This window comes from Sylvia atricapilla, chromosome 3 (genome assembly GCF_009819655.1).
Source record: "Sylvia atricapilla isolate bSylAtr1 chromosome 3, bSylAtr1.pri, whole genome shotgun sequence".
NCBI lineage: Eukaryota > Metazoa > Chordata > Aves > Passeriformes > Sylviidae > Sylvia > Sylvia atricapilla.
In genome coordinates, this window is record NC_089142.1 from 97017237 (window position 1) to 97078184 (window position 60948).

Here is a 60948-nt window from a genome sequence, read left to right on the forward strand (position 1 = left end):
CACAAAAATCACTACTTTGATCATAGAACAGGAGCTTTTCTTTTGAAGGTTCATACGCATACATCCCTTCTCTCCTTTCCAGGACATTCATTTTTGTTAATTTTTTCTTTAAACCCTGATGGGCAAATGACACCAGCTCTGTGTTTGCTCTCTCTCACTGCCTGATTCACAGCACAGTCAGACATAGCGGCAATGTGACACAGGACAATTGACATCCAATATTGGAACAGCTATTACAGTGACTTACAGCATAAGGAGAACTGTAAAAGACTTCTCACCTGTAGCTATTACACAGATCAATTTATATGGGAACACATCCTGAAGCCAAGCATAGGACACTCTAAATTAGAGATGCCAAGGATCAGGCCTCTTCACAATTCAGTGCAGCCTCAGTTACAGCCAGAATCAGTGGTGGTTTCAGATATGCTGTAGATGCATGAATCTCCCTCGAGAGAAATCAGATATGGAAGACAGTCTCTCAGGCTACCAGCAATGAAGAATTTCCCCTTACAATATAATACCAGTCTTCTTAAAAACTTACATTCTGGGGATACTTTGGAAGGAGAGTGGAGGCAGTTACACCTTCTTTAGTCATAAGTAAATGTCAAAAAGTTGAACAGGAGATCTGCAGTGTGAGGTTTGTCACAGCGCTCAGAGCGGATTCTGGATAAGTTTTGAAGAGAGTTCAGGGTCTGTGTTTGCAGAGAAGCTGAGGTTAAGCTGTAACAGCCAGTGCCAGGATGAAGAGCTGAGACTACAACTCTAACTTCCAGTTCTGATTTTGCCTTATGGAACACTTCGCATGTCATCATTCACAATGCCACTACCAGCCACAAAGAGAGGGTTTACAGCAGAAATGGTAACCTTTTTCCTTTTCTCTTTTATGTGTTAATGTGGCATTAAAAAATAAAAAAAACAAAGAAAGATATAAAAGTAAGAAAGAAATAATACTGCCATTCTGAAGACACTTTAATTCAGCATCGACCTGGCAGCTATGAAAAAGAGGGTCTTTGGAAGCTGCCACCACCACCTATAATGTTTCACAATGGATTTAACACAATGCCTCTCCAGGTATAAATAAGCAAATGGCACCAGTCCCAAGAAAAAAAATGCATCGCTATTTTTTCAGAAGGAGGAAGAAGGTTAAGCAGAACATTGGTATTCATGTCCCATCCTCCTTTCTTCACCTCTTCTTTCCTATGATGACTTAGGGTATTGTATATACAACAAGCCCACTATTTACATTAAGGAGAAAACACAGCCTACCTGCTAGATAGCAAACATACCCCATATTTCAGAAGAGCAATAGTGTGGGAAATGACTTATCATGTGTGATTCAGTCTTGTGTTCCAATATGCATATTGGCATCATCACAATCATCACTACAGTGAACACAGTTAGCACAGAGGAGCACAGATTTAGCTGCAAAACACAGCTTTTGGGCACGGTGTTGCAGGCTGAAGTCCCCAGGTCCAAGAAATACATTGGGACAGACCCTGAGAAACCAGCTCTGCAAGAGTTTGTAACGCAGAGAAAAGGTCTGGGGCTGAGGCATCTGAGTGGCAGACACACCAGCGTTCAGCATTGGCCTCTGCTCTTTCAGCGTCCTGCTGCTCTGTGCTGCAGCAGCAGGATGGGCTGAGGAGGAGGTTCTGGGGTCACCCTGCTGTGCTGCAGGCAAGGCACAGGCAAGGCAGGCATGTTCTGGGGTCAGGCAAGGGCAGCAGGCGAGCTGCCCGGCTCAGACATTCATTAATGACACCCACCCATGTCCAGAGCCCCTGTGGGGAGCATTTACAGGAAGGGATAGAAATGAAGCCCAAGGCTGCACACACCATGCTTTGTGAGAGCCTGGGACACCTTTTTTCCCACTGCCACCCCACTGCTACTGAAAGAACAATCATTCATTGATGATTGTGTACCAGGTGAGCTGCCTTTCATAGTTTCTCCCCCAGGGTGATGTGGTTCATGCTCTTCCTCCCCTCATTTCCCCATCTCCTCTGTGCTGAAGTTCTGCTGCTCCTCTCTGACATGGGGGACTGCACACCCCCAGCAAACACTGCCATACCCGTTGGGCCTGCTGTTGCTAAGAGACTGAGAGAGAGCAATCCTACCCACTCAAATTCCCCTACAAATCCCAATATTCCTCCTATTGCTACTCTCCAGCCCTACTGAGATACCGTTGATGCAACCTTGGTATCCAGCAGGTCCATGTGGGTTTTATGGGACATTTTCTCCCACTAACCAGCACTACTGAGAAAGTCCCAAAATATGATACTACAGTAGATAGCACGTCATTAGGGAATTAGCACAGACACAGATGCAAACTACTCTTGTGGGCAACCACCAAGGCCGGAGATCTTGCCTAGATCTAAAAGGCATATGTAAATCAAGACAGGGTCACAAAAATATCCTTGGAAAGCCAAGCTAAAAGTGGGCCATTAGAGGCCACAGCAACTGGCACAACACAGGACTGGACTGCTCTACTGCATAAAGTCCCTCCAGATGTTACTAATTATGATTTTATTTCTGTGTTCAGGTTGATTTCCCCCCTTCCCCCTAGAATGCAGAGGAGTTTACTCTGACAACACTTCTGGCAGGAATCTCTCTCAATCTTACAGAAAGGCTAGCAAACACCAAATAATAACAAATCTTGCTGAGAGGGGAAAAATATGGGGTAAGTTTTTAGAATTCCCCTGAAGTATTGCCACGTTGCTAGGCTGACAGAGTTATCCTATCCCTTCAGTCCCTGACAGTTGTGACAGACTTGTGCAGACTCATAGCAGTTCACAATTTCAAGGTCTGTTTGCTGCCTGTGTCTTTCAGGCACACTACCTGTAACTTGCTGGATTCTTAATTCTCTGTTATATTGGAGACACTGATGAGAATGTATGGAGAGAGTCTAACCATCATACCAAACCCATGGAAATATGCCAGTGGGTGATGTCATGAAACCTTTGTGTGTGCACAGAAACCCCTTAGGCTGGAAAGCTTCCCCTGCTGAACAGGAAGTATAAGGACAGTAGATGATGGAGACTGAGAGAAGACTATCTCAATATCTCAAAAAACAAACAAACAAAAAGATTTAAGGTTGCGAATCTTTTAATTTTACAGAGGTTAATGTTACAGAGAGAGGAGAGCTTGGGGTACAGCAGCAAACAACTTCAGAAGTGCCCATGGGCATGATGTTAGTTAATAAAGGGAGCAAAGAGATTTGGGACCAATCTGCAGGAAACTGGAGCTTCTGTTCCACCTTTATGAGTTGAACTTTCCATTCATAAGAAGACAGACAGACGGACATCAAGCAGGTCACCCTAAGAAAGGCACAACTAGATGGCAAACTGGTCATCTGCTTGTGCCTTTGTTAACAGGGCTGAAAAGCCTTACCCACGCTCAGATCAGCTCTCTTCATTTCTGCAAAGTGATCAAATCTTCTGTTGATCTTCCCGTGGAGGCATGTTTTCCACACTTAGATAATTTGAAAGCGACTTTAAGGATTTCTAGTATTAAATAAATCTGTTTGGGGGAGAAAAAGGTAACACCTCAAAGTTTACAATGACAAGTATTCCTTTCCTGTGTGCTGAAAGGCAATTTGGGATCAAAATCCCATGCAGACTACCTGAGGTGAACAGAAACTTCTGAAGAGAGACGAAAATCAGAAGCATACAGGAATTTGATGGGCAAAGCAGCAAGCGGAGGCTGCCAGAACTACTGCTCCCTCTGACAAAGGGGAATTAGAGATAGCTGAGAACATGTTTGAGGGGACAGCTCTTCTGCAGAGGAGAAAAGCAAATTATACACAGAAGAAGCAGACGTGGATGAAACAAGTTTTCTGTGCAATGTTTATAAGGAATGGGGAATGTGGAGAAGATGCCAAGAACAGACATACATTTTTTTGGGAAGAAAGCAGAAATAGTCAGAAATTGAGATAATGCCAGAAATAGTTATAAAATTTTTTTGAATGTCACAAGGCTGACAAAACATCAGGGCCAGATGGGATCTGTCTCAGAAAAATCAAGCAACTAACTAAAAAAAACCACCCCAAAAACAAAAACAACCCCCCCCCCCTCCAAACCAAACCAAAAGTACAAAAAAAAAAAAATACAGCACCATATGAATCGAAGGAGTAAGGTCCATCATACTTCACCCCTGCCACTTTCACATGGACAACTGAGTGAAATAGGCCCTGCCTGAACTCAGTAAAAGCCATATGGAATGTGCCACAGGAAGGTAAAACTCCTGAGGATACAGCTTCTTACAGGGAAAAGCTTCAGAGAGTTGCAGCCCTTTCCAGCCACTTGCAAGGTGTCCATCTCAAAAGGCAGCAAACACCTTTGGGGAAAGCTGCTGTCCACAGCACTTTGTGCTGCTGCTGAGTTAAAGGGATGGGGACACACTTTCTGGGACAAGAGTGTTAAAAACCAACCAGAGAGACCAGAAGTGAACAGAAAACCTGTTGGTTGGGGAGCTGCTGGTGCATATTGAGGCCTATGAAGGATCCAAAACCCAGGAAAAACCCCACAGCTTCACTTCCATAGAGAGGGGGTGGACACAGAACAGAGGTGTTAATTAAGGACACACAGGAACGACTCAGGAAGTTATGACTTCATTAACGATGATAGCTAAATGGAGACTCTTACTTAAAGCTGTTGGGCATGGGTTTTTCTAGTTTAATTGGGCATTTGAAACGCTCTTTTAAGTGCAGTGAAATCTAACAGAGAAGACTGTTAGAAGCAGAGGACTAGCAGAAGCAAACTGGGGCAAAGTTTCCCAAGCAACCAGAGTAAGGGTTTCACAAGAGGAATGTGCACTGGCCTTGCAGATAAGGCACCAGAATGCTTAGGGTGAGATCATGTAATTGAATCTCAGCCTCTGGTGACGTGGCTGGAGAGTTCCCTACAACCATATCAATAATAAGTATTCCAGCTGCCTCAGCCAGCATTCCTATAGAGCCCAGGAGAATCAGATGCTGCAGTGAAATTTTTGCCAGCATTTTGTGACATGGAGCCCAGTGGAGATTTCCTCAGCAAAGAGCTCCAGGCCTCCTCTAGCACAGAAAATCACTTTGGGATGGAAAGCACCACTGGAATCTCCCTGAAATAAAGTGGTTCAGATCGAATTGGGCAGTTTTGTTCAAGGGTAGAAAACTGCAGGCTGTCCTCTCTCCCTCAGCCTTTGAAAACCAAAAGCAGTTATGGTAGTCTTTTCCTGAGCTCACCATAGTCCTCTCTCCAGCATCTATCTAGCTGCTACCCCTTTTTGCCTAAGAAATGCAGAAATGGAATAATTTCCACCACAAACACCCCTTTCAGGGTTTTGGGGATATTTCCTGCCCAGTCCCCATTGCACTTGACTCATCTCTTTGAATCGATGTCCCAGGTACAGGCGTCCTGTGGGCGAGAATAACTCACAAGATCAGCAAATGCAGCATTAATCCCTTTCGAGATTAAAAGGAATTTAAGCAGGTGTTCTTCTATGCCAAAAAGCAATTTAAAGTAATCTTCCAGCTCTGGCAGAAGAAATAAAAAAGAAGTAGATGGATCTCAGGAAGAAAATAAATCTAGCTTAGCAGGCAGTGGTTTAAACTGATGGCACATTGATAGCACAAGAAGTCTTTTGCAGCTGGATGAATTGCTAAAACAAATGAACCAGCCTTCCTCCCCATGCGCCCCTGCTTGAGTCCACCTGCAACAGGACTTTCAGTCCCCATGCACACTGCCAATGTCAGCTCTAATTGCCTGAGCAGCAGCTTCTGTCCTTAATGCCTTCCTCATTATGACAACCTTCACTTTTACATTCACAACTCTTGCCAATGTTAGTTGGGTGCATTAAGCTTTGAGTGAAGATATGTAATTTCTTCTTTTGCTGAACAAGCTTAAAAATACCAATTTTCTCCCATTTTAATTCCTAATAGCTACAGAACATTGCTACAATCTGTTGTATGTCAGTGCAGCATTTGCAAAACGAGCGAGTGCAGTCTAAGAAAATTAAGTCCCCTACTTGCTTATAAGGGAGAGAAAGAATTGGCAGCAGATAAAGTTCATGTTGCATTGAATACTTGACAGTGCATATCTAAAACTTCTCCCCCTTGAACGTAACAAGAGGCCTCCCCTTTGGATCACAGGATGCCCTCTCACTGAGTCCCATCCCCACTGGAACGCTTGGAGTCCACCGGGCTATATCATAAAACCCCCTGAAATTCTTACAACTTCTTATTCTTATTCTGCTTGAAACTATTAAACTCCTGCTGAGGATATCTACACCTTGGAACAGACCAGAGACCTACTGCTGTCCCATAAAGGGCTGGACAAAACCTTCAGCATGGACCAGAGCCCAGGCAGCTGTGCTTAAGACAACATAAAAATCTTATATTCCTTGCATAACACTCCTCATCCCACTGGAAACCCCTGAGCTATCCAGTAGTGCTTATAGCTTACACCTCATCTGGTGTGGCCTGTGTCACAGGAGCTGCTGGTTTCCATCCAACTGAAACTACAGAGTTATGGGCAACTGCAGCACAGAAACAAAGACTGAATGACTCACTCCTCTGGACCTTTAAATAATTTTTATTATTGGTCCCTCCAGAGAAGAGGTAGAACAGTACAAGGAAGAGAAGTTTTTTCCACTGTTCCTGTGTGGGTAAATTTGGTTCCTCACGGCTGTCAAATAGATGGGTACCTTTCTCCAGGATCAAAATTCATGCGTGCTGGTAAGCCAGCCTCTGTCACCACCATGATTCAAGCAAATCCCAAGAAAGAGGAGCAGCATATGCTTTTCTATTTCTCAGCTTTCCGAAAAGGCTGTCTTACAATACATAACATTTAATCCTGTCTGAACTAGCTTTTACTGAGAAGTCAAAAGTACTATGCAAGAGGCAAAAATTTGATCTAAGGAGCAATTTCATTTAAGGCAGAGCATGACAGCTTTGCAGTAGTTTACCTGATAGACTGCTGTGGTTCTCGAGCCACAGAACATCATTTGCCTCCCTCAGACTTAATCTGAGAGAAACAGACTGTGTGCAAAAAGCTCCCATCTCATCTCACACTTCTGCTAAAAAACATGTCCAAGAATGACCTTAAGGGGGCCAATCCAAGTGTAAAATGAAGGGAATCTCATCTGTCCAAACACTGCCTTAAGCTGTAACTCAAACATCCTAAAGCCCCTAAATCCACTCAGTAATCCATTCCCACTTACCTTTCAGGATTGTTTAATCTTTCAGGCACCTAAATTTAAAGGTGCTTCATTACATAGACAAATTATTTCCCTCTCACATAATTGCAGTTGCCTCCTGCTGCTCATTAGTGCTCCTCTATGAAAAGTGCTGTTTCTCTATCACCTGCAGTTCTGCTGTGATTTACTTTAGGCTTTTGAATCCCTCGTATGTCCTTCAGAGTAGCCATGACCAGGGCACAATGGTAACAGCACTCAGCTTTTAAATTATAGTCTCTGGCAAAATATACTCACTCAGGAAACCAAACACACAGATGCTTGGTTCTGCTGTGCACAAAGTGTACTAAACCATTAGATGCTTGTCCTCCAAAGAGGGAAGAGTAGAAAGGATGCCAAATAGATGAAGATACCTAATTTTCCCTACAGGTTTCTCCTAAACTTAACTGTACAAACAAATGCTCAACTTAAGCAGACTTGATCATTCTTGGGAGACTGAAAAATCTGCCTCTCTACCAGCTCCAACAGAGAACTTACATAGCTGTGTAAGGAAACTGGATTTTTTGGGTGAGGCGAAAAGTTATTGAAGGAACAGGGTCTCATCTTGGCCTTCAGCAGCAATTTGGCTCTGTTGGAATAACGCTGCTACCAAAAGCTACAGGACAAGGCTGAAAGAGAAAAATGGGTCAGCATGTGGAAGCACTGGGTTTGGCAAGGAGATGCGCCTCAGCAGAAAAGAAGGGAGGAAAAAAGGAGACTGTATTTTGTGAGGTGTAGGAATAAATTTGAAAAACACAGACATTTTAAACCAGAAAGCCTTGGGCATTTCCAGGCACCGTAACCCATCTACTGAACCGTGGTAGGAGAGAACTGAATAATCCAAAATACCAAATGCCACAAGAGCTAACACCGAGAAACTTTGTATTGCCCACATTTACAAAAAGTGAATGCCCAGGGGCATCACATAATGCCTGTGATCAATAATTAGTTCATGTTGGGGAGGATTGCTCGAATAAAAGAACATGATGAAGTGCACAGAATGCTAAACCAGTAACAAAGTGCTATGCTATGTTGCAAGGTAGAAAGTTTCACAGAGAAAGGTGCTGTAAAAGGGAGTAATGGGGTTACATCAAGGAAAAGAAGAAAAGGGAACTTTTCAACAGTATAAGAGAGCCTCCATAATCTCAAATGGGGATAGAGACATTCAAGACTTAAAAAATAATCTGCAGCAAAACAAATGGCCGATGCCACAAGATCATCCCCCGTGACACTGGCAGCTGGTGTTTATAGTGTTTCTGATGTGTTTACAGCCTTCCTGATGTTTGCCATAAGTATGTTTGTTCCAACGACAGAAGGGAAATGAGGGAAAAAAATACAGATAGCACAGAATTAATAGAGCAAAGACCCCCTTTTGTTTACTATAGATTTTTGTGAGGGTTTGAAGATGAATTAAGATCTGCCTCTAAGTTTTGTCGTTTTTGTCTATTCCCACCCAAAAAACCTAATGATAGGGAAGAGCAAAAGAAAGATTAAGACAGAGAACATTATTTCAGTGGCAGAAAATTTTCAACAGGATACAATTCAGAGCAAAGGACTTCCATTGGACAAGCAGCTGGTGTCAGGGTAGAAATTGATTCTAGTCAGCTTGGTTTCTTTATCTTACATGATGCAGCTGCCTGACACTATTGATGGTTTCAGGAAAGGTTAACATCTTTGTTAACCCATAACAGTCACAGGTAATTTCCAGAATAAATCTCTGAATTTCTAGAGATTGTTCTAGAGATGTTGCCCAATCATTTGGACAAATTGAGACTGATATTAGGCTCAAGTCACACTAGTTTAAAACAGCAGCTCACAGCTGAACTGCAGACAGACCCAAACCCAAAGCTGTGATTCAATAGTCAATAGATAGAGCTCCAGATTTTCGTTCATATCTCACATTTCTTTGAAAACTCTGAATGCAGGAAGACATACTAGGGACTGGGGTATCTGCTGTACTTTCAGGGCACGCATGAATGACTCAGAACGGGGCAAGGGAATGTTTGTGCCTGCAGAATGTTTCTCTAGTGCCTGTCCTCTTTCCTCACCTACCTTGTCGTTGTTACGATACGTACAGATTTTCCTGACTATTTTCCCAGGTTCTCTGTTGGGAGACTTTACTTACTGTGGATTTTCTCTCTCTGAGCAGCACAGCTCATACTGGGTGAATTTAGGGGATGTTACGGAGCCTGGCAAACACACATGGGACAACATGTAACAGTCCAAAGCTGTTTGGAGGAAGAACAACTGCATGAACACTGAGCTGAGAAGAAAGAGAACCAGCTACATGCATTAAAACACTGAGCTGAAGAGAAAGAGAACCATGCACTAAACATGCATTAAAACATGAGGACTTTTGTGATGAGATCCTCGTGTTCCCCAGAAATTACTGCATTTCATTTTGCACAGGCTGTAAGGATGAAGGGATGCTTTAACTGAAGCCTGGAAAGGAAAGGCAGGAGCCCGGGGAACAGATTTGTCCTGGAGTCCTAAGCATCTCTTGATGATCTTGGTGCCATCTTATGTTTTCAAGACGTAATTGGACACAACTGTAAATGCCAATATTAAGTCTTAAGCTAATAGAAATTTAAGGAAACTAAGATTTCCAGTTGTTTTGATGCCCATGGAAGAGAATAATAATAAATAAATAGGAACCTATTATTGCTCCCAGTGGAACCAATGCAGGATTTCCACCAGATTGGACACAAAGAATCCTTTTTTTTTTTTAACTAATGGGAAGCCTTTTGTGTGTGCAGGATATACCCATGTACCATGTCAGCAATAAGTGTAGCTCTGATTTGCACCAGGAAAAGCTCACTGAGTCCCCAACCCAGCCTCATGTGACTGTCTGACATTTGTCAGACGGAAGCAATTTATGAGGTCTCAGTGTCACGACAGTTGCAAGACTCTGTTCTGACTCGGGCCACGAGTGGCACTTAAATAAGTCACTCCTCTGCACAGAGAGGTACATTTGTCTCTGTGAGGACACAAGGGCTGTGCCAGCCCCAGTTTCTGCTGGTACCATGGGTTTTCTAGTGGCAGACATAACTCCAGCCTCCTGCACATGAATTATATTAATTGATCTTTTCTGTTAGGAGAGAGCTGCGCTCCTTGAGCCAAACCCTGCGTTCAGTCACAGCATGTGGAGCCATGCTGGATTTACTCTGGTGTTCTGGAGTGCAGACTGCTGGGCTCCTCCTGTCCCTCAGGGACTGTTAGTGAGCAGCAGCTCTGCTTGGCTCCTTATTGTCTTTGTTAATAACACTTCTAATGACTTGTGTTTGCATCTATTTTTGTATCTCTTAACATACTTGTAAGACACTCAGGGCTGCTTTGGAAGGTTCCCAAGCTCAAGAGTGGGGTGTGTTTAGAATAGATGGACCTCTGGTTGCTGTAGATATGCAATTGGCATTCATTCAGTTTGCAGGAGTCTTTTCTCCCTTTCCAAAGCCAGGGGCAGCCTGTGGTGTGCCCAGTCCTCAGAGCACTGTAACAGAGAACCATCCTTTTGCAGGATCACCAGTTCTCCACTGAACAACTTGTTCTCCATGAGAACATTACAAATGCTAGGGCAAGCAGGGAAAGAAGAAAAGGTCATTCTACAGCTGCAGGGCAAACTAATGCAACTATCTGACTGTAAGTTCCCTTTGGCCTGACAACACTTTCCTCATTGTTTAGTGTACAACTCAAAATGTCCATTCCTGGAAAATGCTTGAGATACAGTTTATTTAGACTCTGTGGAAAACAAAGGGAAAAACCCCCATCATAAAATCTCCTATGACAGCTCCTCGAAAGTCAGCTAGTGACCGTAACAAATCCCTTCTGCTCTCAGCTAGGATATCATTCTCCTCTGACTGGGTGTTGGGTGGCCATGAGCCACACGCTGGAGTCCCTCAGGCCTGATGGGTATGAAATTCTCAGGATACTGATCAAAGCCCCAGCGTCCACTTCCCACAGCAACACCCACGTGCAGCGTAACTCACCACAGAGCCTTGGCAATAAGGCTGCCACTATCAACCAGAAAGTCCAGCTCAAGGCTGGTCAGCACTGGACCTATTTCACACACAGTTCTCTGTCCACACCTGATTATCAAGGAACAGACTACTCTTTGCAAGACTGGAGGAAGTCAGAGGCCAGACTCGTCTGGTTTTAAGGGCTACAAGAGTGTGGAAGGCCCAGCCATCTGTAGGATGTCCTTGTTGCCACCTGGGCCAGCACCACCTACCCTTTCACCAGACATCCAGGAGATTCAGCTATCTCAGTTTCCTTGTGCCTGCCTTGACACAGCAGCACTATTTGTCTTCAGCTTTACAGCACATCCTGCAGCACTTCTCTGGAGAGAAGTCTGGGGGAGAATGTGTTCCCAGCCCTGTGTGTCAACATACTGGTGCTGTACTGGGGTGCCAGGGGAGTTCCATTGTCCGAAACACCACTTTGAATTCAGGTTGTTTCTTTCTTTTAAACCATTTTTTGCTTCAACTCTGCAGAAAAATAGTGTTATAGATATATATATACACACACATAGCAGTCTTGTGAGCTGCTTTCATGCTGAGAAGTGAAATGAACGCTTTAAAAGATCAAATCTGAGTGTTCTTAGCACACACAAATACCGCCGCTTTTTATAAATGACAACCCTATTTTCATTAAAAAAATAATTTCAGCCCTGAGCCACATTTCCTTGCTTAGGTCCCAGCACACCTCTCCATGGATGCCTGCCTCAATCTCCTGTCTCCCCAGCCAGAGCAAAGCCTGCAGCCCGTGGGTGCCCAGCACGAGCTGCTAGGAGCTGCTCTGCACGGCTGTCATGCACGGCTGGGGCAGCGACCAGCAGCCTCGGCAGAGTAATGCTGCCACCAATCCACTTGTTTAGAAAAGCCTGGGAATGTCACAACTTGTTACACGATGGTATCCTTAATATCCTCGGGAGGCAGTCATAACTCCTGCCTGAGGCGCCCGAGAACTTCCACGAGCCCCGGCAGCGCAGAATTAATGATGCGGCTCAGTCTGGGAGCGGCGGCATTTTAATAGTGGGTAGAGGAAGCCTGACATACTGCCAGCTAATCTTGGAGAAGTAAATGAACTAACTCACATTTGTCACAGGCTTTGAGATATTCCAAGGAAATGTTCCATAAAAGCCAACTTGTTATTAAGTATTTCTGACAAAATATTGTTTTAATTCCCGTCTTTGATTCTCTATTTGGGCTACTCTCACAATGGCCTTTTGCTTGCTCTTACTGTAGGTAATGGGGGCTCGCCCACACAATTTCCAGAACCTATAGAGAATTATGTCACTGCAAGTTATTGATCGTGTTCCAACTTGGCTTCTGCTTTGTACAGTCTCTAATTAATCCATATTCATACCATAAGGACTTCTCATCTGACTGTGGTTTGATGCACCAGCAGAGAAATACAGAGTCCATATCAGTTACATCAGATTTTTCCGAGAGAAAGTGCAGCTCTCCAATAGCTTTGTGTCTAGGCAGTACAGGGTCTAGGCTGTCATGAACTATTTTGATGGAAATAAATGTCACCATTTAAAAAAGCCAACCAAACAAAATAAAAATCCATAACAGCAACAACACCCCTCCCCCCAAAAAAAAAACCACACCAAAAACCCCAAACCAACCAACCAAAACCACCACAAAACTCTCTCCAAAAGCCAAATTAGTTAATGTATTTCAGAAACATCTCTAAACTTTGTGCTTAAACAACAAAAAAAAGTCCTATGTGTTTAATCAAAAAAAAAAAAAGTCAGAAGATTTTTTAGATTAAATGAATTCAGAAGACAAGCCAAAAGATAAGCAAAGAAAATAAAGAGATAAGAAGATAAGCAAAGAAAAGCTGTTGTTTAAGATGAGAGAATTTACATGGGTTGTCTATGTTTTCGTGGTTTCAAGCCCAGTTAGTAGAAAAATAAAATATTGTAACCTAGGAAGCAGATTCTGCATTTCCCTCATTTAGTTTACCCAAGATTTTCGTTGTGCTAATTTGTGCTCTAATCAATTAAACTGTTGAATAACGCATTTGTCGGGTGGTATTCGAGTGGCATAAATAAAGTAGTTCAAGGTTTCTCTTGGAATCTAAATTCCTAGCAGGAGATTTTTGGCAAAACCGTAGCTTCAAAATGCACAATAGGACCCAGACTATCCTCTCTCTCATGGAAAGATCCTGTATATGTGTCACACTTACATTTCATATCAGGATTAATGCCTTTAATATTTCCCCCGTTTTCTCTGCCGAATCCCATCTGCAGGGACAATTATTGTGGGTTTTTTTCACCTAGACACGCTCAAGTTCTGTTCCCATTTCACCCACTGTATTCTGTTCCGAACAACAATTGCCGGCCCTACAAAGCCATGTTTCGTCTCTTGGCACCGAGGAACGAAGACACATTTTCACACCAAGCTGCGCTTAGCTCTCCAGGGACAGTTTTCTTTGCCTTCCAATTCTTGGGTCTCCCCTCCTCCCTCCTCCTTACCGCAGGGATTTGCTAACAATAAACGCGTGTGGGTTTAATTTACACCTTTTCTCACACCTTCTGGTTTTAAGGGCGCGCGGGGCACGATCCTCCGCCGCTTGTGCGCTTCCTCACACGGAGCTCTTTCCCCACGGCAGCGGGGCCCGGGACAGCGCCCTGCCCTGTGTCCGCCCGGCCCGGCGGGACGAGGCGAGGGGCGCAGGGAGCGCCCTGCGGAGCGGCGGGGCGCTCGGGAACGAGCCGGGCTGCGGGCGGGATCCAGCCCCGCGAGGGGCGGGCGGAGGGCGGGGAGGGGTCCGCGCGGGGGGCGCGCAGGCGGGGCCGCGCCCGGCGGCGGGAGCGCGCTCGGCGGCGGGAGCTGCGATCCCGCCGGGGCACGGCCGCGCCGGCCATGGAGCCCTCGCCCAAAGACGGCGAGAGCGCGGCGGCCGCCGAGCCCGGCCGGGGCGGCGCGGCCCCTTCCAGCGGGGTGGTGGTGCAGGTCCGGGAGAAGAAGGGCCCCCTGCGCGCCGCCATCCCCTACATGCCCTTCCCCGTGGCCGTCATCTGCCTCTTCCTCAACACTTTCGTGCCGGGGCTGGGTAAGGATGCCGCGGGAGGGAGCGAGGGAACGCGGCCGGGGCTCGGGGTCCCACCTGCGGCTGCTTTGCCCCCACCGGGCCGCCCGGGCTGCCGGACCCGCCGGGGCGGCGGCAACTTTCCCCGACGGCGCCGCGGGCGGGGATGGAGGAACGGAGGGAGGCAGGAGCTCCTCCGCAAAGTTTCGCAAAGGCCGGGGGCCGGGGCAGCGCCCGCCGGGGTCCCCAGGGATGCACCGAGTGGGGCGGGCGAGGGTCGCGGTTCCCTCGGTGGCAGCCGCCTGACGCCGCTCCGCCGCTCGGCGGGCACGGCCAGTCCCCGGGCACGGAGCATCCCCCGCGCCTTCCTACCCCTCCGTTCTCGCCGGGCGGGGATCGCGCCGTGTAGAGGGGATTCGGCTCTTGGGGCTCTCGCGAACTGTGATTTCAGGCAGGGAACAAAGCTCACGGTGACCGCATCACTCGCTAGCTAGAGACGAGCTTTCAGAGCCCACCGTCCCGGGTTTTCTAATGAGAACCCTGGAAAATGTTTGAATCGTTGTCCGGAGAAACTGGAGATTCACCGTTTCTCAACATAAAGTCTCTAGTGTGCTCAGGTCCCTAAGATACGGCTGTATCCTTTCTTATTTCCTTTCCTCCACTTGAATTAGGAATTGCTTACTGCAGAGGAGCTTAAGAGTTTGAGCACTACAAAAGCCCCCGGAATACAAGGCTAAATACAAACATTGTAGCTGAAAGCAAAATAATCACATCAATAAAAAACCAAAAACAAACCAAACCCAGACAAAATAATCCATAACTCATTAACGCATACCTCAATTCTCTCATAGTCCATCTCTGGCTGCTGTTTCTGTTACTGTGGCCACCACAGAAGCTTTCCTTGTGATATGGGAGTATCCTCCACCTAGCCCTGCTTTTAAAGAGCTACTGCCTGCCTTTAATTACTTCAGGTTGCTTAATTCTTTGACAAATCTGAAATTCTTCAAGTTCTGATTGAAGTACTAGCAAAGTATGGGTGGGATAGTGTGTGTAACATGTAGGAGCAATTGCTATTCCGGCATGCTTGCTCTGAACCTGTGGATATTTTCCAGAGGAAAACTTGCACCTTTTGCAATACCTCTGCGTTTTCCTGTGGAAGGACTGGTATGTTGTGTGCTTCCAGATGCAATCCATTGTGCTCGGGTGTGTTGTTTTCACATCCCTTGTGTGCAGCCACCTGAAGAACCTCAAGTGATGAATCTAAGACAAACTCTGGAGTTGAATTCTGTCAAGGGGCTTTAGGTTTCCTGGAGCTTAGTTTCCCACTTCGGAGAGAGAAGTTCAGAACCAGAGTTTTCAAAGCGAGTATTGTTCTCTGTTGGCATTGAAGACAACACACCTTCCCTGTAGAGGTACAGGAAAAATCCTGACTTACCATGCCCTTTTCCTTACCCAAATTATCTGACACTTCACAAAGCACCCTAGAAGACCCTCAGTGTCCTTCTTTCATCCCAGCAGGGCAGATCCCCATCAGCCATTCTCATGTTGGAATAGGCCTGAAGTGTGGTTCTCTGCCCAGAGTTCCTCCTGGGTGCTGCTGTGGGTCTGCTGGGGGCAGCCAGAGCTGTGCCTTCCCTGATGCAGAAGGTGCCCAAGGCAGGGCAGCAGACAGTGCTGCCTTCCTGAAGGTGAGTGTTCAGGGCTCCCAGCCCGTGCTGCTTGAAGGCTATGTTGGTTGTGTAACCACTGACAGGCTGGACCAGCACGGAATGGTTTTAAAAATCTATTTTTAATTCTATTTGGTTTTTTAAACAGGCAGAGATTTTTAAAAATTTGTTTTTCCTTTGATGCACTGATTTCAGCAGTATGACCTGGCTGGCTGTGACACTGTTTCTCCTGGTACCCTGTTACAAAAATAGCAAACCAAACAAACTACAAATGAAAAGGAATCCTTCCCTGTGGCATCCCCACAGCCTGGAGAATTGCAGTGTCTTGGAGATACATCCCGAGCTCAGTATGCAAAGCATGGCACTTAGTTTGTACATAAATGAACCATTCTGTTAATGAAGCTGCTAATACCACATACATTTTGAGAGAAAACTCAGTCTGAGATGACACACCTGACTAGAATACAGCTATTTACAATCTCAGCCGTATCCTGTCATGTATCACATAGCCCACACACGAGGGGAAACAGGAGGGTCGTGAATCTACAGGCAGGAATGTTCAAGGTAAAAAGAGATTTTGTGTCACGGTTGTGCTCCAGCCATCTCAATGAGATGAGCAACACTTGCAAAAAAGATAAAATTTGCAGTGGTGTGAAGTATTCACATCAAGGATATGAGCCTGTTCCCTGTGAAGTAAATGCCAAAATTCCCATCAATTCTTGTAGTCCAGATTGATAACACATTAAAATGATGTTTCACAGGCTCCCTGTGCATTTCTGCCTGCTCAGTTGGAGAGTGTGACTGTGTTTAGGTGTTAATGGAAGTCCTCTATTTCTCAGTCCCTAAATTCATCCCTCATCTGTTTTGCGTGTGGTTGTCATTTGTGTGTAGACCCTGCAGTGCAATTGCAAAGAAGGGTCAGAGACCACTGGAGTAGACAAGAAAATGGGCAACATTAAATAAATCAAATTTTCCACTGTTTGGAGAGTGGTGCATCTGAGTTTTTCATTAGTGCCCCACACCACAGAGCAGTGATATCCGAATAGATATTGCACTCTGATGCGGGCTTCCAAATCCTTGGGCAGTCTCTCACCATCTGAAAGCCTCTTATTTCTTTGTTAAATTATCTTTCCTCTGTTATGGAAGTCACCTGTGAGGGTGAAATATGAGAATTTTAAATATTTGGTTTATTTTTCCTTTGTGCTAATCACATTTTGCAGTATTACTCTATTTGGACAGCAGAAGTAACACTTTCTCTTTGTTTACAGTCAGTTTATTATTTTCAGTTGGTTAATATTCGGAGTTTTATGTAATAACTCGGAACCACAGGTTTTAAGATGATAAACTTGGTTTTAACTACTCATTCCGTACATGCTACAAAAGATATAGCTCGTAGTAATGTCTTCATACCCAGGGAACCCATGTTAACTTTTGCCTTGCCAAAACTTAAAATTCAGACCAAATGCAGTGTAAAAAATCTTGATTAGTCCATCTACTTGTGATCAGCTTTGCCGAATAGCCTTGAAATGACACATTCTCTGTGACAGGTGCGACCACTGGAAATGCTCTGGATCAGTTTTCCGTGGTCCAGGGCAGTCTTTCTCATCTGCGTCCAGCAGGGCTGTAGGGCTGATCTGCAGTGAAGGTGTCCCAAGTTCATAAGGGAGGGAAGAAGAGGGAGGAGTGGCAAAAGCCATCGTGCCTCGGCTGCCGGCGCTCCAGCTCCGCCACAGGCATCGCAGCCTTTGGGTTTGTGGAGCAGGCTCCGCGGTGTCAGGGCCCCGTCGTGCCGTGATGAGCGCTGGGGGTGGCCGATGCGGCTGCGGGCAGGGACAGCGGTGTCCCCAGCCGTGCCGCGGATGGAGCGCGGTGCGCCCGCCGCCCGTAGCGCTGCAGGTGGCCCAGGGAGAGCGGCTGGCCGTGCCCTTGAGCTGGCAGACGGCGTTCTCCTGGAGCTGCCGTGTGCCAGTCAGCGTGGGAGAGGATCTGGCTCCTTGTCATTCCCGGAGCTGATACATGGGAATCTTGCCCTCCTTCCTCTCTGCTCTTCCTTCTCTCGACATGCCGTGCGTGGGAGGGGGTAAATGAAGGGAGGGGGGAACTTGAGGGAAATGTGAGAAGTGAGTGAAATTGTCTGAAAGTCTGAGGTATTCTCCAAGATTAATCCCTCCTGTCAGGAAGGGGGTGGACTTTTGGATCACAGCCCGCGTCGTACGTGTATACTATTTTTATGCGGGGAGTAATTGAAATACGTAGCATAAAATTATGTTAATGCAGGATAGGAGAGCAGCCACCCATGTGCCACGAAATAGCCCCTGGAGGAGTTCAGGAGTGACAGCCTCTCACAGCAGCTACACAAAGAGCGGGTGATTCCCACTGAACTTTTTTCTTCCACGGCTCCACAGCGCAGCTCTCCTGTTCCCGGGTGTGTCAGCTCCGTATCACCAGTCTTCTGCCGTCTGTTGATTCAGTCTTGATAGAGTTCAAGCACTGCACCTTCAGCTGTCTGAATGTGGCTTTAATATTCTATTTACAGAAGCCAAGCATCTTCTCATTAGGAACCTCAAGGCTCAAAGGAGCTGAACAGAGGTATAGAACACAACATTCGAGAAAGCCGAAGGGATAAGATCTGCATACAATTACCAGTACCCAGTTTATTTTTGTAGTTGGAATGGTAAATAGCTGCCTCAAGCAAACATCCATTGCCTTCATTATTGAAACAAAAAACTTCAAGGAAAAAACATATTTTCTTATCTATGGTAAAGCAAACAATGCAAAAAAGAAATTTGGGCTCTCAGACATGTATGCATTAAAATTTCAAACTCCCTTTGGTATTTATAATCCTTTAATATTTTCTTTTCTTTTAAACATTGAGTTTAAAGCAAACCAATGAGTCTGTGTGATTTACAAGGTCATTTGCAGAAAACAAATGAGTTTTCCTCATTCAACTGTGTTTTTATGAATTTGTGTTTGTGAACTTTACTGCTGCAGTTTTTTAGCTAACATTGCCTTTCAGCCTGTGATGCTGGTGGTGTGCAGAAACAAGCTGTTCAGGGGAGCAAAATTAAAGGAAGCAAACCTATTGCCGGTAGACTTCACTCTGTCAGGTTTTGTGTTCTCCACTGAAAAGGTCACAAAGTTCTTTATGGTGATTTGTGCTTGTGCAAGGCGGGAAATGAGACCTGCAATAAAATGTGTGCGTCCAGGTTTTACTACTCCATTACTGGTACCAGTGGTATCAGCTGTAGATTATCCTCACAGTGAGGTAAAGTTGGGCATAAGAACAGCTGAATCTGAGGTTTCTGCACCTGCAGGTTTTTGTTCTTTTCAGTATGTAGAAGGCCATTAAATTCCTCTTTTTTTTATTATTATTTTCTTTCATTTTTATAACAGAGGTTTAAGTGAGAAATCTAATTGTATCATATAACTTACCTGGCAGATGGTATTGAACAGTCATTCCACAATCTTACCACCACTGGGTAGTCTGGAATAGTTTTGTTCCATGAAGTGTCTGGACCACCTAGGATGACAATCAATCCTGGAAAACTCAAAAGAGGTTCACAGGTAATTAGTGATCTGAAGAAATGCTGAAGTGTTTCAACTTTGTAGTTCCTTGATTGAGACAACTCCACCTAGTGTATCTGATCAGAAAAAAAAAAAGAAGAAAGAGCTATTTTATCTGCTGAGGGTCCTGATGTGGCCCCTCAGTTTAACCCAGCATTGAATGGCACGCTTTGCTGTATTTTAGGCAGAAAGCTGCTTTCTGCTTTGCCTGTACTTGCCTGAATGCTTAATATATTCCTCTTCTTCCCCTTCCTGGATGGAACAGTGGGTTCCTTCCTTGAGTTTGTCTACCCAGCCGTGGTGGTCACATGTGTACGGGCTGTCATACTCATCCTGTGCCCTCCTTTCCAAAGGCAGTCATGGGCACACACGGCAAAAGCTCTCCGGTGCCTCCTTTGTCACCACAGCCTCAAGTCACAGTCTAAATATTTAGAACAGTTTCTGTCCTTTGGTTAGTTTTTGCCCTTCACTTGCTGCAGTTGGTAGAAGTCAGCTGTTGAGCTCCACTTGCATTTAAAATGACTTTTTGGTTCATTTTGCTGTCAAGCTGTGCACTAGCCCAGTGCTGCAGCCTTTGAATTGCTGTCCATGCCAGACCAGCTAAAATGCAAACGAGTTTCTCTGCCTCCCTCGTGCCTTCTGTTTCCACCAAAATAGAAGACAAAAGAAATGGCCAGGGACAATTTTGTTCAGTGGTTTTTGTTCAATGCTGTTGTTGAAGGGGCTCTGTGGAGATATTCATTACTTAATGAGAACATAAGGAGACAGGGTTTGCTCAGCATCTTGTAATCTTGTTTGCCATTTAATGCAGTTTGGACAGATGTACTTGAAGATTAAAAGTGAAGGTGGGAGCAGACAGCAAAGAAGAGCTGTTAAATGGCCAAGTAAAGCAGCTGAATTTTAAGGTGGATAGAAGGCTGTTCCAGATCAAGGATATGACATGGAGAGAAACAGAGAATCGAGTCCAGAAGGAGAGAAGTACATTTGCAGAGATTCAGTGAGAAGGAAAAAGAACTGAAACTTCTTGCAGCAAGGGAGAAAATGAGTGAAAGGATTTGAAGATAAAAGTAACTTAGATGAGGAGAGTGCTTTTGATAGGTGAATTTTTCCTAGTCTGGATAGCAGGAAGAAAGAGAATTTTCTCCTGCTCTGAACCAGTGGGTGTTGGAGAGATTTACAAAACTTGATAAAGCACCAGTGCCCGCAGCAGCTCACTGCCATATAATCTCTCCACCATGAAAAGTACTTTGAGAGTTTCTGAACTGTTCAGGATCATAAAGAGAGAGCAAGAAGCAGAAACCAAGTTCATCAGGCTCTTCCTTACCCATGAAACTGTGTGCAGGACCGTGAACACAAACACACCTGCAGCTGGCAGTGTCTGGCACTAAGGGGAATTTTAGAACCTGTGTCCAGATTTGAATTTTGTGGAGAAACAAGTAATTGGATGGTAAAGGGATTCTAAAATAGTCCTAAGGATTGTAATAAGATAAAGTCAGTCTGACATATGACATCCTTTCTCCTGTCTTAGAACTTGTCTTCACTGTAGAGCTTTACAACTTCAAAGTGACACAGTGGCAGCACCACAGTGGATGAGCACAACCTTGGCTGTAGCACTGTGCAAAGATGCTGGTCGAAGAGAAAACAGCATAGGTTATTTCATTTGGAAGGGGCCTACAGTTATCATCTTGTCCAGTTGCCTGCCCAGTTCAGGGCTAAGTTAAAGCTTGTTATTAAGGCCATTGTCCAAATGGCGTTTAAACACTGACAGATTTAGGGCTTAGCCTCACACGAGAAAGAAGAGCTTGTGTCATTGACCTTGCTTTGGAGATCGCAGGAATGTGAATACTGAGTTTTCCTGGTTCTGCTAAAGATAAGGAGTTTTTTTCAGTAAGGGAAGAAGCAAATCCCTATTCTCCTCCCAGAGGTTTTGAGCATTTATGTTATCTAGGGATGTTCCCCCCCCCAAATACTGTAAGAACTTGAGAAAAAAGCAAACTCACATGCCATTTTATCTAGTTGTATTTCACTTGTTGATTTCTGATGTTATAAACTTAGGTTTCATTCTGTGTAGAGTCAAGAAAGAAATAAATAAGCAGAACTCGAATATTTGATTTAAAATACTCATTTCTACAGTTTGTTCTCTTTCCATCTTACCACTTGGAAGCTGCTCTCAACCTTCCTTCCTTCCTTCAGCAATGCAGATCTTGTAATAAAGGCAGTTCAAACTCAGTGTTTCCATTCCAAAGGAGTTACAGACCAAACTATTTCTCTCCCAACTCCTTGACAGCTCCTCAAAAGGCCTAGCAATGCAACCCCGACTCACACAATATTTGGTGTTTCCTTAGAACCTTGTCCCCTGAGGCTCTTGATTAGATGAGAATCTTTGCTTTCAGAAAAAGAAAAAAATGTAACTCTTACGGCTGTGGAGCAGGATTTGAAGATAATGATACTGTCAAAAAAAACCAAAAACAAAAACAAAAAAACAACATCCAAAAAAAACCCCAAAAAACCCAAGGAGGCTGTGGGAAGAAAGAATGAATTGCCTTTTTTTTTTTTTTTTTTTTTTAATTCTCATTTTGGAGAATCTGAGTCAAGATCTTTCAGCACTGGAAAATGGCAATATCATACTGAGATTTTAAATTTGAAAAAGAGGATACATTACTAGCTAATTTACAGTTCTGCCATATTAGAGAAAACCATGGACATCCATGTCTTTGAGCATAGCATCATGAAATGAAATACAGTAAATATAAATTAGGTGGTTGATGAAAACTGATGGGCAATACACTAATTTAAATTAAAAATCCCAGTATAAGCATACCCAAAGGATATGTCTGCAGTGGATCATGGTCAAATCTTGTTAGAGGAAATGGTGAATACAATCAATAGGGCAACTCTTGGAAACATAATTGCATTCTCTGCAGGGGTTCAGCCTGTACTACATTTCCAACTTCAGAAATAATGCTTATACAAGGAATTGTGCAGGGGATCAAAGGCATCTTTGGGAATGTGAATTTAAACATGATAGGTCATCATTCAGCCTCTCACCAGGCTGTTGTTTATCTGGGCTGAACCCTCAGCTGGCCACAAGCGTTGGTGAATATCCACACGAAACTTAAAAATGCTTTGAGATTGTGGATAATAATTTTGTTTTAGTTAAAACACAAACAACTTTGTAAAGAATGCGAAAGGGCTAAATGGTCAAATCAATCTTGTGATTGTGTTGGGGAAAAAAATTCAATTGGACCAAATAGGAACGTTGTTTTAAAAAAGTGTTTGTACATTTTTACTAAGTGTTAGTGTTAACAAGCCTTTGAAGAACTGAGATTTATTGTGGACGAAAAAATAGATTATAATGAGCCACAAGTTCACTATGTTAAAAAGTTCAGTAATTTCATGAAGTATGAATTATGATGTTTTTTTGTGAAAATATTTTACCTGATATAAGCTAAATGAACACATCAGTATAACACTGTCCAGCTGAAATAGTTTTGCAGGTTTAAGTTTAAAAAATGTATTTCTTTGCATGCATACCTGTTGCATGTGCCACTATGGTGAAATGGGATCATGGCATTAAAGGAAAGCCTGTAGGCAGAAAACCATTTGTTGTACCTGTTCAAGAGCATTCATAAAAGAATGGATTTTAGATTTCATAAATTGGTTTTGTTAATCTGCTATTTTTAAAATACTTGCAAGACCTCTTCTGTTGCCATGACAATTTGATTTCCATAAACATGATATTTTGGATGTGACTATCCAACATTGTATTTGCTATGCTGTGTGGGGAAAGGAGGTGGCAACTTGGCACCACAGAAATTACAGTGCAGAGAGGCCCACAGAGTCAGATCTCTCACTGAGAGTGGTCAGAACAAGTTCATTATAGTAAGAAAAAATAAAGCTCTTGGATCAAGTTTTACATATTTATATTCCCTGTATTAGAGTTTTGGTTTTTTTTTTTTTTTTTTTTTTTTTTCATGTCTTCTTGTGAACACTGTTGTGGAGTGAGGAAACTTCAAGGTTCCACTAAAAATTGATTCCTAGAATGAGAAGAGTAAATTCTGGCTAAAAGTAGAGCTGGACCTTTTTTGATCTACACACACAAAGCAACTGTAAGGACACGCAACTCATTGCCCTGCAACCCACTCTGGAATTGCTGTCTGAGGGGAAGGGGTTCACAGAGGGTTTGGATGGTGACAAGGGAATGGTCTAAAACTGAGACATTTGTGAGGTGTAACCAGAGGATAATCCCTCCCTGGCTGAGGGATCAGCGTGATTTCTCCCGACTCTCCTTCTGTCTTTTTGAAATGATTGTAACAGATCAGAGCCCTTTCAAAACTCATTTGCACCGGACTAGTTACTGAGTAATCCACTGAAAGACTTGGAACGCTTTTTCCAATGTAGTTAGACAATTTGATGAGTGGGGATTCTCTGGATTGGGCCATTAAATTACCTCTCTTGATCTGTTTAATTGTGAAAGCATTGCCAAATCTTCCTGTCTGTAGTCCAAATCTGATAATGCTTTTTTTTTTTTTTTTTTTTTTTGGCTGCACGTCTTTCTGCTTTAGCTCTGCATCCAACAAACTGATCAATGCCAGGGAAGGTTTAGGAAGGTTTAGCATGATTTTACAAAACAAGAACGAAACTTTTTTAAAAAAACAAGATTTTAGACTCAGCATCACGGGATTTTTTTTTTCCCTCCTACTGAAATTTCATTGTGGCTGCGGGGAGCTGGTGGGATGGTTTCTTGTCTCATGTAAAAGAGAGAAAAGAGCACAGGGGCTACAATCATTGTCAGTTGAGAGTATAAAAACAGTCGCTTGTTTTCTCTTTTAAAAAGTCAGAATGTAATTTTATACATCGACTTGCATCTGAGTACTTATTTCACTCAGTCCTCCCCCACATCCCACAGAAACAATGTGGAAATGGAGTCTCCTGACACCCCCTTGGAGCTGACTTTCTGGGATAGTCTAACCTGGTTCTTGTTCTCTTGGTCAGCTCTGGGTGGGGAGCCGATTTCTGTGCTGGAGAACCAACCCTTGACATTGCTCACTGCTGCCAAATATCTGTGTGTCTTCACAGCCACCCAGCAGAGGTGTGGGCAGCTGCACACGTGCAGGGCAGAGCTGGAACCAAGCCATGGGGGACTCTGGGCTCAGCCAGCCCGTGGCACCAGCCCGTCCTGACCCAGATAACACCTCACACAAAATGGTGCCCAGCAGCAAATGCTCCTTTCCCTCAGAGCTGAGCCTCAGCGTTCCCACTTTGGATGGTGAATTCAAGGCAGTGCAGATAAAAGTAGGATCTGCCTCCTTGAGCTGTGTGCAGCTGACACTTAGGAGAAGCCTGTGGGGGAGCTGGGAATGGATTTTACACTGAGCGTAAGTTCCCAGGAACCACTCTTGTTTGGCAATTACACAGGGAACCCTTCTTTTGCTGAGGCTGTGATGATTAAATTGTGACAGTCCACCCTTAGTTGTACCGACACAAAGGATAAAGGATTTTTGTTCTGTGTGGTAACTCAAACATGGTGTTTTTGGTACAATACACGTGTGTCTGTGTTCTGGTCTCACATCACTGCTTTCAGTCCCCCAGATGTTCTTCCAGTGCTCATTTATTCATTTAGTGCCAAGGCAGAACTGCACAGAGAGGGTGTCCCCTTCCCGGTTGCTCTGTAGATTCCGGGTCACACTGCTCAGAACTCCAACCCATCGTATGAACCAGTGCAACGCAGGTATAAAATGTACCCACTGCGAGCTTAACTCCTTTGTCTGAACTGAGAACTCACAATCTACAGAACAACGTGGTGTTGAGCCTCTAGAACTATCTGTCTCACCCCTGCTCACCTCTTTTGCTCAAGCAGCATTGAGCTGGCCCCTTCACATCGCTCCTGTGAATAAGTATTATTTACTGTGAAGAAGAATTGCAGAGCTGAACTCTTTGCTCTTTAAACCAGGGAAGACTCTTCCCTAGTTGCAGTGCTAAGCTGGATACTTGTTGAGAATTGTATTTCCCAAATTAGCCAGCAGCCAAAGCTAAAAATCTGGTTTATGCTGCATCATAAAACTTAATCTGCTTTCTCCCTTACAAATGTGGGTTTGTTTTAAATATTTATGACACTTCATCACACATGAGTAAATGTTCTTCAGTACATTTTGTAAAAGGAATGATACATAAATGACATGATAACTTACTCCTGTGATTTAAGTATTTTCTGAGAAGTTCACTATTTACTGGTGTAATAAGTGCCAAGTAGGTAGTCAAGGAGTGTTTTCATAAAATCATTTAGGCTGAAAAAGACTTTTAAGATCATTGAGCCCAATCATTAACCCATCACAGCCAGCCCTTAACGATACCCTGAAGTGCAGATATGCATGGCATTATTACTGCAGTATCACTGTGAGATGCGGACTACACTCAAGCCCCATTATGATCCAGAAGGGAATGTTATGATATGAAGGAGGACGCATGTCATACACTTAAGAGTATCTGTGATCTGAGTGGAAAATCCAGAGGAAATATCCAGATTGTCCAGGAAGTCGGTGGCAAAACTGATGAAAGAATATACGCAGACTTCCTGCAATTCAGCACCTCAAATAATGCAGCCACACTTTAGTTCCCATTAATCTCTTCCAGGAAAGCTGTTTTTAATGACCTGCTTCCATCACTCTTGGACTTTGTGTTCGTTGAGAAGAGAGGTGTTGTCTGGGCCGTGCATTAATGAAAACACAGTAAATAGATAGGATGGACAAAGCAGTTTTTAGTCTGGATGTGCTGGTTACTCCCTCACATGTTTCTACAATCTGCTTTATGCCTGTGAGGGCCACAAACTCTCTTGCACACACATGAGGGGCTTCAGTATGTTTCAGTTAGTATATGGCAACAAAGAAAACCCGCACCAAAACCCCAAGCCAGGCAAGCACACTTGCAGCCCAGGCTTGCCATTTGCAAGAGCACTGGTTTATATTGTGCTTTGTAGTTTAGTGTTAATCAATATTTGCAGTAAGTAGGCTCTGTATTCCTTCGTGGTTGCATGACAATTGTGTGCAAAATGAGGCCTCACTGTCACCTTTAAGTAACTAATACTATTTTAAAACATAATATTTATGCAACTGTGTAGGTGACCACGGCACTGCACAGACAATGGGAAAAAGTCCTCTCCCAGAAGGCTGTGATAGAAGTGTAACCCCAAGAGTCAGATCCAAGTTAAAAGAAGTTCTAATAAAAACATACAATACAGTGTAATGAAAAGAAAAACATTTCCTTGTGTTGTATGTTTAAAGGCAGAGTTTTAAAGGCACAGTTGGGACTTGTTTCTTAGCAACAGGGCTCATCTGAACCCTGCAAACACTGTCATGTTGGAAAAAGATACCCTCCAGAAGAAAAGCAATATGAAAAGGGCTAGAAACGTCAAATTTAGATGTGTTCCTGCTGTTGCTGGAGCATTTCATCAGCACTGCAAAGCCTTCAGGCAACAACAAGGTCATTTTGATAAACTGTAATGATCAGAACAAAGAACTTCTCTTTACTTCTCTTTGTCAACAGGGACAAGCAGTAAAAATATTATTTAAAAATAGGCATATTGGCATTACCATAAACCACAGTTTAGGTCCTGCCATCCTCCTGTATCCTTAGTAACAGGGCTGTTTTCTGCACTGAGGGCACAGGAGTCCTGCAGAACAAAGTCCTGGCTCTGTTGTGCCTCACACTCACTGCCAGTCCCAGAAGTTTCAGAGGAAGATCTGTAATGTACAGAGGAAAACTCTACTGGCCTGTAGGAAGAGCCCCTCCTAAAGGAGTTGATTAGCTGGCTGATGCACCGAAGCAGGAGACTTTTTATTAGCATTATTTAATCAAAATAGATTAATGGCAAATGTATTTCTTGGGCAGATTAGATGGGGTCCATGTAACCTGAGTTGGTTGCCTTTATAATGTGTGGGGAGGATTTGGGTACTACCAGCACGTGACTCATCTCTTTAAATTGGGTTAAGTGAATCACACCCTCTGGTGGCCTCCATCTCTTTTTATTTTGGGGTTTTTTGCCTCCAAAGAGTAAGTGGCTCAGATCGAGACACGTCCCTTGCAGATATCCAAAGTTAGGTAGATGAAAGCTACCCATTATCTGGTTTGCAAAATCAGGCATTTGATTCAATAGTTTCAAAACACTTCAGGCATTGCCCACACATCTTTATGGATCTCATCTCGTCCTTACAGGAACTGAAGTAGTTCTGACCTCCATGCTGTCTCCTAATGCACACAGATCTGCCGTGTCTCACGGAATTTGTGCATTTTTGAAGCTCAGACCTCCTCTCTCTCTCATGAGTGCTCAACTTAAACCCCTATAATTTCTATAATTTTCATCATTACACTGTGCAGCTCTTTGGTAGCTCTTTTCCAAAGTGTGTGGTATTGAGAGGGGGGGACACATCTGTGAGAATATCCCAGAGAGATGTTCATGGAGAAGCCATGCTGGAACAGGTACTCCTGGCAGGAACTGCAGCTTGTGGAGAGCTCGTGCTGGGGCACATTTACCCCAAAGGACTGCAGCCTTGTAGAATAATTGGCATCAGAACAGGGGAAAAGCACCAAGAGGAAGGAGTGTCAGAGGGGAACTTCTAAGGGCTGGCCACAAATCCTGTGTCACTCCCCATCCATCCTGCACTGTTCAGAGTGGGGCAGAGGAAGAGAAATCAGGAATGAAAGAGTGAAGTTGAACCTGGGAGTGGAGGGAAAATTAAGGGGTAAGGATCGTGTTTTGTTCCTTACTATCCAAACCTTTTTTAATTGGCAATGAATTGATTTTCCCCAAGTCCAGTCTGTCTCACTTTTGACAATAATTGGTAAGTGATCCTGCTGTTCTTTATCTTGACCCAGAAACTTTTTTAGTCTCGTTTTCCCCCTCTGCCCTTTGGAAGGGAAGGGTAATGAGAGAGTGGTTGGGTGGGTGTGTGGCAGCTCAGCTCAGCACAGCACCAATTTCTGTCCTGCTCTTCCATAGCATCCGTCCTTTGCACAGCCTGAAAATCCTGAGGGCTTTGCTGACCGTGGAGCACCTTGAGCACGTGTTCTCTCAGCACTGCTCTTGGTGATATTTAGATCCCTTCCTTGAGGCATGTGCTGGATGTTCACAACCTTTCTTTCCTTCATGCATTATCTAAGGGATAGAAGACATCAGAGAAGTCCTTGCATGTCTGTATCAGTAGCATTGAGAGCTGCTGAATTTACCAGCGGGGCTGACAGGGGAACCCAGGGAGACCTGGCTACTGCCTCTCTTCACTTTACCCCAGCCAGCCAGGATGGAGCCTGGCCGTAATCCCTGGTTGTGATGGCTGATGTGGAAAGGTTTCCCTTCTCACTCTTCTGACTTCTGGGACACCGAAATATCCATCAGAGACTTGATTGCAGCAATTCTACAAACAGCATCTGTCCCTTGATCTGGAGAGGACAGCACCTCACATCAAGAAAAAGCAGAGAAACCCATCTGCCAAAAATTCAGTGCAAAGCCACGGTTAAAAGCCAAGTTTAAGTTTAGGAGAGTTCTGGAAAGACTTTGCCCTGAACCTGATGTGGCACAGATACGTGTTTCCTTCTGTTGACTCTGATACAAGTTTATAACCTACACTAAGAAGAGATGAACTGCCTGGCCAGTGTAATTCTTCAGCCTATTACGTTCTAATATAGCTGCACGGCATAAACTCTCGATAGGACAACATTGGATTAGTTCTGCTCTCCTCAAGTCATAAAAATCCTCATAAAATGTCATTAGCATTGCTTAAGCAAGAAGAAATATGACAGCATGGGAAAGACATTTCAGATGAACATTCTTTAATATCCTGTAGCACTTATTTTCTGGTCCATACTTTTAATCCTAATCTATATATTTCATTATAGCCAAAACCCATGGAGGGCAGCGAGGCTTAACTAGGAAAGCCAGAATTTGATTGAGCAACCTGATGACTCTTTCACTATGGCCTGAGGCATGATTTAGCCTGAAATTCCTTGATTTCAGTAGGAATTTGGTGCCTAAATGTTTTCAAAGGTCCATGCTTTTGTTTCTCTGCCTTCCTTCTATCATTCTTCAACAGAAGAAAAAGAGCACTGCCATGTGTAATTACACAGACACCTACTGGGGTATCATCAGTACTCATGAGATGCTAAAATAAAGAGAACTAGGTGAAGTGCTGCTCTTGGTCAGTATGGACATTATGAGAGAAGAGAGTATGTTTAAAACCAAGTAGAAAAATAGATGCAGCTACTTGCATATGTTAAAAAGAGTTTTTGAAGGATTATGAATAGTTTAGGGCTAGATGTTTGAGATGGGTAAAAATTATGTTTGTGTTCTCTTCCTGCTGAGCAGTTTGGCTCAGCTGTTAATTTTCACTAACAGGAAAATAAAAAGCACTTTTCCAATAGACTTGTATTGCCTTAATCCCAGATCTAGAAATGGGATATTTCACATGGATCCCATGGATGATGCAGACTCTGCCTGCCTCTGGTATGATTTGTCACTTGTCTGGGAATAATGAGACTGAACTTTCCCACAGCAGCACGGGTTCTGCTTTGTGCAGCCAGCCAACATGTCAGCAAATGCACCTGACAGATACTCCTCCAGAAATCCTTTTTTCCTCAAGGTATTCTAAGATTCAGGGAATTTCCTACCCCACTGTTGGGAAAGATGGGACAGGAAGGGCTTGTGGATATGATTGTCTGGTAAGAAATACTGGAGATGTAAAATCTGTGAGTGAAATAGAAATGGAATAGCTTTGAGATGTAGGCATGGCAGGCAGGAAGATGGAGATTAACTGGAGATTGGTTGAAGGACAGAAAACAAAAGGACCCAAGAATCCAGCCCCTCTCCACCCTGTCAAGGCATCAAGGAAAAAGTAGATCAGAAGAGTAGTCTTTAGAGTTTAGAATATAGGATGATATGGTAATTTAGGAGTTCTCAGAGGTTGCATGCAAAGCTTGTGGGTTTTGTATCTTGCGCTGGTTGGTCACTGTAAATCAGAACATTTAACACAAAAGGAGATACAATGTGTTGGAACAAGGTCCTCACTCTTTTTTCCTCTTGCCTCTTGGCCCCTTCTCTTGCCCGCTCTCTCCCTCTCTCCTCCTGCCCTGACCCCGGCACTCTTCTTACCTCTCTTACCCCTCTTGGCTTTTTTACCTCCCTTACCTCACACCCCTTTCTCTCTCCCTCTCTCTGTGGGGCTTCCCTTCAGCCGAGGCTGGTGGCTGACAGCAGCCCTCTTTACCCACGACCCTTGCAATAAAACCACGTGTTTCTAGACTATCTCAGGTCAGCAGAGTTCCTTGTCCCTGCTGTCCTCGGGTGCCCCTACACCCCACGAGTGGCACTTGCACCCCTGTATTGTTCTTTCCTTTGATCTTTCCTCTGTGTGTGTTCTGATCAGTATGAGTTCAATGAGTACTGAGGGGAATTAATCACAGTTTTCACTCCACCCAGTCCTCTTCCCACCCCAACTCTGGTCTTGCTTTCTGTCGGATGCGATGGAAGTACAGAGCAAATTGCAAAGGTGAATGTGAAGATTCCTAATAAGCCCTGGGCCTGCCTCTAGTTTCTTGCAGGGAAGCCCAGTCGGAACTTGCAGGGGAGCACTGCATCTCCCTGTGGTTCATGGCCCTTCATGAATGACACATTTAGGCTGGTTTGTTCCACCTACACCCAGGCCCACCCATGACCCCGGTTTTGCCCAGCCACAAGCACCCAGTGCCTTTACTGTGTGCTGAAGTTCCTTTTCTACAAAAGGAGCCCTTTCTGGGCAAGAGCTAATGGGGTCTGCATAACCCTCAGCGACTTCTCATTCAGGAGTTCTATCTGTGCATTTTGGACTTAAACTTCCCTTCTGCCCTGCTGTCCTGTGAACCAACTGATTATAGATTTCCTGACAAGGAGCTGCTGTAGGATAGTGGTTCCATTTGTAGGGCACAGTGTAAGGATCATCAAGGATGTGAGATCCCACAGCAAACCCTACTGCTTTGAGTTTTGCACTGTCTTAATTCCTTCCCTGTGTCTGAGATAGAGAGGTGTGGTTTGCTGTGGATGGCTGATGGCCCAGAGTGGTGGTGGTGCTGTTCCCATCCATCTCCAGGAAAAGGGGTAAGATGCAGCTGCTCTGTGATGTGGTCTTTGTGCATCAGTGTCTTTGGATTTTTCATGGAACAGACACTTTTCTCTGAAAAATACTAATTGTAAAATTTCAGATAATCTCTCATGAGTGCATCTGGTTAAACAAATGCTCCTTTGAATGACAATAACAGGCCTCTGCTATCAGATTGTTCTGTGTAGCACAGCTTAAAATACACGGGGTTTTTTTTTTTCATTGCAGGCACAATAAAAGATGGCAGAATAGCTCTGATGTGTCGGATTGTCGCTTTTGTACAGCACTGTACTAGAAATCTCATTCTGTAAAATGTGAGGGAAGAAAAAGTGCTGCACTTTTAATCACTAAAATGAAAAGAAAAATGAATTATTTTAGCTAGAAATGTGGGTTAATTTAATGCTTAAGTGTAGGAAGTCGTAATGACTGTAGAAACACACTTCACACACCTGTAGGGATTAGCAGAGAAGAGTAAGGAATCCCTAAGTGGGAGGAGAGCATTGAGGGGTATAGCAGCACATCACTGGTCCATGCTTTCAGAGCACACAGGAGCCCATGCTTTGAGGAGGGAAGTGGGAAGGAGCACGGTTGCTGAATTTTGGGCAGGAGAAAGTATCGCTGCCTGTCTTTTTGGTAGTTAGAACTGCAGGTGCCTACATGTGCAAGAAAAGCATCCAACTCATAAATAAAAATAAAATGACACTACAGTGGTTTAACTGATGCTGGCTGTAGAGATTCCTAATACAGATTGGGACATTGGTTAATTACAGAAATAAATTGTTACAGCAAGTTACCTTGTGTCACACAGGATCTAGAACAAATCCCTAATTCAAGGTAGGGCATTTGTGTTGCAGGATATCTGTAAATGAAAACAGTAAAAGGTTTTCACCAGCTCTGAAAGCAAAGTCTTAGAGGGAAAAGCTGATGTGCCATGTGAAAAGGAACTCTGGCTGGAGAGTAGGTGAATATAACAAAGGAAAAAATACTTAATTTTATAAGAGAGAGGAAAAATAAATAGAAGCTGGAGCGACCTGAGTGCATGGGGAAAGGAGAGGGGGGGATTAAATACATAATTATCCTCCTTTTCTGTTTCCTTGCAAGACAAATTGATGGAAAGGTGATGCAGTAAGAAACATTCACTGTGCAAAGAAATTGAACTTTGCCATCTTCATTAAGAGGAGAGGACATCCAAGCAGAGAGAGCAGAAGGAGTGGGCAGGATGTGGGAGAAATGTCCTAAAGAGATGCAGGAGTTCAGTCATTGGCAAAGAGATGGAGATGGCACACAAAGACTTGTTTGCAGATGAAGTTTAAAGAGGGCATGGTGTGGAGGGAGCAGGAAATGGGGAAGGGAATTGCAGAGGCTGAGCCAGTCCCTGTGTGAAAGAGGAAGAGAAGGATGGCAACAAAGAGTGAGAGATGCTGAGGACTTGTAGAAGACAGAAGTGAGGCAGATGGCAAGGTGTCAGAGAGCAGAGAGCCCTAGTGCAGGCCAGACTAGGAACCAGAAACATGGAGCACAGGTCCTGACACTCACCCAGACTCTTTGCAGACACTGGTGAGAACTGTTTCAGCAGAGAGGACACAAACCTCGTCTGTGAAAGAAGGGAAATTTAGGTAAGATTGCAACATTTCCATGATAAAGCAAGGGAGGAAGGAAGTTGGTGTGGGGAGCTGGAGTGGCAAGGGAAGCTGTGTGACCGACACAACTCTGCTGAGGTAGGAGACTTGCAAGAGACCTTTTTCTGTAGTGGGGTAAAGTGTTAAATTCAACTGTGGAGCCCCACAAACTGAATTCACGTTGCAGTGTGAATGCTGATACAGTGAATCCAGGTGGGATAATGAGCGTAAACCACAGCTGGCCATTAGAAGCTGCAGAGTCACAGCAGCTGGATAGTGAGTCTCCCAGCTGTACAGCTTCTGGGCACAAAGCAAAGCCCAAGGAGCCTGCCATGATCACCAGGCACCTGCTGGGGAGCAAGGAGAGCAACACCAGCTGCTGAGCAGAGCCTGGTCCTCACACAGCTCGGCAGACTTGCTGAAAGGTTAGGAAACTACATGTATGCGCATAGAATCAATTTTCTACAATTCCTAATTCTGCCTAAGGATGTATCCATGCTATTCATATCAGCCCTATTTGGATTTGTCAGCCTCATGCTGAGCAGCAGGCATATGCTGTTTGCCATGGCCTGTCTCTGTTATTTAAAAGTACTGTCTTCCTGCAGTTTGCACTTCAGAATTGCTGCCAAGATCAGGTCAGACCTGGTGAGCCAAATTAATCCCCAGTGTAACACTAGCAGTCAGTGGATTTATGTCAGGGATGAATGTGGGTCCAATATAGATGTACTTTTTGGCAGAAGGAGAAGTGAAACAACAGAGGAATGAATAAAGGTTAGACGGATGGTCCCTCAGTTGTGCCTGGCCTTCTTGAAAAAGTGTTTTCCTTCTATGCCCACTCCTTCTTTCCAAGGAAATGCATCCCTCTGGTTTCCCTGCTGCTTGCTCCAGAGTCCTGAGCTGGGGGAGCCATGGCAAAAGGCAGTCCTTGGTGAGGGAGAGGTTATGAAGGTTTTTGAGCTGCTCCAGGCAGCCACGGGCTCCTGGGAGAGACAGCGCACAGTTCCCAAGAAAATATGGGAGGAGAAGCTTTGGGGATAGGCAAGAACTGCAGAAAGAGCTCTATAGCCCAGGGAGAGTCTTGTGGGATGCCAACACTGCCTACCACTTGAGGCCTGGCCCTGGCTGGCACACAAGTGCCAAATGTGAGTTCCCTTTCCTCTGCAGAGCTGGTACTCCCCAAAAAACAGCCTTGCTTAAAAATCACAATGGAAAATTTCCCTAGTGAATTCCAGTTAGCCGAACTGGAGGATTACAGAAACAGAGAAACATCTTTGTTTAGATTGTGAATCTTGCATTGCAATATCAGTGTTGGGTGTTATGGTTGGTCTGCTGCCCCCAGTGTGACTTCTAGAAAGGACATTTAAAAGTCTGAATCTCAGCTGCACCTTTTGACAGTAAGTGCTTCCAGCAGTCCTGCATAAGAGTGTTGAACCACATTACCATTGTGCCCAAAATCTTTGTAACCTGTTCCACGTCAGAACTAAAAAAAAAAAAAAAAAAAAAAAAAGAAAAAAAAGGGAACAAAAAGGAAGAGGCAGGATGAAACCATGTTAATTTCAAGTTTCTCAGTATAACCCCTTTTCTGGTACACCTCACTCCATATAAATCTCCTCTAGCGTCTGAAAAATGAGGTCCTTGAGTCATTGTACACTAGAGGTATAATTTTTGTATTTTAATCAACATCATTATGTGCTTTCTTGTGATGTTGAGTGCTCAGTTCTTTGTGATATCTACAAAAAACTACACATCCATTTTTATCTAGTGCTGGCCAGGAGCTAGTTGGCAGATATTGGAAAGTATTGGGTAAAGGGAAAATCTGTCCTTGGACAGAAATACGTGTAAATCAAATGCTATTTCCTGGGAACACAAGAGCTCCAAGTGATGGGAGGAAGAGGGAATTCAGATGAAAAGACCATGTATAAAATCTCACAAGCACATTTACAGGGCTGTGCCTCTGCAGGCCTTGCTGGACACATCTAGATGGCCAAGAAGCATTAACTGTGGGTAGCCTGGCATTTGAACACAAGTGCTCATCTGTGTACAAGTGCTCATCTGTGTTTGTGGCCTGCTCAGCTAAGCTGTGGCATTTCCTTGAGCTTCGCTCTTGGACAGAGGAGGACTAGTCCCTGCAGAAATGATGATTTTATCCAAGTAAATATTTCTTCTAAAGAAGGACCATGCTTCTGCACAAAGCAGTGTTTTCCTTTAGTACAAGAGCATCTCTCCTCAGAGGCTGCCTGAGCTGTTTGACAGGAGCACGCACAGCTCGGGGGAGCGACTTGAAGCTCACCTGTTTCGGTGTGATCAACAACTCACAGGCAAGTTTTCTGATTGCTCTGAGAGTAATTGCACTTGACATTTTAGAACCAAAGCAGCTTTTCAGAAATAAATTGAGAAATCTGAAGAGGCCTGTCTTCAAGGGCTGTCAGACACGTGGTAGCAGAAGGACACTCTGGGGGAAAAGCACCAGAGAGATCGGCTAAGCTTTGTGTAGAGTTGTTGAAGTTACTGAAATACCATAGAATGGACTGGAAGAGGCTTCTGGAGGTCACTTATTCCTTCCTCCAGGTGGGTTGAAGTAGAGCAGATTGCTCAGGTCGTCCTTCACAGCATCACGGGATTCCTGCTGATGCTGACACATGCACTGGCCTCCATAATAATCACATTTTCTCCATCCTATTCAGAAATCTTCCTCTTAGAAAGCGGTTCTATCAGGGCTGGATTTGTCTTGGCTGGTGCTCATATTCCCAGAATCTGTAAAGTCAGGGGTCACTCCAGCCCGCACTATTTATGGAGCCTGGGCTGGGGTGATGTCAGGCACAAGGTACCACAGCTCATTTCTCCTCTGCCAGGAGAGATTTGCTTGTTGGCCTGCACGGGGCCTTTCCAAGGGGAGCCAAAACCACTGTGGAGGACTCCAGAGCTGGTCCACAGCAGCAGGACTGGTCATGTGTGGAGCTTTGTGCTTCACCTCTAGAATTCCAGCACCCTCTCCAAGGAGGCCGTGGGTTGCTCCAGCTCGGCTCTGTGTGGATCCTTGTCCTCCTCATCCCACACTGCTCTTCTGCAGAATCCATCACGTTCCAGTGTGCTGATCAGGGATGGTCATGTGGGAAGTTCCACTTAAAAGGAATGCAAAAGCTGCATGTGTTGTTGAAAATGTTCCCTAATGGTTTTGCTGAATAGGATAAAGCACCTTGATATTCTCACTCAAGTAAGCGACCATGAAATGAGATTTTTGTTTCTAAAGTGTCTGAATCACCAGAAGGTACCAAAGCCAAACTTAGAGTGTAAAGCACCATCTCCTAAATGTATTGGATGCTGTGTACATCAGCAAAACAGCAATGGCTTTAGCAGATAAAGAGCTTTACCTTCCATCTAAGAGTAGTGGTTTTATGACAAGTGTCCTTTAAAAGCAAGACCTGGTCATTTTTTGACTAATGGTAGCACTGAACAGAACAACAAGGATATAGCCCCACCAGGCTAGACAGTAAATTTCCTGACAGACTCTCTAAATTAACACCTTAATATCGTTACTTTGGCATTATAAGAATAAAGTTACATCATCAGAATGACTTAGCAAGCAGCTGTAAATCCAGGATGGAGTTCTGGTCTCACAAATCATATTCCAGACTCCTGGATACAGCACCACACCACTTCGCTACAGAGTGCTCTTATGTCCTGTTTGTCCCTGCTTGAGACACTTTGGCTCATAAAATGTTTGCTGGATTAGCAAAAGAAGATGAAAAGGTGTTTTTGTTAGTCTCCTGCCTACTTATCACTGCAGATCTCCGAACATTTATGTCAGTTTTGTTTTACATTCCTCTAGTCCTTAAAAGACAGCTTGTACTTTGAGGTGGGTTTGGAGGCTGATGCAATTTATTACACTGCCGTTTCAGCTGCCTTGTTCAGTAGAATAACCTCTAATTGCTCTGCATCCCCATCAAACTTTCTAATGAGATTAATTCTGTCTTGTGTCTTGGTAGTCCCTAATTAACATGATTTGTCTTCACAGTTAAGGGGCTCCAGGGTATCGCGGCAAGCTCAGAGCCACTGCTCAGTGAAGCTTAGAAGTAGTTAATCCATCCTTCCACGAGCAGAGCAGATGCTCCTAGGGAGCTTCAAAAGGCTAAACTCCTTGCAAGGCATTGATGGGAGAGACAGAGGAGGCAGAGCAGCTGCAGACCTCGCCTGGTGCTGTGGATCATCCAGGCAGAGCGGGAGAGAGCCCTGCCCGCCCCTGGCCTGCTGCTTTCCTTCTGCTCAATTAGAGCTCCCCGAGATGGGCGCTAATGGCACTTAATTAACCTGTGCGAGGGCAGAGGCAGGAAGACAAGTGAGCGTTTGATGTGGGTTCACCCAGCAGCCCTTAAACTCATGTGGGAGCCGGAGGATCATGCATGCCCTACTGCTCTGTGCCTGGCAACAATGAGCTTTCCGTGGCACAGACAATTAAGAATAAACTCCAGTTCATCAGTGTATAATTGGCAAGAGCCTGTCTGGAAGCTTGTAGGAATCCATAGCCTTTTCCTCATTATGCTTCTGCTGTTACACAGCTTTTACTTGCAGCATCCTTTAGAAACTGGAAGCGTCAAAAAGCCAGACAGCTTTTCTTGCAGGAGGTTTCGTGGCCTCTCTGAAACGAGCAGGGGCCTCTCCCCAGACATTCTGCTGTTTAAGCCTCAGGTTGGTCAAGTTTGGGTGAAAAGCCAGATTCAAATTATTTCTGTATCACCAGCACAAAACAGAATGGCTTGAGGTGTGTTTCTGGATGTACATCAAGAAAACAGAAAATTCATTCCTGTGAATAGGATCAGAGTCTTAAAGAGAGTCTAAAAAATAAGGGAGAGATGATTTAGTGGATGAATATTTCTGGCTCCTTGGTTCCTCTCTCATTTAAGTCCCAGGCTCCTGCAGTGGGTGGGTGCAGAGCAACCTGGGACTAGGAGAGCCGTGGCAGAGCATCCACACTGGTGCTCCGGGCAGGAGGGGAAGGGAACACAAGGTTTAAGTACCTGGTACCTAGTTTAATAGTAGACAATATAAATACAGAAAGTTCTGCATGGTAGGAGGCAATAGAGACAAACCAGCAGCAGAGCTGATTCTATAAAAAAAAAAAGCTTTTAAATTGCTAATAAAATTACAGAGCAGCAGGAATAAGTCCACTTTCAGGTCAGATGAGCTCTCAGCAAAATGCCCTGTGCTGTAAACACCAGTCACGCCTTTTGTCCCCCCTTATGTTTGTTATAATTGGAAGCCAATTGCATTATTCCTCTGAATGCTGGCATAGTTCATAAGGATGCAAATTAATTACAATCCTCCCTCCATTCCATTAGTAAAGGGAAGAAGGGGCAGGAGCAGTGCTGAGTTGATTTCACAGCATTCCCCTGGCTGGCAGCAGAACCAGTGGCAGCTCGTTCAGCCTCCCTGGCTCTTCATCCCCAGTCTAACATGCAGATGGGCTGTCATCTACTTCTGAGGTGCTTTGGTGAGCTTATCTCCAGCAATTCATTTTCCTTGACTGGAGGTGGTAGGTATTACTTGTTACAACTTTGCCATTTCCCACCTCTGGGTGTCCATGTAGCACTGCTTCCCCCGACTTCTGGGAAGTTGCATGCTCTCTACAGTGGCTCATACTATTGTAAAGCATGATGAAAAATGTCATCGGTGCTTCTGGGACCACATCGTTTATCCAACAGGAGAAAAAACCCCAACAATCTGGGAATCAAGTAGGTGCAACTTGCAAGATAATTCAGCAAGTCCTGGCAGAATTCTGAAGTCTGCTCCACCACTGTGGATTATGCAGAGGGGCCTTGAATTCGCTGTTCAGCAGAAATTCTCCAGTCTCAAATACTTCAAGCACACTCTTAGTTTTTATGCATCAAGTCAACAGAATTAAACCACAGGGCTGGACTGCAAAACTTCACCCAGGGATTGTGGAATGTCTGGCAGTGGAACAAGCTGTACTTCAATCTCACTATTTATGGGTGGCTGCTTTTAAGTGTTCAAAACATTGCAGTGCTGCAGAGTAAAAATAATTTTGATGGGTCCATGTATAATTAAAGCTTTAGTAAGTCACTTCACCTCCATGCAGCCCCCCCTCCATGTAATTTAAGATTTTGCTGTGTATTTTTAGCCTTGGAAGTCTGTGAAAGTTTGTTGCAGTCAACAACAAGTTTTCAAGTTTTTGTCAAAAAACTCTGAGTTTTTAGAAGAGTTAACTTTTTCTAGAGCATTAAATATGAGAGAAAAATCTCATTTTTGATGCAAAGGCACTGCTGCCTTGCTTGCACGTGGGCTGTCTCCTGTAGAAGCTACACAAACACTGTCAAGCATGTTCTGACACAAACCTCCTAACACACAGATGCAGAGCTGAGTGCTGGGGCTACAGCCAGGTGCTGGGACAGCTGGGATCAGCCACGGGCACACAGTGCTTTGGGATTGCTGGTCATTTCCCATGTGTGCAGGGAAACCACGTGTAGAGAGCTAACCCCATACACAGCCTGCCTTCTGCGGGCTCGGGAGTTGGAACAAACCCTGTGGAGATGAGGATTGCAGGTGCCAGCTCTCCCTTGTCAAGTGACTGTATATTTTTGTCCACAGCAAGGCCGAAGGGAATGGAGGGAGCCAGAATTCCCTCTGGATGTCCTTCGGATACGGAAGGGGGAAATAAAAACAGTGTGCTGGCAGAAGCTAAACAAAACGTTTTTAATAGCAGGCCACGGAGGAAAAATTCATGAGCTACTCTCCATGGCAACATCTAGGTTCTGTCACGTTTGCTGCCTCCACTCTCTCCTCCTTCCCTTCCCTTTCTCCTCTCCCTCTCCTACCCTTCGGCTGCTGCTGCTCCTGCCCGAGTCCTGCCCACACAGCTGTCCACAGGACTGGCATTTGCAGGCAATGGCTTTGACACCAAGGGGTCATCGATGTCCCCTCCTGGCAGATCCGAATCTGTGGGATTCGGAATGCTAATTCTAAGAGGGACCAAGTTAGCCTCCTGTTTCCTAACCTGTCCACTGCTCCTGCTCTTCTTACCCCTCAAACTGCTAAAACCAGCTATCCACTTTAGTCCACTTGCACTCTGTTTGCAGGCACAGACTTCAGTCTGTATGGACACTGGAAAGGGGAAAAAGCTTGCCCATGGCTGTTTAATTAAGCGTTATCCTAAAACCAGAGCTTTTAAGGGGTTAGTCTAAAACATGCTCATTTCTAGGGGAAAAAAACCCAAACCAGGTAATTGCACTCAGTCCTGACTTACTTCTGTGGCTGATATGAGCTACAAGTGGAAGGATGCAGGGGATGCCCCTGGCAGGTTGCATGTGGGGGACACCTGAGCCTTGCTGCTGCTGCAGCACTGTCACAGTCTTGCCACCTCTATGTTCTTCATATTTCATAGTATCACAGAATCATTCAGGTTGGAAAAGACCTTTAAGGTCATCAAGTCCAACCATCCACTTGCCAAGAGAAAAAGTCCAGCAGCCAATAACCAGTGAGGAATTGCAGTGTCGATGACAGCCTCCACATCCTGCGCTAAGCTCTGGCCCAGCCCTTAGGAGCAGCACCACGAGTCCCTCAGAGCTCCCAAACTGCTCAGTGGGAGAAGGCCACAGTGTCTGGCTGGATGCTGTGCTCCAGGAGTGCAGCTGTAACCCTGTGGACTGATTTTCATCGATTTCTGTGAATGACAAGTGGCTTGGTGTCTTCCATGGCTTGCCTGGAGTGCCTGAGGAAACTGGGTGGGAATTTGCCCCCTGGCAGAGGAGCACAGCTGGCCACAGAGCCAGGTGCTCGACAAAGGTCAGTTCCCTCAAGAGGACACCCTGCAGCCTGCACACCTCTACTTTTGCTGCCAGCCAAAGGGGTTCACTGATTGCCCCCCGCCTGCAATCACAGCTCTCTGAGGGAGCCATGGGAAGAAGAGGCATAGTGGAGACCCTGCCGAGACCCCTGCACTCACAAACTGCAGCAACCACAGAGGTACCTGAAATGTTCTCCTGAACCAGCCTTTTCTGTTCAGAGAGCTGCAATAAGCTGGGAGAGAAAGCACTCCTGTCTCAGGGGGTTTAGGTGACACACCTGCACTGGCAGGTTCTCTCTCATGCAGCCCAAGCCCCAGTGAGATCCAGCCAGGTGGAGACTGGGGACACTGGTGAGGACTCACACTGGCCAGAATGCTTCCAGGGCATTTTACTTTACGTCTATTTCCTCAAGCAATGACACAAACAATTGTCTGCCTTAGGAAACTTCAGCAGATCATCATTAATGTTTTGCAACTCCGTTTTATCACCTTGTTAATAGTGTCCTTTCCACAGCCCAGCTCTACCCACCTAAGCAGAGGGGGGAATGGTGCTGAGCATCATCAGATAGTGCCTTACCGCTTCTTTAAGCAAGGTTTAGTGGCTTTCCTCATCATAACCCAAAGGGCTACAGCTGGCATTGGATTGATGCCAAGGATGGGAGGCCTCCGTGCCTGAAACGACTCTTGACAGCTCTAACTAGAGGATAAAAACAAGTTCATGTCACTGGGAAGCCAAGGATGTCTTGAGCAATAGAGACCATATTCACTGTTACACTGATGCAAGGAGTGCAATCCTTACAACGATGCACAGCTTTTCCTGACTCACACGAGCTAGAGCCAGCACACCTCATGAATTTTCAACACATCCACAACATCTGCCTCACATACCTGCCAGCACTGTTTAATGACAGCTAATAATCATTTCACTTAAGAAAATTCAAAGACGTGCACCAGACGTGTCTCCACACAGAGCGCTCCCCTGACACAATACACGGGTACAGCTCTTCCCCACAAAACACACACTTGTTAATTACATCTCCCCGTGATGATCCAACAGCCCAGCTCCCACAGACGCCTCCGATTTTGTTCCCATCTTTGCCTCCAGCTGTGTGCTTCCTGCAGCTTTGCTCCAGCTCCTGAGTCGTGACGTGGGCCTGGTTTTCCTCTCTGGGAGCAGGAAAGGAGGCACCATAATACTGCCTTACTTACTCCCAGCACTACAGGGGAATGTCTTAAATGATCTCCAGGTTTCCAGGAAGAGGAAGAAATACTTCCCACCCCCTCCCTGGCTCCCAGGCTTTTGTAGGGTAGTGATCATCATCATCATCATAGAATCACCATCATCATCTCTACATGCAGCCCCTGATTGCAGTAATTTGGGTTTCTGCTGTTCCTCCACCTGTACCGGCTCATCAGATGTGATTTCCTTGCAGCAGAGATGATTTCTTCTGGGAAGTCTCGGATTCCTGGCAGTCAGTGGGAAGCCCACCAAGGTGTCTGCATGTTCAAGTTATTGGCACTTTCACTGCGGTCATCAGGGTCCCATCTCCCCCTTCTGATGTTCCTGGGGAGGTGCCATCACAGCTGGCCCTCCACATGAAACGTGCCAAGCTCCCTGTGTGACTAAAGCTCTTCAGGAGTAGCCAGGATAGGCCCTCTTGTAAAAACAGGAGAGGAAAAACTTCTCTGCTACACCTTAAGGCATTCCATAGCACATTCCTGTCTGCACTCAGGGAACACAGAGGAGACTGCTCAGGGCAGGCCGTGGTTGTGACCTCACGTCTTTCTCCACCCTGGATGAGTGACTTGAACAATAGAAAACCAGGGGAGCCCCCTCCAGGGTGCGAGAGGTCTTTTTTTGCTCAAAAAGAAAAAAACCCAAACTATTCCTCTCATATTATTTTGCTGTACTCTGTGAGGCCAGGAACCAGCAGGTGATGCTCTTGGGAAGGCTGTGGCTGCCAAGGTGCCAGCAGACACCAGAGAGGGAATTTTATCCTGCATGACAATGCACCAGAGAGGAGAGAAAGGGCAAAACCCTCTCCTTTGCCCCTTCATTTAATTGTGTTGTTCTGCAGATAACACATCCCCTTCATGTTCAATGGGTTAAACTGCTGGAAACAAGCATCTTTCTATATTTACTGGTGTAATCTAAACATATCCCCATTGTGCTGACAGCCAAGGCAAGCAGAGGCTCGAGGGGCTCTTTTCCTCTCCCAGTACCATGTGGGGCCCCAGCTGGCTGACACTGCCCCAGGTGAGACGAGTCTGAAGGGCCAGTGGGTGTCACAGCCCCCCTCACAGCCTCGCTGCACACCGTGCCTTCCCCCTCTGCCTCCCAGCTGCTCCAGAGGAGCAATCCTCAGCTCCCACCCATCCCTCTGCCCAGCCCCTGGCAGTCACTGGCTCTGGGTGCAGCAGGAGCTGTGCAGTTCAGCCAGCTGATTGCGAAGGGCTGAACAAACAGACTCATTACAACAGGACACAACACCTTCATCACCTCCCCTGTGTCCCCAAAGAGGCTGTATTAGTTCATGATTTAGAATAATCCCATATTCTTTGCACTTTGGGTGTTTTCCATTGGGAAGACAGAAGAAATCTTGCTATAATTGTGTTATACTGGCATAACTGTGTGGGCGTTCGGTGTATATGTGCTTGTGGAGTTACTTGTTTCTGTTTGCTGGCTGCCCTCACAACCTGAGACCTTTGTGGACTGCTGATTTCTTTGGCCAACATCTCCCCAGCAGCTGGCATTCCAGGTTTAGGATTTCCGGGCTGTAGGGATTCAAGTGTCTGAATGCCTGGCCAGGGAGGGAAATGGTTCAGTGCCCCAGCTCTGAGGCAGCCAGGTGCTATCAGCAGATATAGCTGGCTTGCCCTCCTCCTCCTCCTCCTCCTCCTCTCCACTTCTCAGTTTCCAGACGCAAATAATTCCCTATTTGGCAGTGTGTAACCACGATGGCTTCCTAAGGGGAAAACATCTACTTTGGCAAAAGCATTTAAGACTCTTACTCCTGCTTCATGTTCTTAAGCATATGTGGAGTAGAGGAAAAATGTTTCCACCCTATGCCTGCTGGCACAGCTGAAGTCTTTTGTTCAAAAATGCCAGCAAGCTCCCGAAGACTGGCTAATCATAAGTAATAAAGAAAATGCACTGGCATTGGAAAAATGGATTGGCTCCTGTGAGTAGGAAAGTGGCCTGGAGGAGAATCAGAAGCCAAGGTTCATGAGATTTTAGTCCCAGTTTCTGTACCTATTCCCAGTCCAGAGGAGGACACTTAAGTGCTTTGTTAGCTTTATTCTTTTCTGAATGGGACTAGACTTTAGCTTAGTCACTGTGGTATTTAGGGCATTAATTGACTCATTCAGCACCTTCTTCTAATGATGTAAATATCTTAAAAGCTTCACTGGAAGGATTTGAAGATGTAGTTTAAGAATTATTGCTCATTTATGACCTTTCTCTGTAACACATCTTGGAAGAGTTAAAGGTAAGGCAAGAGGGGAAGATTTTAATTTTAAAAAGAGACAAGCATTTCCAATTGGCAAGATTTTGCATCCTGATGGGAAAACATAAACACCGAGTTTCTGATCTTGCCTCAACCCATATTTAATCTTGGAGAGTGCTGTGGTGTAATTTTTAAGACAACACTTTCAGGAAGCATGAGGGAAATATTCCAGGCTTCCTTCTGCTTTGAAAAAACTATAAAGGAAAAAGAAAAAAAGGTGTGTGAAGCAGGGCAGATATGTCACATAATCCCACACAGAGGACACAAGAGATGTGGAAGACAATCTCACAGAGCAAAAGGCAGCTATGGGGAGACTTACACAACATCCTCTGGGATTATAATGACTTTCCTCTCTGCAGACTCCTCTGGTTTGGTGGATAAGGGGATGAAACCCCACCTGTGAGAGCCAGAGGAGGAAGCCCGGGGACGGTTCTCATGCAGAAGAGAATCTTGTCCCTGCCAGTGATGCTCTGCTGTAGGGCTGTCCTCCCCCTGGCCCAGCACACTCTCTCCCCTCCAGGCCTGCTCCATGCCCGGCTCTGGCAGGTGCCACAGGGAGGGGGTGGGAAGAAGAAATTGGATCCAGCCAGCCGCAGGAAGACGATCAGGGCTTTAGGAGCTGGTGGAGTGTTAGGAAGACGCTGGAATTGAAGCTTGCAGAGGGTGGCAGGATTAAAAATAGGCTGTACCCAGCCTTCCCCAGCATTTTAGCATCTCAGCTGCCTGTTTTCCTTGTGACCCACTGAGGAAGAGGCTGCAAAGAAAGAGATTCTCTTTCCCACCACCCCAGCAGTGCAGGACAAAATGGTATTTTGCTTCTAACCAGATAGTTCTCTCTTAGTCTGGTAAGATTTACTACAAGGGTGTAAACTGAGTGTTTTGTCCCTGTCTTCAGTCAAACCAAAGGACTCCCAACAAGGCACTCATGCACTGAAGATGGGCTCGTCCATTCACATCTTACAGGCCATTTGCAGGCTTCCGTCCCTTAGGAGGAAAAAAGGCAGTTTTTGTAGAAACCATCATTTTAATTCAAGATATTGATGAAAGAAGGCATTTCACAGAACCGTGTTATCCAATACAATCAACCTTGCACCTTGGTACTTACCTTAGCCACACCACATTTGTTTTAGAAAAACCCAAAAACAGTCCATAGTGCTAAGAGGTGTTGAAATATATACTTGGATAAGGTGCCTGAACCTCCTGGCCAACAGCTCCTATTTTATAGGAGCCAGGAACTGCTTCTTCTGCTCCTTACCCATGGTGTGTATTTCTTCATGTTGGTTGTGGGACAGACAAGGATTCCCTGAGCTGTGAGTTTCAGCCAGCCATGAGCACCACATATCAGCTAAAAATAAAAAATCTGCCTTGTCCAAGAGCCTAAATTTAGGAAGAATCTTTGTGAAAGGCTGCTGAGGTGCAGGTTTTTGGTCTTTTCCCTTTATCTTTTCCTTGGTCTTTTCAGCTTTAACTTTCACACATCAACAAGATCCTTCATGCAAAACATTTTAACAAGTCTGAAGTGTGGTTGCAAGATCTGAGTTGGTCTCAAACAGAGCCAAGGGCTGCCACACCAGGTCCTCTGGCTCCAGCACTTTACAAAGTTTAGCTACTTCTGCTTGGCTAAAACATGCCCTTAGCTTGTGACTGGGGAAAGCATTGTGCAAAAATGCAGTGCCACTCCTTTTTTAGTGTGTCTGCTCCTCCTAGAGCAGTATTTGTGCACAGTGACAGAGTGCCAGACCATTAGAGATTTCTAGAGCCAGTGCTGCCCCAACTCTGGGTTTGGTTTTCCTTTTTAGAGCTGCTCCATAGTGTGTGTTCCTCCCCACGACAGAGTCACCAGGCAGAACAAAGGTATTTCCACAGACACACAGCACTCCCTTGTAGTGCAGAAGTGGCTTCTGTGGGGTTGGGGTGGGGAGGGAGCCCAAACCCTGTTGGAGTCCAGGACATCCCCTTGGATGGCCTGGGACCTGAGGAAGGGAATTTGAGCTCTGGACAGGGGGGTGTGGAGCCGGTCCAGGGGGCTCGGAGACCTTGGCACAGAGCCCAGGAAAACACCGGGTTTGATTTTAATCCATGGGAAAAGCTTCCAACATTGCAAAAGGAATTACAACCCACCGGGATGTGAAAACAGTAGTTTAGTACAATAGGCGATAGAGAATTCAGTAGTTTTAGAGTTTATAGAATAGAAGTAAATGGGGACAAGATGGTGGAATTTGGGTGGTACCTCATGTATTTCTCCTTCTTCCTCATCCTCCATCTTTTGGGGTGGTGACAGCACAAAGCAGTTAGAGTGGATTGGAGCAAAGTAGAGATGTCACTTTTAGTGTGGGCACTGGGCATTGGCACAAACTAGTAAATAACCAATGCGTAGTTATCTATATAAATGTCAGGGAACATCCCATCAGGGGCAGTCCCCTCGTGTCCCAGCTGCTGTCCAGACCTCGGCTGGGAGCAGAGAAAATTCTGAGATATCGAATAATAAACAACACGAGAAACCTGAAAACAGACCTTGAGGGCTCTGCTTTTTTTATACCGACACGACTCGGGGCTTTTAGAGGGCCAAGGATTTTAAACCACCCCAATCTTGGGTGAGGAAACCCAAGGAGTGCTTTCTCCACGCCGGTGTTGGAGCGCAGCCAGCGCGGCGCTATGGAGGGAGCAGCTCCGAGCGCAGTGGTGTAGCAGAGGAAGCCTGACTGGGTGTTGTGCTGCTCCTGTGTCCCCAGGCACGTTCGTGTCGGCGTTCACCGTGCTCTGCGGGGCCCGCACCGACCTCCCCGACCGGCACATGTGCTGCGTCTTCTGGCTGAACATCGCCGCCGCCCTCATCCAGATCCTCACCGCCATCGTCATGGTGGGCTGGATCATGAGTATATTCTGGGGCATGGACATGGTCATTCTTGCAAGTAAGTACAGTGCACTCACCCTCCTGACTTCTCCTCTCCGTGGCAATGTCCCTGGGGCCCGGATAATGTCCTGTAGGGGGGAGAGCCACAGGATGGGCTCTGCAAGTCCTTCGGAAACACAGAGGAGAAATTGCTAGGAGGCAGCAGGAATGGGCCCTGTGACGTATCTGGGAGGGTCTCCCATGCCACCATGTGAGTCAGGAACTTCCCTTTATGAAATGAAATGTGCAGAAAAGGGGAGCACTGTGAACTCCGTTGTCTGGAGCCCCTTCTGCCCTGATCACATCCATTTGAACAAGAAAGCCCTTTCTCCCTTGTGACTCCGGCTGCAAATCTGTGGTTAGCGAGGCCTTTCTGCTAGGCCTGTTCTGCTCCCAGGGCCAGCTGTCACCAGAAAAGCCCTGGGGACTCTCCTGGACCCTCCCCTTACTGCCCGGGATACATTTACCCATTGTTTTGGAGGTTTTTTTCCATGTTTCAGACCAATTTCTTAGGCTGAGCCAGAAGTGTTTAGCTGCTCCTTGAAAAACGTCCCATACACCCTTTTGAGTTGACTAAAACATTACCCCAATGAAAGAAGAATCCTTTTTAGAATGTATATAATTTAAATCGCCAGTTAGTAGATATTACCAATCCAGAACACAGGCTCTGTAACTTTCATCTGGTAGAGGCTTTCCCTGGTGTAAAAGTTGTGCCATAGCTCCTGTATCCTGGTGCAGAGGACCGAGGTGACAGCCTCATCTCACCTCCACAGCCAGAAGCAGCACAAAGCTCAGGGAGCTGGTGGCATCTGCACGACCCACTCCCTTTCCAGAGGCTGGCAGAGCCCTCAAACCAAACAGGTCTGAGATCTTTCAGGCTGACAGGACAGGCAGTTCCCAAAGCAAGCCCTTCTCCCAGAGACCGTCTTACCAGCAGCTTTTGCCTTTTGGTTTGAAGGGGCTCCACTTTGTCATCCCTGCTGATGACATCTGCTGCTGCATGACAGAGAGTGAGAGAGGATCTCAGAAAGTTGCCAGGAACCCATCTAAAGACAAAATGGATAAAATCAGGGAGAAAAAAAAAAAAAAAAAAAAAAAAAAAGGCAGGAAACCAGTGCACATTTCCAGCTGCCAAACCCAGGGGTTAAACCCTCTCTCACCAAACCACCTGCTAATTTCTGAGCCAGCTTCAGTTAAGGCAGTCCCCATGCAGAGCAAACGATGGATATCAAAAACCTGACTATGTGCACAGCAAAAGCTTTCCTCAGGATGAAGGCAGTACTGCTCTTTGCTTTACCCTGCAGACCACCTACCACATTTCCTTCCAGAGGTACCTGCAGAGCAGGTTGTTTCTGAGGCTGAGCTGTGCTTTGGTGTACACGTGTGATGTGTCTTCAAGAATCTGCCAGATTTGTGTGTAATGCCGTAAGTGCATGTTCATAACCATAAACTCTTCTGCTCTTCCTCTGCGGGGCAGCCCCCGTGTGTGGGTCACTGTCTGGCAGGACCCCATTTCCAGCTGTGGGGAGAGCCAGGAAAGCATCTGTCCTGATGGAGAACCACCACTGAAACTGTGCCTTGCTTTGCTCCAAAGCCCGGCTCTCCAGCTAGAGGGGCTGGTGCTCAGGAAGGTCCTACTGGGAGGGCCTTCTCCAGTTTCACTGTTGAGGAAAACCAGCTTGGAAGTATCTCCTGAACACTCCCACATCTGGCTGGATTCCAGCAGTTTGGGAGGCAGAGGATGGATGAGCAGCATGTAGAGGGAATGCTCAGGTCAAGAGGTCTCCAAGGACAGCAGCAGTATTTCATCCCTCTGGTGGTAGTAGACAATGGCAAGGGGAGTCAACATGTCTTATGCTTCACCAGCAGCATCTGACAAGCTGCAGCCCTTGGCAGTTTCTTGCCATCTCATTAAATAGCTGCTTTTAAGTTTACTTGCCATGCAGAGAAAGTAGTGGCTAAATGCAGCAGCTGGAGAGGAGAGGAGAGGAGAGGAGAGGAGAGGAGAGGAGAGGAGAGGAGAGGAGAGGAGAGGAGAGGAGAGGAGAGGAGAGGAGAGGAGAGGAGAGGAGAGGAGAGGAGAGGAGAGGAGAGGAGAGGAGAGGAGAGGAGAGGAGAGGAGAGAAAACAAAGAAGAAAGTGATTAGTTGCTCTTACCTGGATCAAACAGCCGTGTCAGACACAAAGTGGTTAGTTCTTGTTATCATATATTTTTAAAAGAATAATAACTTTAGAAAGAAAGCATGTTTCAATTGCAAGGAATAAGACATTTCATTTAAGAACACTCTCAGTTTGCTTTGGCTGGGTTTTGTTTGCATGCAAACTATTGGATGTGCTGGACAGAAACCCTACAGCACTGCAACTTGAATCTGTGTGCAGATGGGGAATAGTCAAAAAAGTGTGGAACTACTGCCCACCTCTTGTCACCTTGCCCTGAAATGGTTGATCCCATGTGTCCCTGGGAGAGCGCCAGGCTATTTGGATGGGCTAGAGGCAGGGCCTGTCCCAGCTGGTGAGAGCTAGCAGTGAGGAGGAGGGTGGGAAGCAGCTGAGGGAAAGGAACTCCGCTCAGACCTTCCCTAAGGGACAGTCACCTCACTGCCTGGATCTGGGCCTGCCTCTCTGTTGGCTGGTAGAGAGCTGGGAGGGAGTTACAGCCACAGAATCATAAAATCACTGAGGCTGGAAAAAACCTCCAAAATCATTGAGTCTAAGTCTTAAGCCATCACCGTCGTGTCCACCACTGAACCATGTCCCCAAGTGCCACATCCACATGCCTTTTGAACAGGAGGCTCCTTGCAGCTTTTCATTTTCTAGTGCTATTTCCCAGGCATGGGAAGGGGGAGTCTGGTCTGAGGATAATGGCATACTGTCCTTAATGAGGGAAAAAGGAGAATTAGAGGCCAATCAGGAATACTTCAGTTCCTGGAAGAAGTAATCAAGTAAGTGACTCACAAGCATTTAGAAAATAAAAAACACCCCCACAAAGTCACCGTGGGTCTGTCCAGAGCGAGCTGTGTCAGGCTGGTTTGATTCCCTTCGATGGCAGAGGAATTAATTTGGTGTGAGCTGGCAGCAGCCAGCCGTCCCTGCCAATCTGCAGATGCTGACCCCGTCTCACACAGCATTTGTACCAGCAAGCCAGGGGGACGGGCCTGTGTGAAAATGTGCCTGAGAACTTTCCTCTAAATGGATTTTCCTGACCTGGGGAGAGATAAAGAGGGATGTGTTAAAGGGTCCCTCCTGAATCCAGCTCTGCTCAGTGTTTCCATCTGTGGCTTGAGGATGGACTGGAGAAGAGGGTCCCCAGCCCCACACCAGCTGTGAGGGCAGCAGGCACAGCGAGGGCAGGGCCCGGATCCACGCCAGTCAGAGAAATGGCCTGGACACAGTAAGTGCTGCTCAGCAGGGACAGCCCCAACATGCCAGAGAAGGATTAATCAACTGCATAAATACACACTAGGGAACAACTCATTTTTCAGGGAAGGATGTGGTGGCTGCAGTGAGTCACAAGCGGCACAGGGGGAACATTGCTGCGGAGGGAACAAACACCACACAAGCAGGTGGGAGCAGAGTTTGTAGGGCTTCTGCTGATCCCATCACCTTTCTCTGCATGCATAAAACTGTGGTGAGGCTTGTGGCAGACTTTGGAGGCTGTACTTCAAGTGGAAAACCTGGAGAGAGTCCAGAGAACCATAAGACAGCAGGCGTGTTGATGATGGAGGTGTTCAGCAGGCTAATAAGTGTGAGAGGGCAGCAGTTCAGCCTAAGACAGACTCAAATAACACCAGGAAGGACCTGTGTGGAAATCAGAAGACATTTTTCCTCCGGTAAGGTCAAAGTACTGCAGAGGTGGAAGGCAGGGTCTGCTCTCTCTGTCCCTGGAAGGCTTTAAGGGAGCACAGACCCATGTCTGTCAGGGACAAGGTGGGACACAGCAAGAGACTGACTGACCTGGGGGGTCCTGTCCCACCCTCCTCTCCTCTAGGGCGCCCTTTAGCAGGATAATGTCCCAGAAGGAAGATGAATGGAATGCAGTTCTGCTGTCACACAATCACTTTGGGCAGCACCACAGAACAGGGTATTTTCTCTGCTAATTAAAACCAGCTTCCAGCGGGCCCCATTGGACACCAGAGAGATCTTCTTTAAGTAGCCATATGACTTTGGGAACTGTCCTCTGCAGTACCTGCTGCCTGAAGGCAAAAAGGCAGAATTACAAGGGAGCACTTAATTCTTCTGCCAAAACCTGGCTGGGCAGCGCTGCTGCAGTGTGCTCTCCTCAAGCCCCTCGCCAGCTCTGCGGGGACCATTACTGGCCATTGATGGAGAGACGGGAAGACTGATTCATCATCAGAATTCGATTTTACTCAGGTTTTCTAAGCCTTATATACCATTTCAGCGAGGTTAATAATTTCTACTACAATAATTAGGTTAAAAGATCATACAAGCAACTTACACATTTTACAACATCTTTATCGTAGGGGGTTGATTGAATCTTTTCCCTTAAGCAGGTTTAATCCCATCTTCTCATAAGCTCAAAGTTCTGTTTGTCCTTGCCGCGGCATCCTAGTCACCAGACTAGTTATTCTAATTAAGTCTGTCTTACTCTCGGTCTTGTATATTCCCACAGACCACGCACAGGGCTGAGGCACACCAGAGCTAATTAGCTGGCCAAAGCCAACAGGAAAACAAGCCTCCTAAGGCTCTGCAGGCAAAGCCCCCTCAGCTACAGGTACACCTTGTCGCCACCCACACCTGCACTAGCCCCACTGCACGGAATGAACACAGCGGAACGGGTCTCCAGGAACGCCCTGCCTGCTCAGAGCCCAGTAGAAAAGGTTGTGTGCCATTTCTTGACAGAGAAGCCAGAGAAATGATGTAGTCATATCACCCTGACGTGGCACAGGGGACACAAGTCAGGGACTGTTTGTCCAGGCATTGTTTTACCTCTGCTGAAAGCAGCCAAGAAGCCAAGGAAGCCCTCCCTCAGCTTTCGGCCTCTGAGTGAATGATGTGCTTGGCTGCACCATCGCTCTCAGGTTCACTGGATGGAGACTTGGGCAGACTCTTGGGGCTGATTGCCAGCCAGCAGTGAGAACTCACCTGTAATCATGCCATCCTTGTCGCTCCTTTGCTAATTACTGTGTACAGCCCCTGCCAGAAGCCAAGCAGATGATTGCAGTGTCGCTGTATGCTCGGGCTCCCAGGGAAAGCATCACGGAGCCTCTCTGCTCTGCAGGGGCCCTGCTAGGGCAGGTGACACAGCTGTCCTGGGAAAGAAAGGGGAGCAGGAGGCCCAAATCAACCAGTAACCCTTCATGAGAGGAAGAAAATTCCAAGGACAAATTGCCTGCTTAGACCTATTACACTTGTTAAAAAACTCTAAAAAGAGCTGTCCCCCAAACTAGGCCTGAGGAAAGCAGTTAAAATATCCTTTTTTTTTTTTTCAGTTTCCGACCAAATGCAGTGGTAGGGCAAGCTCTTAAAACACTGCAGGAATGTTAAGTAGCACCAGTGTTTGCAGCACCCAGGCAGGCTGAGGCACGCTGTGGTTGTGAGTTACCTGTGGGCACCAGCAAACTGAGCAGGGAAGCTGCCAAAACCCCTTCAGGTGTAGTTTTCCCAACTCTGGGACTATGAATGGTATGCCATGAGCCCTTTGGTAAAGTGTGATGTCTTGTTTGATGCCTTCCTTCAGTGGCTCCCCTCCTGTCAAACCCACAAAATGCCAATAGCCCACAGGAAATAGTTTCTGGGAGCATTGCTCAGAAGTGTTAGCCCGGCTTGGGGATGGAAAAGCAGATGAGGATTCCTCCATCATCTTTAAACAAGAGTCCCAGAGGAAATGATCCACTTCAAGTACAAGGATTTTAAGAAATATTTAGCCCTGGTGTGAATGTCTGATGGTAGAGCAGCTGTTCTCTGTTTACTCTGCAGCCTCAGTTGGTTCATTCTCTTCTGGTTCTCCATGTGTTTCAGATATATCGTCTACAGTTACATTTCTCCCTCTCTCTTTCTTTCATGTTCCTTTGCCTCCTTTTGTTCACCATCAAAGTCTCACAAGGTAAGTTTGTTTCTGTTCTTCCCCCTCCTCACGCTCTGAGGCGGTGTCCCACGGAGAGCAGCGAGCCCTGGTCGAGGCAGGACACCTGGAATTCACTTTGGCCAGTGCCGCCCACTCCCAGCCCAAGTCCAGCCATGTGCCTTTACATGTGTGTGTCCAGCTGTCTGTGTGTCTGTCCTGTGGCTGCACAGCCCCAGGGATGCTGAAAATCTTCACACAGCATTGAAATGCCCCTGGGGATGCCCCAAAGAGCAGCGCAGGAGCCCGTTTCAGCACTGAGAGCGTCCTGAAGCCACCCTCTGTATGAACCCAGTCCCAGAAGAACAGCCTATGCACAAACTGGGTTATTTTTGCCTCAATCTTTCATGCAATGGCTTAGAGGAGAAGTGCAATTTCAAGTAAACCTGATTAAATCAGTGACTGTGTGCACAGGCCCACTTAATCCTGAACCCAGAGCTGTCTGTTCTACAGAAGGGCACCTCAATTTCATTGCAGACGTATTAATGTAAAGCTGCTTTGTGCAGAACAGCTATTCCTCTGCAAGAAATGCAGTAACTATTTTCACATTGGATAAATTAAGTCTGAAGTGTTCTAATAAACAAGTGTAGCATAGAACAGGTCATTTTTTGGCTTATGGTCATGTAAAGAGATAGGCTTGGCCACTGTAGCTTCCTTCCAGCCAGTTTCAACACCAATAGCCAGACTGAAAGGATTCCTTAATCTCAATACTCTTACTTTACCTGAAGATTTAAGGCAGGCCCCACCTTTCTGCTCCATGGGATTGTTTGATTTTTTAAACTCTGCTCCCAAAACAAATCAAACTGATGCCGTAGACAAGCCCAAATTACAAGTTTCCAGCCAGCTCACCTTGCTTTCAGAGCTGACTCACGCTTAAAACATAAATGCATGTGAAATCATCGTTTTGCCCCCTAGAAAAAGCTGTTTGAAAGAGATGACAGTCTTTCTGTTCAGCTGCACACAATAGGCAGAAATTCAGTCAAGTGTCATTATTCTGTCCCTTGTGCTTGTTTAACAGCAGGAGATCCAGACTGCCAAACCTGGGCGAATGTGTGGGTTTTTTCCAAAGTACAGCAAAGTTCATTTGCTGGAGTCGATTCTTAGTTCAGAAAAAAGTCATTTAAAGATAGGGGTTCTGGCACCTGCTGGTATTATGTGTTCAGTTTTTGTAAGAGACTTACAAAAGCCTAAGATAACGGCTAGAAAGAAATATTACAAAGCATAAATGGAAAAGTGTTTGAAAAGTTAAACATTCTTCTGAGATCTGAAATTGCAGACTTATTTGAAATTCAAAATATAAAAATGACAGGGTACTTATATTATTTAAACTGAGAAAAAAAAACCCCGTCCAGATTTAAAAAAAGTTTTTTAGTTGAAAGATCTTCATTGTGGCAGGCAAGTAAGGAGAGTTTGTTTCTTTAATAAGGAGATTTTTTTTTTTTGCATTGATACAATCAGAATAACAAGCCCAGCTTCTCTTGAAAGGAAAGTGGGGAAACTTCTGGTGCAGTTATTGCAACTGCTTAGGGAAGTGTTAAAAATTCCGGTATTTTTCTCATCATCCTGTAGTAGCACAGGAGCTGCAGGTGCTCTCCTACTGCCCTTCCCTGCCCTAGCCCCCCAAGGGACGGAGCTGTCCCCTGTGGGCTTTGGAGCCTGCCCTCGTCTGCTGTGTGCAGGACAGTAAAGAATCTGGGGCCCCGAGGAGCTGTGGCAGGCAGCAGGACAGGCTGCTCGAGCGCTTGCAGCATCCGTGTGGCTGGAGCACAGTGGGGACCCCGAGGGCTTTGCTGTCTTGGTTGGGAAGTGCATCAAGCCTCGTGGCCACCGGGAGAGGAAAGGGCGTGAAGGAACAGGGATCCAGCCAGTTTCCTTGGTTTTGCTGCTGAAAAGATCAGTTTCCTCCAGGCCCACTGGATGTCTGCTGTGCCCTAACCTGTAAAGACACCTGGAATTCTGCTGGGCTGGAGCAAAGCAAGCGCAGAGCCAGGCAGTGAGAGTATCATTAGCTGTGTTTGGCATGTCAGCCTGCGATTCAAGGCATTCCCCTTCTCCTCCCAGAGGTGTTTGCTCCCCTGTGCAAACTGCAGTGCAAACTGGTTGCTGCTGGGGAGCACCGTCAGCAAAAGCCAGCGTGGGAACACAAAGATGGAGAGAGGAAACCAACCTCCTCCTAGCTGGCAGTGCTCTGGGGGGACGAGGCTCAAACACAAGCAGATCCCAAGGAGAGACGCATGTCAGATGCCCGAGCTACCAGGGCAGCATTTGGGAACAGCCGTGTCTCTGGAGCAGGATACAAGGGCATCCACTTCCCCTGCGCTGCAGGAAAACACACTCCAGAAAAGTTTTAGGTTACTGGGCTGGAATTGGTGACCACTGGTACCTGCTGTGCCTTTACAGTCTCTTCAAGCAGAGGTGGCCGTGCCGGGCTGGTGGCAGGCGGGTGCCACAGCAGCAGGGCTGGCTGCCAGCATTCACACGTGCCCGGGAAGGTGGCGGCACCAGGCAGCTGCTGGCTGAAGCAGGGCAGGGTGGCTGCCCTGGGCAGCCTGGCCGTCAGGGGGAATGCGGCAGCCCCTCTGTTGTCCCACGGGGTTTTTGCCACTCCTGGTAAAGCAGGCTGGTGGCGTGTTTGAGCCTCACCAAGGGTCCTCCTTTGGAATTAACTCTAATCGTGTTCCCTTCCCCTCCCTCCTCACAGGCTGCAAGGAACAGGGGATCCCACAGCAGCTGTAGTGGCTGGGACAAGTATGGTCAGAGAAACACGGCGAGAGATTTCCTTTGGCAGCCGTGGGCCGCGGACCCTTTGGTTACCCTTTGTCTCTCTTCTTCTCCCCTCTGTGTTGTGTCCGTGTGTCTGCGCGGCTGACTGCCCGTCCAGCGGAGCGGAGATGCAGAGCGGCCGGCGCAGACCTGCACTGAGCAGCGGGGATGGGCCAGCACGGCTTGGCTTAGGACTGCGCCCGGCCAGCGCACGCTGGGCGGCCCGCGAGGAGGACGAGGGTGCCAGGACAAGGAAACAGCCTTGGGGAAGGTGGCACCTGGGCAGGCGGCTGAACCGAGGGAGGGGGAGATGCTGCTTTCCCTCTGCTCCCAGGGAGAGGTTGCTGAAGATGGTTTGCCTCCTTTTTATGCTCGCTGCTAAAGGGCGCTGGCCGTGAACATCAAATGCCAAGGAGCTATTCACAGATTGATGTACAGGATGTAAAAGCAAACCAGTGGTACTTTTTTCCCTCCCTGAGATTCCATCCGTGACTGCTCTGCTGTCTGTGTGTATATGATGTTCACAGAAGCTCTGTCCCCACAGATGTCTTGAGAAACGTGCTTGCTGTAAATCGTATTGTACCACTGAAGTCACTGGGGCCATTGCCTGCTTCCATCTGCTGCCACTGTGCAAAGAGCAGAGCTCCCACCAGCCCAGGGGACGCTTTTCCTAGCACAGGACTGGTGTCCTGCAGCACCTCACCTCTAGGGCAGCAAGTACAGCCTTGTGCTGCCAAAAGCCTCTTGTATAAAACAGTACTGGGGGAGCCAAAGAACGAGACTTTTCCTGCCCCTGAAAGGGACTTGCTGGCGGTGTCTCCATGCTTTGGAAACGGATCCCCTTAGAGTGCGACGAGTGCTCCTGGCTGAAGCAGCATCCCAGCTCTGCTTCCCCGGGTAAGTATCCAAAACGCCAGGATCACAACCTGGCAGTGCTTGGGAGCTGTTGTGGTTGGAAGGCCCGTGGCCAAACGGGCTGGGGCTGTATTTCATGGCTTGAGCAGAGTTGCAGTGGCCAGAGGTGGAGTGATCCCTCTGATCGCAGCAGGGCGAGAGGAGCTCGGGTTGGTGTCAGCACCTGGATGCTTTTCCTCTCCAAAAAGATGGCAGGAGGAGCCCTGCTGAAAGAAGGCAAAGCCAGGCTGCTCACACACAGGGAGGGCCCTTCCAGCCAGAGGAGTTTCACACAAACCTGCTGCCAAAACTGGGAGCCACCCAAGCGTGGCAGAGCTGAGACCCACTGCCAGCCCCTTGCTCCTGCCAAGAGGCAGACGGTGAGAAAGGGATGGCAGCAAACCCCACTGCCCTACAAGTGTCCAGCCTCTCCCAGTACCATGGTCAGCTTTCAACAAAGGGTTTTATTTTCCATGCAGAACAGGTCCTGTCAGCTAAAATACCTGCTGTTGTAAAGAGAGCTGGGCTGCCAAAAAACAGCAAGTGCCCCTGAGCTGCCCACCAAGGGAGGAGGAGAGCCCTGTGCTGGGCAGGGCACCTGTTGGTGATCCCACACAGAGCTGCTGGGGTAGGAAGCTCCTTTGGCGTTTTGGTTGCAAACCCCTGGCTTAGGCTCCCCACAGCCCCTGCTGTTCTCCTGATGCCTGGACACTCTCTGGACGTAGTGCAACACCTCTCTGCCCAGAAAGTCTCCTCCCTGCCAAATGCCCACACTGCACCATGAGCCCACAGCCTGTGGAAAGCATCAGTACCTCTTTGTTCTCCCTTCTTCAGGGCTAAGGACAAAGCAGCATCCGCAGTCCCAAATGACTTGTGGTGGGACAGGACCCCTCCAAACGATGCCCATTTATCCAAAGCAGGTGTCAGAAGGCATGACAGAGTTTTTTCACTTCACCCTTCTGTGGCTGTGCACTACAAAAAGCTTTGGGCTGTTTGAACAGGAGAAAGGGGCAGAGAGTTAGGAGCCTTGGGAGCACTAGCTTTCATTGTGAAGATGCTGGCTCAAGCATTTCTTCTGATCTCAGCAGTCTTAATTGGAAATATATATATATATATATATATATATATATATATATATATATAAACTAGGAGGCAAATTTGTAACACAATTAATTGTATATTTTATCAAGCCAGACTTCAGGTAAAACCTTTGGGTGCAGAAGGTCTGAAACAAGAGCAGCAAGTGTGGCTTAAGAGCAATATCTTCTGGTGCCTATGAAGTTGGGTTCACTTTTAGAAGGTGGATCTAAATGTGTAATGGACAGGCAGCACAAGAAGCCTCAGACTGGGGAGGATTAAACAGTGTATTGGTACAGCTCACAGGATACAGTAAGGAAAAATGACAGGTCTCCTAAGCAAACCCATGGCAGAGGCATAGGAATAACTCAGGCTGCATTTCTCTTGCCTCACACCCTAAGCTGTTGCTCGTACTGCCATGCTGGACAGACAGAAAAAGGTATTTACTATCACTATCCTGCATCCAAACAGGGATGCTGAGCCCCACTTTTTGGGCTGCTGCATAGAAAGTGAAGATCGTGACATGGTGCAGACAGGAAAACTTTGCATTCGTCATTTTAGAGGAAAAGAGATGAAAAACTATCAGTTTTTAGAGCAACACAAGCCGCACAACACAGGCAGCAGAGTCAAGGTTTCCTTGGAAGACAAGTACTAGCTGGTGCTTCTTGGTTAGCCCAGGGCTGGAAGAGCTCAAGAGGAAAAGCAGAACTGCCAGAACGCCAGGCTACAGTGAGCCGCAGTTACCTTGCTCTGCCAGAGAGAGGCTTGGAGGACAGCAGCAGCTGGAGAAAACCAATCAAGCAGGTGGAAAACCCAAGAGCCATCTGGGATCTGCAGTAGAGCCGGAGGATGGGTTCCTCAAGGTTACCATTGCCACGGCGATGGCCAAAAGGATTTCTGCTCACAGCGTTTGACCATTTCAAGTGTCTTTGCCCAAAGGGACTGGTTCAGGGAGTGGCCTGTGCTGTGCCATCCGCAGCTCTGGCGTGCTGGGCTGCACAGGTGTTACAGAACTGAGCTTCAGCATTTCCTGCGGGACAGATCGTCTCTGCTCCTCCATTTCCCACCTGGGTAAATAGGATCCTAGCCAGTGGCAAACAGGGAATCTGTAGCACACCTGGAAAACACCGTCACCAGCTGCTGCTGCCATCAGTGAGAACTCTTTTTTTGAGCTCTCTAACTCGCCCTGAAGCCACCCAAACCACGTGCCCGCTCAGCTGCAGCGAGTGCAATGCCCAAGAGCAGTGGTCACCCCTCACCTTTGCCAGAGCAGAACGGCTGAGTCAAGTGCACGCACCAAACAGTGCCTAAGCATCAAGTTCACTGTGCTGTGGTGGCAGGACAGGTGTGCAGGAGCCCCTGCAGGCATGGATCACAGGCTGTGGATAAAAGGAACCAGGCAAAGCCTTCGGCTGCAGAAGCTCTGAAGCAGGAGCAGCAAGTGTGGCTTAAGAACAACTTCTGGTGCCCGTGAAGTTGGGTTCACTTTTAGAAGGTGGATCTAAATGTGTAGTGGACAGGCATCACAAGAAGCCTCAGACTGGGGAGGATTAAAGAAGCTGACATTTTCACTGGGCCTAAACTGCCAAAAGTTTCACCTCCTGTGGCATCAGATGTCAGATCAGCAGCTGATGCTCCATCCTAGACACCCAGCACCTGCACAAAAGGTCCCCTGGGAACAAAAAGGGGCAGAATAAGCTTCTCATCAGCATCACCAGGGTTTTGCTGACCTTTTGGGCCACACTTGGTGCTGTCTGTCTCTGTGCTCTAGTGAGGATGGGAGAATTGGATTGGCTGGGAAAGGATTGAATGGAAATGCTGCCCTCCCTGGGATGACTGCAGGTCTCTGAGAGCATCACTTTGGTTAGGTCTGGGTGCTGTCTGCATTTATTGCATGAGGGAGTTTGGTACTGCAGTGTAGCACTGCACAGACGAGGTCTGGGATTTAAAATTTACTTTCAGCTTTTCCTCTGTAAAATTTTTTCTGATCTTTAACCTTCTTATTGAATTGGGGAAGCCAAGAAAACACTCAATGCACCATTTCAGAGGCTCCGAAATCTGTCAAATGACACTCAGGACAAAAAGCCTTATTTTTGCCTGTTGTGGTGATTTGCTTAATTGATTTTAATTAGAAGGAGACAGTTTCTCGCTCTCTGCTTCAGGACAGGAGCCAGTTTATAGATTGGCCGTGCTCTCAGGCAGCCAGCATCAAATTGCATTTTCCCCGCGGCTGTCCTGCAGTAGTAATAACGATGATCAATCCCAATGCTTTTTCCAATAGAAAAAGCATTTTTTCCTGACTAAAACCAGCGCTGCCGAGCTCTGCCCAGCCCCAGGGTGAGCAGCAGCTGGGGACAGCTTCACTCGGGCACTGCTGAGCCCCTCACTTTGGCTTCAGCTCTGCCCACGGCAAGTCGTGGGGAGCTCCGAGACAGAGCCCAGGGCAGGGCTGCGGTCCCCAGGGGATTCTGCTCGTCCCGTCTTTGCTCTCGCACCTTCCACTGGGAGTTGGTTTTCCTCCTCTCACAAGAGCTCCGAGGGCTGTGGCCAGCTGGCAGCATCTGGAGGAGCGTGTCTGGTGGCCACAATCCAGGCACTGACAACAGCCACACAGTGAAGACACAGGTGCGAGTGAAAACTCTGCAGCTTTGCCGCACCGACCACTCCTTTCTTTCTCTCTAGGGTAAAACGAAGCCCTCGGCGCTTTCACACCTCTTTCCGAGGC

The 60948-nt window shown here is 46.4% G+C and overlaps 1 protein-coding gene across 2 annotated transcripts; it reads left to right on the forward strand.

Annotated features, from left to right (window-relative positions):
* The first annotated feature begins 14067 nt into the window (after positions 1 to 14067).
* STUM (stum, mechanosensory transduction mediator homolog) lies at positions 14068 to 56411 on the forward strand. 2 transcript variants are annotated; one of them, XM_066314377.1, is made up of 3 exons: positions 14068 to 14265; positions 47247 to 47426; positions 56371 to 56411. In XM_066314377.1, exons 1-3 carry the CDS (start codon positions 14076 to 14078, stop codon positions 56409 to 56411), a joined length of 411 nt encoding a protein of 136 aa, XP_066170474.1. In that variant the 5' UTR covers positions 14068 to 14075. The 2 variants fall into 2 exon arrangements, with proteins under 2 accessions (XP_066170474.1, XP_066170475.1); XM_066314378.1 differs by having other exon boundaries at positions 56191 to 56405.
* The last annotated feature ends 4537 nt before the right edge of the window (positions 56412 to 60948 follow it).

What these genes read in the sequence shown, in the direction of transcription:
- STUM (XM_066314377.1), top strand. Translation starts at nt 14,076, where the DNA reads ATGGAGCCCTCGCCCAAAGACGGCGAGAGCGCGGCGGCCGCCGAGCCC. An exon ending in CACTTTCGTGCCGGGGCTGG is followed by an intron (nt 14,266 to 47,246) that starts GTAAGGATGCCG and finishes CTGTGTCCCCAG; the next exon opens with GCACGTTCGTGTCGGCGTTC. An exon ending in GGACATGGTCATTCTTGCAA is followed by an intron (nt 47,427 to 56,370) that starts GTAAGTACAGTG and finishes CTGCCCGTCCAG; the next exon opens with CGGAGCGGAGATGCAGAGCG.